Source organism: Benincasa hispida, chromosome 10 (genome assembly GCF_009727055.1).
Source record: "Benincasa hispida cultivar B227 chromosome 10, ASM972705v1, whole genome shotgun sequence".
Classification (NCBI taxonomy): domain Eukaryota; kingdom Viridiplantae; phylum Streptophyta; class Magnoliopsida; order Cucurbitales; family Cucurbitaceae; genus Benincasa; species Benincasa hispida.
The window spans coordinates 9,721,305-9,793,393 of NC_052358.1; the positions used below are offsets into that span (position 1 = coordinate 9,721,305).

The 72,089-nt window shown below is 36.8% G+C and overlaps 2 protein-coding genes across 3 annotated transcripts; both read left to right on the forward strand.

The window, feature by feature from the left end:
• Positions 1-3,658: 3,658 nt before the first annotated feature.
• LOC120087844 (ubiquitin carboxyl-terminal hydrolase 12-like) lies at positions 3,659-19,130 on the forward strand. 2 transcript variants are annotated; one of them, XM_039044775.1, is made up of 32 exons: positions 3,659-3,794; positions 4,211-4,280; positions 4,785-4,935; positions 5,063-5,220; positions 5,685-5,950; positions 6,154-6,372; positions 6,546-6,654; positions 6,738-6,853; positions 9,234-9,332; positions 9,529-9,638; positions 10,525-10,599; positions 11,207-11,285; positions 11,373-11,519; positions 11,865-11,945; positions 12,044-12,163; positions 12,279-12,401; positions 13,272-13,349; positions 13,432-13,520; positions 13,623-13,731; positions 14,594-14,662; positions 14,764-14,874; positions 16,293-16,348; positions 16,488-16,665; positions 16,747-16,848; positions 17,017-17,088; positions 17,250-17,315; positions 17,512-17,577; positions 17,691-17,777; positions 17,918-18,034; positions 18,198-18,272; positions 18,360-18,446; positions 18,580-19,130. In XM_039044775.1, the coding sequence occupies exons 1-32, from the start codon at positions 3,765-3,767 to the stop codon at positions 18,619-18,621; spliced, it is 3,357 nt and encodes a 1,118-aa protein (XP_038900703.1). In that variant the 5' UTR covers positions 3,659-3,764; the 3' UTR covers positions 18,622-19,130. The 2 variants fall into 2 exon arrangements, 1 of the variants encoding a protein (XP_038900703.1); XR_005484709.1 differs by lacking the exons at positions 17,918-18,034; positions 18,198-18,272; positions 18,360-18,446; positions 18,580-19,130 and having other exon boundaries at positions 17,250-17,330; positions 17,691-17,760.
• A 237-nt stretch (positions 19,131-19,367) lies between these two features.
• Positions 19,368-21,374, forward strand: LOC120087845 (probable carboxylesterase 15). Its single transcript, XM_039044777.1, has 2 exons — positions 19,368-20,843; positions 20,934-21,374. The coding sequence occupies exons 1-2, from the start codon at positions 20,185-20,187 to the stop codon at positions 21,238-21,240; spliced, it is 966 nt and encodes a 321-aa protein (XP_038900705.1). The 5' UTR covers positions 19,368-20,184; the 3' UTR covers positions 21,241-21,374.
• The last annotated feature ends 50,715 nt before the right edge of the window (positions 21,375-72,089 follow it).

Below are 72,089 nucleotides of genomic sequence, written 5' to 3' on the forward strand. Positions count from 1 at the left end.
ATCGAGTTTTCTTTTTTGAGTTGTTTTATCATAGGGACGATGTGGGAGTATCTTTGATCTGCATGCACACCTGGGCAGAGTCGCGAAACGTCTTAAAGAGAGCGAGATTCATGACTCAGCCTGTAATTATCTTTTGTTTTGAAGGTTTCGTTCTCTGCACGACCGCCAGTTTCTGATCGTTCATTGTTGTTCTGTTCATCGTCTGAGGGTTCCCGTTTACAATAGTTTTGTATGAGTATTGGTTTAATATTTATTTCGCTTGTTAATGCCTTGTAATTTTCGACTCATTGGTTCGAATACTAGTTAGTTTTTTGGAAAATACCAAGGTAATGCTTGGTTGTACCTATGTTTATGTACAATAAAAAAATTTTGTGTGTTAGTTACTTGGGTATATTTCAAGATGCACTACGCTGTATGTATCCCTCTCATCACACAAACTAAAAAAATTAAAATGTTTCAATAAACAAGAATAATTTGTCACACGACAAATTGTGATCAGATAATTTGGTTGAATACATAAATATAAGGTTTGGGATGCACTTACGTATTTCTCTATTTTTTTTTTTTTTTTTTTTTTTTTTTTTTTTTTTTTTTTTTTTTTTTTTTGTGTGTGTGTGTGTGTATAGGAAAGATAAGCATGAAGGTTGCACCTAATCATTGTTTTTTTAGACCATTACAATTGAAAAGAAAAAAAATATCAAAACAGTCTACGTGATTACATCATGAGACACCATGAAGCTAAACCACTTAGGATTTTTTTAAATGTTTTAAGAAAATAAATTAAATTAAATTAAATTATTTTCAATAAATCAACTAATATATATATATATGTGTGTGTGTGTGTTTTCTATATATAACACATAACTATAGTTTCTATGTTGTATCAAATACAATATAACCTATAGTTTCAATTCTCTTTCACCAATGGCCTTTAATATAAATCGCATTTATGTTAAATTTAATTATATGAATCAAATTCACATAATTAATATTTTAATCATAATCAAGTATTTATTTCCTCTAAAATAAACTTTATATTATAATTTATCAAATACATTATAATAATTACATCATATATAATTATATTAAATTAATTATATCACATACAATTAATTCCCTCTATCAATTTAAACAATTCAAATTAATCCAAAAATTGATTCATTTAATTAAATCATTCGTCATTCGTCAACTGTCGAACACTCCACTAAATACCAACAACTGCACTTTTCATACTACATATATATTTATATGTTTATTTGATATAAATAGTCAATAGTACGATGACCATTCACAAATTGCTCGAAAGTACAGTTAGGCCAAAATTACCATATTACCTTTGTAGTTACGCATAACTCCTTAAGTAACACTAATCCCTCTAATGAACAATAAATCATAGTCCAACAATGACTAAACCCCTATCGGATCAGAAAAAGGTGTGACACTATATTGTTCGAGCCCGGATCAGTCATTAAGGGAGTAATTTATCTACTTACCCTGACACTAGGAAGAAGTGAATTCCTTATTGTGTAGCTGTGTTCCCAGCTCCCTAATTAGATGAATCCCTAAAATGGTAGGCTTGTTGAGTCGGCAATGTGACAACTCTCCCACATACAAATCAAATGACCGCCCTTATAGGCTCAGTTCACAACTCACTTAGGATTGAGGTCGTGTTACCTACGGTCATCCGGATGAAATTAAAGTCTCTATTATAAACGATGTTATATAATGAGACAAAACATTTGTGGTCTGGTCTTATACAAACTCTTTTGTATAGAATACCTCATTCACATATCTCCACACGAATGATCGGGATCAGATCATTTGTAGCACTTCACAACAATTGTAACATTTATAAGGTGGGTCATATTCGTAGTGTCACCAAGATAAAGTATCAAATTTTATCCATCTACTACAAATCATTTAGGTTACCACTTAAACATGATCCACCCATATGTCTCCACATACATGTTCAAGCTACAAAATAACATTAGATGTTAGTTTTTTGGTCTGTGAGTTTAAGCAACTAAGTGTCAAATAAAACATAACGTATTCTATTAAATAAATAAAATGTTTGTACAATACAATATCAAACTATGGAACCCTACGAGATTTAGGGCACCAATCACAACAAACTGCTGTCGTCATTGTTCACCAGTCCGCTATTCGCCCATCAGATTCGACCGCCGCTGCCGACCGTCGTTTGCCAATTCGTCCTCATTCAATAGTCATTCGCCCATCGAAATCGTCCGTTCGTCCTCGTTCATCAATAGTTTTCCATCATCATCGACTTTCGGTCGTCGAGGTAAGTCGCTAGTTGTCTTCTCATTGATTTTCTCTCCCATTCGCCATTTGCTCCTTTTGTGCCGCACACTAAGATCCAGCCGACTACACGGATCCGTGACGACCATGGCTAAAGAATAATAATAGATGAAGATGGATGATTATGTGTTATAAACCCCCATATGAAGATGTAAAGATGAAGATGACTTTGTTCGTGTCGTCTACACAGATCCGTCGCACCAAACCCGAGGATTACTTTTTTTTTTTTTTCCTTTTGAAATCCTAAATGTATATGTTATAGACCCCAATGGAATATGCATTCCTTTACTTAATATGTGAATTACGTACTGTTGTATATACCATTATATATATGATATATATTATGATTTATATTGAATAGTAAGTCAATTATATGTGGATTATATATTGTGCGATAACTGATAAATCAATTCGATTAAACAATATATACTTTTAATTATATTGTAATATCTATCGATCTTAATTTTATATGCGTTCCAAGGTACATTGACAATGTTTTAAAGTATTTGTTAGAATATAAAAATTAATCGAGAGTTTTTTTTTTTAACAAAAAAAAATATTTAGATTTGATGTGTATTGTGATATATACAAATTTGGATGTGTTATGATTACTTAAATGGATATATATACTGTAAATGAAATTTATGATAGATACTGAGATTTATGTCAAACATCAAGCCAATATTATTTATATATCGTGGTATGTTTCATATATTAGATTATACGGTGATTAATGTCAAACATTGAATCAATCTCTAAATTATACATTGTGATATATTTCATATATTTATTAGAATATTTTTAAATATCTAACAAAATGTTCCGAGGCTTCCACGAACCTACAAAAAAAATTTGAAACTAACGAAAATAAAAAATAAAATTTCATTAAGTGTATTTTATCTCTCAATTTAAATTAAATAAAAAGAAAAATTTCAACAAATAAATGCATTTTCTCTCTCTATTTGAAAATATAAAAAATCACATTAAATACACATTCTCTCTCCATAATAAATGCAATTTTCCTCTTCATCATTAAGAAATTTTTGAAAATAGAAAAATATATATAAAATTTGGGAATAAAAATAATAAAAAAAATGTAAATTTGTCTGAAAATAATTTTTCTTTAAAAAATTCAAATTTAAATACATTTTTGAAATATATGGTATAAAGAAGATATTTTATCTATTTTTTTCGGTTAAAGTTGAGCCCACGATAATCTTAAGCGGAAAATGGGCCGAAGCCGAGAAAGGTTATACAATAGGCCCAAAAGTGAGAGGGAGAGAGGTTTCTGGTATGGCGAGCAATGCCCCTTGGAACAGAGAGGAACGAAATTCCAAAACTGCCCATTATATAACGAGGAAGTGACATTCCTCGTTTAGCACTTCGCACTCATTTTGGTTTTCTTTTTCCCCACCCCAACTCTCTCTTCCAAGGCTGCAGAGACCATGACTGTGATGACTACCGCTCCCGTCGATGTAAACTTTCTATCTCCGAACCTCTCTCCTATTTCTCCCTCTATTTCTCTCTATCTTCTCTCCCTGTAATTCAGATGTAAACACCTTAGTTTCTTGCGAGCTCACTCAATCTCTTGTCTTCTTCTTCTTCTTCTTCTTCCTCCTCCTCCTCTTCTTATATTGTAATTTCAAGTATTAATCTTAATTTCATTGTCTACGACTTGCCTGCTTTTCATCATTCATAGAGTCTTCTTGCTCGGTAATCTAGGGCTTTGCGCTCAATTTCTGGGTTTCCTTCCATTCCGGTGCAATTTTGTTTTTCGTCGTTGCCGTCTGGCGCGTCTGGATTTTACAGAGATATCTGAACTAATCAAGATTTGCTATCGCGGATCCGATTGCTATTTTTAATTTCTGCTTCTACTTTTTTTCCTTCACAGCAACAAGAGGACGAGGAGATGCTTGTACCGCACTCGGATTTGGCCGAGAATAATCATCAACCTATGGAAGGTTTACTTTTCTCACATTTGATCTGTGCAATTATTTCCCCTAACTAATCGAATGTTTTTTTTCTTGCGTCTTGATCTAATTGAATTATTTCGGTGTTTGAGATCATTTCGTGGCTGTACGGTTTACTCAAAGAATCTGGAAATTTTCAGCACAAGTTACCAATTTGGCTACTGTCGAACTTGTTTGTTTGTTTGTTTTTTTCCACCAGGATATCTTCTTGCTTTCTTTATTTCTTTTTCCCTCCTTAAGAGTTACTACATCTCATAGACAAAGGTATGCATTGCCATATCAACTGCTACTTTTGGGAATTTACTTGTTCGGACAAATTAGTTTGTTGTTTCTCTATCGGAGTTAGATTGGAGGTGGTTGTGCTTTTTTGTTTTGTTTTGTATTTTTTCCTGTTTTAAATAAGTCTGGAAAATGCATTAACAGACTAAGTGTTTTCTAACGAGATTTTAAAGAAGTTTTCCGTTTTTTGTTCCCTCTTCCCCTACAAACCATTAGTTGTTCCACAATCGGAAACAGGCAACACAGTAGAGAATCAGCCTGTTGAGGATCCCCCATCGTCAAGATTTACATGGAGAATTGACAACTTCACGAGGCTCAACATAAAGAAGCTCTATTCTGAAATCTTTATTGTTGGCGGATATAAATGGTATACTTCCCTTTTGATGCTAGTCTGTTAAGTCAATATGTCATATATTATATTATATATCTACGTGCACGTGTTTATACATGTGGCCATATTTTTGCACCAAGTAATTCCATCCTCTTTCGTCTAGGCGAATTCTTATTTTCCCAAAAGGAAACAATGTAGATCATCTGTCTATGTATTTGGATGTTGCGGATTCTGCAAGTTTGCCATATGGGTGGAGCAGATATGCTCAATTCAGCTTGGGTGTCATCAATCAAATCCACAATAAATATTCAGTGAGAAAAGGTTCTTTCTCAGTACTTAATTATTTTGGATTAATTTATTGGATATCGTAAGAATTATGTACTATGATTATGTCGATCTTCATTATATTATTGAGATATTGGAGTCTGCTAAACTAGTAGAGAAGATAATATAATCTTTCTGAAGTTGTGCAAGCAAGGACTTGTATGAATTTCGTGTCATGTTTGTGATGGAAATGTAAATTTTATACCGCTTTTATGGCTGGAATGACTTCCTATTTTTGACAGGAACTCGGGTTTCTTTTATTACTACTATGAGTGTTTTGGTCATTCGCTTCCATTTGAATCACCCTAATATGTTCAAGGTCTTTGGGTGTATATTTTTAAAATTATTATTATTATTATTAATTTTGATTTTGTTATCCAGTCGGGACATCTTTTTCATCCGATGCTGTACTAATTCAGTGATAGATATTTCTATGACACAATTCTACCAAATAATTGCAGATACTCAACATCAATTCAATGCCAGGGAAAGTGATTGGGGCTTCACGTCATTCATGCCCCTCAGCGAACTGTATGACCCTACCAGAGGATATCTTGTTAATGATACCTTAATAGTTGAAGCTGAGGTCCTTGTTCGAAGAGTGGTTGATTATTGGACATATGATTCAAAGAAAGAAACAGGTTTTGTTGGTCTTAAAAATCAGGGAGCAACATGTTATATGAATTCACTCCTTCAAACTCTTTACCACATTCCATATTTCCGGAAGGTGGGTGATTGTGCTGTTTCTTCTGGCCTCACATCAATTTCTAGCTATAGAATGAAATCAATCAATTTGAGTAACAATTTTGACCATGCACCATGTTTTTGCTAATGAAATTGATGTACCATCTGGATTCCTCCTTCCCTCACGAGGCATAAAACTCTATCTTGACATCCTAAATAAGTCGGTCTGTTTAACTATAATTTCAGGCCGTGTACCATATGCCTACTACAGAAAATGATATGCCATCTGCAAGCATCCCCTTAGCTTTGCAGAGCTTATTTTATAAGCTTCAATACAGCGACAGCAGTGTAGCTACAAAAGAACTTACCAAGTCTTTTGGATGGGACACATATGATTCTTTTATGCAGCATGATGTCCAGGAACTGAACAGAGTTTTATCTGAAAAACTTGAAGATAAAATGAAGGTAAATAATGTGGCCATGCTTCTCTTTTTGTAGGATGTATTGGATGTATGTATGACCATGCTTCTCAAGTTTTTCTTATAATAAAGAAAATTTGACCTGCCATGAAGAATTTTTTATGATTAAATGATGTTAGTTGATTCATATGAGTATCATTACTTCATTCATGTATACAGGGAACTGTCGTGGAGGGAACCATACAGAAATTGTTTGAAGGGCATCATATGAATTACATTGAATGTATAAACGTGGACTATAAGTCAACAAGAAAGGAATCATTTTATGGTAATTACTCCAATATGAAGATGCTAGGATTCATTTATTATTGGCTGAACAGTACCAATTCCTTTCTAATGTTTTAATTTCAGATCTTCAGCTTGATGTCAAGGGCTGTCGTGATGTGTATGCTTCTTTTGACAAGTATGTAGAAGTAGAACGCCTTGAGGGTGATAATAAGTACCATGCGGAACAGTATGGGTTGCAGGTTGGTTGTAAATTAATCATATGGGACATGGCAAATCTTTATCTGTTCAGTTCAATTAATGTATTTTAACTAGTTAACAAATTTTTGATATCACTTGGCTAGTTATCAAGTAGTTTGAACGACTAAATTTCCACTGAGTTGAATCCAGACCGATGTGCTTTTTATTTACCTGTTCTATTTAAATATTTTATGCCATCCTTCATTTACACATTCCCAGATGAGCAGACCGCTAGTGGATAGTTTTGGTCTTTTATCTTGGGTTTTGGTATATATTTTATGATATTATATTTTGTAAGAAAATGCACTTCATTAAAAGAAATAAAAGAATATACAAGGGCACCAAAAAATAAAAAAACAGCTCCCACAAAAAAGTGAGTTTGACCCTAACTACAGAAATGGACCCTAATTCAAAAAGACAAGAGCAAGATCATGATAAATGACCTAGTGGCAGATGCCCCAAGGATCTTGGGTTTTCATATTGAAAATTGCTAGGATATCTCGAGCTTGATTTGAATATGGTGGACAAACAAGGGGCATACGTGTGTGGCTCTCTGTGGTTGTTAGGCTTTGATTTGATAGTTATTCTTGGAATCACTTTCAGCTTCAATGTTTCATATTTTGAAGGGCTCTAATTTCAAGTTGAGTGTGGAAGACAAGAGGAGAGAAATTCTATTTATTGAGTTTTATTACAAGTGGGGGTAAAAAGGGAATTAACCTAGAATATTATCCAATTATCCAATTAACCTCTTTCTTCTTACATCAATTACATTGTACGACGACCGATCCAATCGTTTTTTTTTTCCACAATCTGATCCGATCATACTGTAAATAGCAGCTTGGTTGTTCGTGAATATAGGATATCACAATCCTGATTTGGATATTGGGATTGCATAAGTATTTGTGGGTGTGTAGGTGGTTAGGCTTGAAGTCTATTCTGAGAAGGTACATTCGGTTTTGAAGGTTTACTTGGTGGTTATTTTGAAATTGAGTTTGGGGAGCAGGATCTGTGGGAACAGAGAACATTAGTAGTTATATTACAATGTCTAATAGGAAAAGAGGCAGAGGCCAGAGGGCAGTCTAAGAACAAAAAGATATTTCAGTATTTCATTACCATTTCGGCAGATGATGCATCTTTCAATGAAAATTGGATACTTAGAATGAGTGTTAGAGGTTCTTGTTGATTCTTTTCAGCTGTGGCTTCCAAATAAAGAAATTAACTGGGAAGTTTTGGGTTGTCTCAGACACTATGGCGGAAAGAGCATGTGATTTTGTGATATATTGGTGATCTTCTGCTGGTGTTCCAGATCCATCATCAATACAAAGTTTACATACAAAAGAGAAGATATTGGTTCTACAAGAAGTCAGCCGTTCACCCACTGTCATAGTTAGTGATTTATGGAGTCTTCCTTCTTAGTTTCACCTTGGCTTGCAAGCTCCCGTTGTGTTATTTTGGTTCCCAGAAGGGGATGAGGGTTTTGGAACAGTCCATTGCTCTTTAAATATTTCACTGTTGATCTCTATTTGATTATAATTGTCTTTAATTATTTTGTTTTTAAATTTTCTTCCCTTTCTTTTCACCCCTTGAAGTTTGTATCACGTGAATGTTTATTCTTTTTCAGTTTGTCATGAGAAGTTGTTTCTTGTAAAAACAAACAAATAAATTAACTTGGAAACTCTATATCCAGATTATGCTACAAAACTTCACCTTTTTATTTTTATTTTTTATTTTTATATATATGTTGCAAAGCTTTTCTATTAAGTATGATCTTTTATATATGAAACTAACATTCGTTTGGAAGAATTAAAGTACAAAAACAAGGACCACTCTGAGGCTTTTGATGAACGTGGAGCAAGGAGCCAAATCCTCCTTTCCTCCACCATCTTCTAAATGAGATCTTGTACTGGCAACTTTTAGTGTTTTTAGTTTTTAATTTTGGACAGCGACATGTAGTATGATATTATAGGAACCAACAAGTATTGAATTTATGTAAGTGATTTGACCTCCATTTCAAAGAGAGTGGCTCTTTCATGTTTTTAATTACTGATTCTAAGAAATTATGGTGTTTGGATTTCCCCCCAGCGGACTACTAGATAATGTCTTGGACCATAGATCAATGTACTTACCATAAGAAAACATGTGTTTTTTTTGGGTAAAGCCAGATGTTGCGTGGTTTTTGTGTCAAAATCTTATTGTGGAGTTCTTTGATAGAATGCGAGTTTTGAAGAGACATGGAATAATGTTAGTGTCTTTTCAACTCAGTCATAGATGATGGTGTTTCCTTCAGTTGCTTTATGTGATTTCAGATTCTCATCCTATGTAAAGAGTTCTTTCCTTTGTTTCATTTACTGAGGTTGTCCCATGTGAAATTTACCAATACAGGATGCCAAGAAGGGCGTATTGTTCATTGACTTCCCCCCTGTCCTTCAACTCCAGTTGAAGCGATTTGAGTATGACTTCATGCGAGACACCATGGTAAAGGTCAGTATCAGATATGTTTATCTCACCATCATTCTTTTAATAGTTCTTCCAGTGACCCAACAATTAGGAAAATTCAAGTTGTTTTGAGATAACAATTGGCTGCATGGATAGATATAATGAATATAGGATGTTGACCTTTCTTGTTGCTGACTGTGGTATAAGCAGTTACATTGTTTTCTTGTGTCTGATACTATAGATCAACGATCGGTATGAATTTCCCCTTCAACTGGACCTTGATCGAGAAAATGGGAAGTATTTATCACCGGAAGCTGATAGAACCGTGCGGAACCTTTACACTCTCCATAGGTACAATGGATGTCTAATTGTTTGCTCATATGGACATGGAGTAAAAAACTATTATCTGTGTGGACGGGCCTCCAATGACTTATGATTGGGTTTGGAAATTTTGAAGTCTGCTTGGTTCTTTCTGTTCTTTTTCTCCCTTTTTTCCAAATAAAAAACTAAATAATTTGTTTTTTCAACGTTTAACTTAGTTTTTGGCAATTTCTTTTTTATTTTAAAAGTTGTAGGAGAAAAAGGTCTCTTCCCACTCTTCTTTTGTTTCCTTAGAACTCGAGGACAATCACTGATATATTGCAATTTTCTTTTAAAGAATATCACATGCACACACACACTTTAAATTTCCGTTGGTTCTAGTGTCCACATTTGTACTTCCTCTTCTCCAAAGGGAGTTCCTTTGTAAGAAAGCCGACCATCCTTTTCCCTCTTTCTAGTTGTTTTATTTCCAAGTTTGGAAATCTTATATCCCCAATGAGATGTATGTGTTTATGTGCACTGAAGAATGATACAAGTGAATGAAAATATTAGAGTTCTTCATGTTAGAAGATTCTATATTTCAATAGATTTTATATAGATGCACGGCAATCAAAATTAAAACGGAATAGAAATGATAAAAGTAAACCACCTTGTCTGCTATGTTGTTTATATTTCAATTGGTCAAACACTGCTATGTTGTTTATATTTCAATTGGTCAAACACAAATAAAATGTTCTTTTGGGCAATTATGTGTGCGCTATTTTGAATTTTGTGGATGGTATTTGAATGCTTTTCATAATTATAGTGCATGTCACCATCTTATACTTGGAGATCTCTTTCTAAGTTTTTTATTCAGTCCATTTGTAAGATATTTTATAAAGTTAATAATCTCTCTTTCTCTCTCTTTTGGGTTCAGTGTCTTGGTTCACAGCGGTGGGGTGCATGGTGGACATTATTATGCCTTTATCAGGCCAACCCTTTCAGAGCAATGGTATTTTATGGACTTATCTTACCTATAATCCAGTTTATTCTTGATTTGCATTTGGCGCTTATCCATTTTAATATCTATACTAATTTGCATTGCTGGATTAACTCAACTATAAGAAATTTCTTCAATTTGAAAGGAAACCAGAACTATGGAAGTTTGCAATGGCTTTAGATTATGTGGTAAATGTAAAGTGCATCTGGTCACTTTTTTGGTACATCTTTCTCATCAAGATTTTGTACCTATGCACAGTCCTCAAGGGGCTGCTCAATTGGTTGCGGGCATGCTTACACATAAACAAAATATCAAAGTCTTAGGTTCAACCCTTTTAATAATCTTAAAACTGAGAAGTTTTATTGGGACCTAGTGTTTGAAGTGGGCATATGGTGTCCACGAGAATAGTTGGGGTGGGTTCCTATCGCAATGTCCATGATTACAATTGAAGAGCCTGAAAAGAAGAACTTATACTTATCACAAGACGAATTTGTGGAAATTGAACAAATTTTTAGATTTCTTTTTGTAACGAACTCATACAATTCTAAGCTCAAATAATTAAACAGCGGGTTTAGTTTAATTTGTGTTGCTCTAACGTTGCATGAACTTTTGGGCTCAGGTACAAATTTGATGATGAGCGGGTAACTAAAGAAGATGTAAAAAGGGCATTAGAGGAGCAATATGGTGGTGAGGAAGAGGTATTATTTCCATGTGAATATTTTCATTGGACTTTAATCTGATGCGCACATATTTCTGCTTATGATATTCTATCCGGTGGTTAACAGTTACCTCAGACGAATCCTGGATTCAACAACACTCCTTTTAAGTTCACCAAATACTCAAATGCATACATGCTCGTGTACATACGTGAAAGTGACAAAGACAAAGTAATTTGCAACGTGGATGAGAAGGACATTGCCGAACATCTCAGGGTATGGTGCTGTTGTTGCATGCTTCTTAGGCGTGATATCAGACAAATGCTAGCCAAGTAGTAGGATACTTGGTTTGGAAACTAATTAAGGGATTTTGAGCTTCACTTCTTTATCTAGTAAGGATCTGATGCATGACAGATCTTCTTGGTTACGTTATCTTGTAAGGATCTTAAGCATAACAGGTCCATTCTTGAGTATTTAGGTCGCTCAACCCAAGAGCTTGTTCATAGCAAAATATTGGAAAAAATATGGGTTTGAAGTGATTGGTATCCAAAGTTGACTCCTACTTCTTTTCCTACTTGTTTTTGTCTTACTGATCCAACTACGTTTACATGAATACCTCAGGAAAGGTTGAAGAAAGAACAAGAAGAAAAGGAACACAAGAAGAAAGAAAAGGCAGAGGCACACCTTTATACTATCATAAAGGTTTGAAGTTGAATCATCCTTCCATTAGTGTTGCAAGTGGCTTTCAATCATAAGTTATTGAATAACCCGAGTTTTGTTAATTTGATCTTCATCATTAGGTCGCTAGAGATGAAGATCTAGTTGAACAAATTGGAAAAGATATATTTTTTGATCTTGTTGATCACGACAAAGTAAGGAGCTTCCGCATCCAGAAGCAAATGCCATTTAACCTTTTCAAGGTACTATCTCTCTCTCTCTGTTTTTTTTTTTTTTTTTTGGTGTGCTGTCTTCAGCAATTTCGGATATAAATCATCTATTTTGCTTAACGGAAATATTGTTATATGGTGTGTGCAGGAGGAGGTGGCTAAGGAATTTGGTATACCCATCCAGCTTCAGCGATATTGGTTGTGGGCGAAACGTCAGAACCATACTTACCGGCCCAACCGACCATTGACACCTATGGAGGAAGCACAATCCGTATGTATCTATCTCTCATCCTTTAAAGGTGGAAATACATTTGTTCCAAAGGCAGGGACATAGCTTGAACTTAAACTTTGCATTCCGAACTTATCTCTGATCTTTTAAAGGTTTAAATACTTTTATTTCAAAGGCATGGACAAGAGCTAGAAACTTCTAGGAAGGGGCCAAACTTTGCTTTCCAAACTATACAGGGAAACATTTTGAACCTTAACTTTTCTGTAAATGTAAGACAAATTGTGGGGTGCAATTCCCTGCAGTTTGGTAAATGTTACTGTTTCATTCTAGAGAACATTTGAAAATGTCATGGCTTTCTATTTAGTTATTTTTTATTTTGTAAAAAGCACTATTATCATTAAGAAAAATAAAAGCACAAGAATAGGCCGGAACACAGAGAACCAAAATGGGAAGGTAAAAAATAAGAAAAATTTCAGAGAAATTCACGTGTCTCTTGACAAGAAAAAAAGATAAGAAAAGAAGAAAGGAACCTTAAATGTTTTGGCATCCAAGAGATGGGTAAATGTGAAAATAAATTGCACCAAAAACTTAAAGGGAAGCAGTGAAGTGAGCATCATAATCAAACATCTTCCCTGAAACATCCTTCTCTTTCTCCCAAGCCAAGTATGTGGACTGTGGCTTTTCATCAATTGCTTGTAAATTGCATTTTGCTTTACTAGCACTCTTCCTTTTCTTCAGATTTACATCTTGTGTTTCATTGTTGCTTCTTTCCATTTAATCCAAAAGTAGAAAAAATATTTCTTCTCCCAATAATATTGGTTATTCTATGGCGCTGATGGAGCCACTCTCATTTACTCCCATGTTTTTGCTAATTTTCTGAAGACGCTCACTCCTATTCAATGGTATATATAGGTTGGACAATTAAGAGAGGTATCAAACAAGGTTCATAATGCTGAATTGAAGTTATTACTGGAGGTGGAATATGGACTGGTAACTGTATCTTATACTTCTTAATTTTGCAATTACTTTCTTATCCCTCTTATTTATGTGATTTTTCAACAATTTCATTTAGGATTCACGGCCTATTGCTCCACCAGACAAGACAAAAGATGATATCTTATTGTTTTTTAAGCTTTATGAGCCTGAGAAAGAAGAGTTGAGGTATTTTATAGATGTTTCATCTTCCCCCTTTCAATTCTATTCACGTGGATTGGTGATGAGTTGACATGGTGTTTCACTCTTTTAACCGTTCTACAATCTTAGATATGTGGGAAGGCTATTTGTGAAGGGTAATGGGAAACCTTTTGAAATATTGACAAAATTGAATGAAATGGCTGGTTACGCACCAGAAGAAGAGATTGAACTTTATGAGGTATGCGGCTTCATCCATCCAATTAATTATTAATATATGTTTAAATTTGCACAAGTTACTTCATTTTTGCCGGCATCCCCCCCCCAAAAAAAAAAATATTATACACATATTCTCATTTTGGTTTCTTTTTAATCTTGTTTGATGAAGAAATTATTGGAAACTAATTTCACTTCGGAAAAAATCTTTGAACATTTCAAGATTAGTTGCTATTTGGTTTTTTAATTTGAGATCAATTAGTTTAGAGTTTCGACTTCTCCTTTTGGCTGTATTTGGTCGTTATGGTTGTAATTGCTATGTTTGTTTTATTTTATATCTTTGTATCTTGAGCATTAGCCTCTTTTCATTCAATCAATGAAAAGTTTAGTTTCCTTTTCAAAAAGGAAAAAATAAGAGAAAATTATGGGAGACAGAATTTTTATTAAGCCAAATGTGAAAAAAAAATGGGGGCATGGGTGAACGCAACAACTGCAACCTAGGAGGTTGCAGTAAGTTTCTCTTGTTGATGTTTGATGTAATGAAAAAGGAATTCACAGATAGGAAGTTTTTGCTATCCTCTTTGTGAACATATATCATCTTTAGTCCTAATAAGTGCTTTATCTTTGGGAATTAGCTTTTGATGCTCTTATGGTCACTACTCACTATGATTAAATGCTTTTGTAGCACTGATAATTGGTTGAATTTGCAACCATATCACTCTTCTTAAACATCCATGTCGGTTGCAAGAAAGATTTCCTTTGACATTCGAGTTTACTGGTCTTGACATTTTTGTAACATAGATTCCTGCTTTAAATTATGACCATTGGTTTTCTGTGGCCTTGGTTAATGATTATTGTAGATATTCCTAAGATTTGCTTTATTTCAGGAAATCAAGTTTGAGCCGAACATTATGTGTGAACCTATTGACAAGAAATTCACATTTCGAGCAAGTCAGGTAATGCTGCTTTTATAAGTGCAGCTGTGTGCTGATTTTTTGAAGTATTTAGGGCAGTTAATCTAAAAGTAAGTTCCCCCCCCCTCTCTTTTCTGATGCAGCTGGAAGATGGAGATATTGTTTGCTTTCAAAAATCCCCTCCAGTTGAAAATGCGGAACAGTATCGTTATCCTGATGTTCCCTCATTTTTGGAGTATGTGCATAACCGTCAAGTAAGACATCAACATGTTTGGTGGTACTGCTGTTGGGACATATATCCCAATGCTCGCTCTTAAAGTTTTCGGAATTATTAATATATTTACAGTTTATTTTCGTCAAGAAAGTCTCATTTAGGATGTTAAAATAACTTTTTGGAAAAAGAACAATCGTACTTAACTTTCTGAGTGAAAAAAATCCATTAAAATCCGTCAAGCATTACTATGATAAAATGGAATAATCCATAACAGATGAGTTTGAGATGATAAGAAGCTGAAGTAAGTTGCTCCTTACATCCTTTGAGAAAGTCCAATTGAAAAGGAATTTTAGTTATTCATGCGACAATTTATAACTTTCTAGTGTTCTGGCTCTTGAAATTTAGGTTTGCATGTTTAGAATTTTGTGTTCCAACAAAAGAGGATTTGATTTGAGTTACTGTTATTCATCGTTAACAATTTAAGTCCCTGCTCTGTTATTTCATGGTAAATCTGTTGTGAGTCTGCTAGATTAAAAGCTTCTTCATGATGTACTCATTCTAACCTTTTATTGGATTTTCTTTACAAGATATATGTTTAAACTGGGATTTTGTAAGTATTTGTGTAACTTTCTTACACTTCCTTGAAAAGTCTTGTTTTTGTTTCTTGTTAAAAAAAATCTTCAAGGCTCCTTACCTCTAGGGTTTTGTCCTTTTATGAATGCTGAAGGTTAATAGTTTAGACAGTGGTTCATTCTTTGCAAACTTAACGTTTATTATTATTGTTGTTGTTATTATTATTATTTTTTTTTTGTGGTAATGAAGGGAGAAAATTTATTACAGATAACGAAATATAATTGGTCAGTAATCCTATCTTAATTACACAAGTGTTTAAAGAATGAAACGAGAGGGATAAAGGAAGTACGAACTTATAGTTACCTATTTATCTCGTAACCAAAGGCCATAAGCTGAAATCCATTTCAGATGTCAGGAGTCTTGTTAGCAATTAGCATTGTCTACTTCTGTTCTCACCCAAAAGTGATTACAGCATTCAGAAAAAAGCTATAAAATTCCTCTTGTTGTATCCCAATGCAGGATGTTAATTTTGTGTTGATGCAAGCCAAGCACCTTTAATTGTTGTTTTGGTTCTTTTAGTTGTGTTCCTTAATGTTGAGATTAATCTGAAATTTAAAGTTCCCCATTGTAGTGTATGGTGTGCAGGATTGACGTGCTTGTAATTTTTAGAACATCAAATGTGTGTCCAGAAATCACTCAACCTTTCCATTCTTTCTTCGTTATTTGATATGCATAGGATTGTCTCACGAACCTTTTCCTGGCACTGATTGGTCGTGCTTTATTTTGATTTGTGCTATTTGGGACAAGAAACATGAACAAACTTGTTTGACTGTGCATGATTGTCCAGGCACTGATTGGTTGTGTGTAATTGATTTGTGCTACTAGGTTGTCCATTTTCGTTCCCTAGAGAAGCCGAAGGAAGATGATTTTTGCTTAGAGATGTAAGTGGTACAGATTATTTATTATTGTGATACCAATTATGAAGTGCTCACTACTTGATTTACTTTATTACAAAATGCCTCATGACTTCCTGTAATCGTAAATTTCTTGCTTCTTTATTGCATTATCTTGTTTTCTTAGGTCAAAACTTTATACATATGACGATGTGGTGGAAAGACTAGCCCAACAACTTGGTGTAGATGATCCATCAAAAATTAGATTAACGTCACATAATTGTTACTCCCAGCAACCTAAACCTCAGCCAATCAAGTATCGGGGTGTGGAGCACTTGTCTGATATGCTGGTTCATTATAATCAGGTAATAATTCCCCATTCCTGAGAAATAAGCATTATTAATGGTTCATAAAATTTAATGGCTTTTACCTAATTCCATGTACAGACGTCAGATATATTATACTATGAAGTATTGGACATCCCTCTTCCAGAGTTACAAGGTCTGAAAACTCTTAAAGTAGCATTTCATCATGCAACAAAGGATGAAGTGAGTATATACTATATAGTGATTGAATTCTAAGTTTAGGATATGTTACAATATAAGTATTTGTATATGTATTTCTTGCTTGCTTATTTGCATGCGTACGAGTCTGCATGTGTATGCATGGCAGTGCCGACAAACTTTTTTCCTCACAATTATATCCCATGTTATCAGGTGGTTATTCATACAATTAGATTGCCAAAACAGAGCACTGTAGCAGATGTGATTAATGATCTTAAAACAAAGGTATTTCTTAAATTCTTTTAATCCAAATCTGTTGTGGGTTGGTAGACACGTGTCATAAATGCAATTTTATCTTTTATTGGGGTAGGGGCTCTACAATATCCATATCTTTTGTCTTTTTGTCGGTATTTATTTTTATACTTACAATTTACCTTCATGAACAGGTTGAATTATCTCATCCAGATGCAGAGCTCAGATTGCTTGAAGTTTTCTACCATAAGATCTACAAGGTGTGACCGTGAGAGGTCTTTGCATGGCTATTACTTTATATCACTGATATGGTTTTCAATCGATTCTGCTAATAAGATTATTGAAAAAGCATTTTCTTTGAGAAAATAGTAGTCATAAAATTATAACTCTGTTCCTTTATTGGACACTGTAGATGAACAACCTATCGTCATAGTTTAATTCTGTCATCTGATACAGGTGTTTCCTCCTAATGAAAAGATTGAGAACATTAATGATCAATATTGGACTTTGCGGGCAGAAGAGGTGCATTTCTTATGCAAGGAAATCTCTTAGATTTTTAAAATGCAAACCCTCTTACCATTGGTTACTTTGTGGCTTTTGTCTAACCTTATTTTGTCCTTTTTCTTTTTTTACAGATTCCGGAAGAAGAAAAAAACCTTGGTCCAAATGATCGCCTAATCCATGTGTACCATTTCACTAAAGACACCGCTCAGAATCAGATGGTAAGTATGAAGCATCATTATCCTTGTCCAAATAATAGTCATTTGATGATGTTTGGATATTCAGTATTTTGAATAAATAGGATGGTTGCTGGATATGATAACCTCTATAGTGACTACGGAGTTTCCTTTGTTATCTATAGCAAATTCAGAACTTCGGTGAGCCCTTTTTCTTAGTCATAAATGAGGGAGAGACCCTGGCCGATATTAAATTGAGAATACAGAAGAAGTTACAGGTTCCTGATGAGGAATTTGCCAAGGTATTTTGTTAGTTTTTTTTTTCCCTTTGTACTGTGTTCTACTTTGGTAGTTACTTCCATTTTCACTATCCATCTTGGACGAGCCTTATTAAGATGTTTACAAATACATATCTGGAGCACTTCTGATTAATCTAACTGCATTTTGCTGTTTATGTTTGGTCAGTGGAAATTTGCATTTCTTTCTCTAGGTCGTCCAGAGTACCTCCAAGACACAGACATTGTGTCAAATCGTTTTCAGGTTCGTCTTGAAGTTTATTTTTATCCATAGTGTTCTTAGCTTTGAGGAGATAGCATTCTCAATATAATTGTGTGGCATCTGCTTTAGAGAAGAGATGTTTATGGTGCGTGGGAGCAATATCTTGGACTGGAGCACACTGATAACGCACCCAAACGAGCTTATACAGCAAATCAGGTGAAATGTCTATGTCTGGAGAAACACTTGTGCATCTTTTTCTAACATTTGGTGTGGTTTAAAGTGAACAAAATATCGACAGGAAGATTTTGGTGATAATTGCTGTTTTCGTATTTTTGAAAAATTGATGCAGAATCGTCATACATTTGAGAAGCCAGTAAAAATCTACAATTAGTGAAAAGACAAGACAGAGACATGACTGGGTTGGTTATGTCTTTCATAGAGCATTTAGATGAGTTGGAAAATCTACCACACACATTTGGGTTGTTAGATTGGTGAGCACTCGCTGGGATAGAGTTTGCCAGCAGGATTCCATTTTGATTCTGTTGGCCATTTATTCTCTAGCAATGGATGGATATGGAATATGGGATATGGATTATGGATGGGGGAAGGATTTTCTTTTTCCCTTCAATGGATATGTTTGTTTTTAGTGTAAAAAATCATCTCCCCCTGATCTTGTTAATTACAGGCGGAGAGGGTTTCTCTTCCTCACTCCCTCCTCCTAATCATCCTACCTTTGACCTCGCAGAGAAAGAGGCCCTCCCTCAGCATCAGTTGAGTTTGTAATCTATAGTTCATAAACAAGTTTTTTTGACCAGTAGTTAATGTACACAAAGTATAGTTGGGGACCTGAAATATTATTATTGTTATTATTATTAAATTTGTTTTTTCCCCTTTTCTTTTTGGGTTGTTTGTTTCCTTGTTTTTTGTTTAGGTCAGAATTGGGGGTCATGGTTGTAACTGAACTTGTCCGGGTTGTGTATGCATAACTTGTCATCCAGGCATTTCATTTTATCTTTACATTTTTTTCCTTCCTTTTGAGCAGTAAAGAGTTTTACTTGGCTACTTCTCTATCACTTCTATTTTTCTTCCTTTCCATGTCGATCCGAAATTTATTAACATCTTTTTATTTTTTGTCCTTTTTTCCTTTTTTCCATTATTGTTTTATTGTTTTTAACATTCTGTTTTACACATTTTGCATTTTTTTCGTTGGATGTTTTATGTGACTTTTCTTTTTGATTTGTATATATAGAAAAATTGTTGAGTGTAAGGTGTTGAGTTGGCATAATTTAGTGATTTAATATTATTTTTTATAAGGTGGAACTCTCTTTTTCTTCTCATTTTTCCAATCACTTCCCTTCTCATATCACTGTCGCTGTTTCTCTTCACCCAACTGTCCTCTCTGCCGCTTCTCTTTTCCTTCTCTCTTCCTTTTTTACCTGTTCTTATTTCTGTGACTGGAGCTACATAGATTTTATTTTGCTTTGGTTAGACGGATGGTATGGATCATGAATAGTTGATATTTTTGTACGGATGTTTTGCCAAAATAATAATAATAATAAAATAATGAATAAAAACAGAAGCTTGTACAAAAAAATGTGATCCGGCCTATTTTTGGCTGTTGTGCGGGTGGTTTTTTGCGTCTGCAAATTGGTATTTTTTGAAGCAGGCACCATATAATGTCTGCCTCGTCATTTTTCATGTGTAGGTTTTCGTCTTCCTTCACATTAGAATTATTCACACAACAAATAACACTAGTTTGATAAAATATAGATAATAAACAAAAAACAAAACAAAAAACAAAGATGGTATCCGATAGCACAGCAGTACCCACCAGAAAACGGCAGACTTTGGCGGCTGCCGGCCACTCGCCATTATCTCTCCTTTAATTCTTCCCTTCTTCCACCTTTCCTTCTCATCTCATCTTTTCTCTTCTCTTCTGTATTGACTTGAAGCCATGGCTACCACTCCCTTTGAAGTCGATGAGTGCCGTGGTGTCCTCCGCGTTTACAGCGATGGCTCCATAGTCCGTTCCTCCAATCCGAGCTTCAATGTCCCTGTCTTCGACGATGGTTCCGTTCTATGGAAAGATCTTCTCTTTGATCCCATCCACGATCTTCACCTCCGTCTCTACAAACCTGCTTCCATTTCTTCTTCCAAGCTTCCCGTCCTTTTCTACATTCACGGCGGCGGCTTCTGCATCGGCTCCCGCACCTGGCCCAATTGCCAGAACTACTGCTTCCGCCTCGCCGCCGAGCTTCCTGCTCTCGTCATCTCCCCGGACTATCGTCTCGCTCCCGAGAATCGCCTTCCGGCCGCTATCGATGACGGCTTCGCGGCTCTCCGGTGGCTCCAAGCCCAAGCTGAATCCGACCATCCTGATCCCTGGCTGGCCGACGTCGCCGATTTCAGCAGAGTTTTCATCAGCGGTGACTCCGCCGGTGGGAACATCGCTCACCATCTTGCGGCGGGACTGGGCCTAGGTTCGCCTGAGTTGGCGCCAGTTCGAGTGAGAGGCTACGTTCTCCTGGCGCCATTCTTCGGCGGGACGGTGAGGACTCGGTCCGAGGCAGAAGGCTCCAAAGAAGCCTTCCTGAATCTGGAGCTCATCGATAGGTTGAAATCAGATTGTGAAATTTGAATTTGAAGTTCAATTTGAGTTACAATTTCAGTGAAGTTAAGATTTGGTTTTAACCATTTGAGCAGGTTTTGGAGATTGTCGATCCCGATCGGAAGCAGCGCCGATCATCCTCTTGTGGACGTGTTTGGACCGAGCAGCCGGAACTTGAAGGCGGTGGAGATGGATCCGATAATGGTGGTGGTGGGCGGCGCTGATCTGTTGAAAGATCGAGCGGTGGAGTACGCAGAGAAGCTGAAGAAACAGGGGAAGAAGATAGAATTGGTGGAGTTTGAAGGAAAACAACACGGATTCTTCACCATTGATCCAAATTCTGAAGCTTCTAACCAATTAATGCTTCTCATCAACCACTTCATTGCTCAACATTCACTCTGATTCCTTCATCCCTTTTCCATTCCCCTATCAATCTGCTTAATAAAAATGTTCCAATCGTAATCCATATGTTCATAAACCATCAAACTATGTTTTAATTTTCTTTTAAAAACAAACAAACACAATTTCAAGATAAATTAGAGCTCCAGGACATATGGATCATGGTGAGAGTGATCGAGGAACAGAAGGCCATATGGATCATGGTGAGAGAGATCGAGGAAACGTCTATTGATAATTGAAGTTGATTAATTAATTAAAGGGTCATTTTTAAATATAGGAAAATGAACCAAAAAGTGGATAATTCATCATCATGAATTAAAAAAAAAAAAAATGAAACTTTGAACAGTGGTGGAGTAGGCTTCGGAAATTGAAACTTCCTAACAAGATTCAAAATTTTATGTGAATAAAATTCACAACATTTTACCATCAAACCCCAATCTAAAGAGACGAATGCTCCTTATTTAGGTGTGTGTTGTGAAAAAGATTGAAATTCAATTGAACATGTCTTTTTTCAAGCGGGCAAAGCTGTTGTGGCAATTCACAATGTTTGTAGGAACTTCGCTCGTTGTTGGAGTAGTAGATGACACACAATCTAAGCTTGTTGGCCTTTGTCCAATCGAATGCATGATGTTTGGGTCGAAAATTTTTCTTTATCATTTGTGCCTTCGGGTTGATGTTGATGGTTGCAGCCCTTCAAGCATTTTGATTTCTTTACGTTATAGCTTCATTTAAAAAAAAATGTGAAATATTGATTATGTATTTTTTTTCTTTTTTCAGTACGATGGGATAATGGAATTCGAAAGACCTCTCGAATGTTAACATATACGTTTATATATTCTATCTAAACGAGGCTATGGTGAGAAAAATTTGATTTCTTATTTTGCCCATTTTAGTTGATGATCATAAAGATATCTTATCTAATTTTACATTTAAATCATTAAAAAAAATAACATTTTATCTCTAATAATCTCTACTTCACATTAAATAAAGGGATGTTTTATATAAAAAAAAAAATCATAATTTATCATCTAATATCTCATTCATGAAAATCTTTTTTTAAGAAAATCCAGATTTTATCTCTAATATTTAAAAATATATATATTTTTTTTTAAAAAAACCACGTTCTATCACTAATAATCTCTACGTGGGATTTTGTTTGTTTTTAAATAAAATAAAATAATGATTTGAGATCTAAATTTTCTAAATAGTCAAATTCATCATCTCATTTTTCATATCTCCACTGTTTTTTCCTTTTCTTTTTTTCCTATTTTGTTAACCGTCTCTCTAACTTATTTGTCTCTCATTTCTTTAAAAGAAATTTTGTTGTAGGCTTTTTTTTTTTAAAATATATTTTTTAAAATTGTTAATAGTATGTCTTCTATCTTCCATAAAAAGATATAACCTCTTTCTTTCTTTTTTTGGTTTAACGTAGGTTCTCTCCTCCTTTTTATTTATTATTTATTTATTTATTATTATTATTATTATTTTCAATTTTATAAAAATATATAGAATGATTTAATATTAACTTTTTTTATATGCTTTTGTAGTTTTCTTTCTATACACACAAGTCTAACTATTGATTCTCACATCTCAAAAATGGTGGAGAAATTTCTAAAAGTTCAAACAATTTAAAGGTCGACAAAGTGACAAAGAGGAGAGTGATTGTTTTTATAATTTTGTATTTTTGTAAATGCACACCAATGAATTTAGGGGCTTATAATAATTTTAACTATTTTTTTATATGTTTTTATTCTTTTTTCTTCTTTTTAAATTTGCTGGAAGTACACAACAATTCATAAAATTTTGAAATCAAGAAGAAGACAATTACAAATCAAGAGAGATCAAGCTTTTAGGGTTTTTGTTTGCATTGAAAAATTATATTTTTGTTGAAATTAAAATTTAAAAAATAATTGAAATTAAGAAGAAAATCAAATCATTTTTTTTCAACCAAGAAAAAATCATTATGAGATTTCATATATAAATAGAAAACAATATTTTTTTTTCTAATTAAAGTTTGAAATTAAAAAGATAGACACCATCCAAATCAATTAAATTTTTTTAATATAGATTATAACGGAAAAGTAATAATATTTTGATTTAAATTAAAATTTAAAATTAAGACAATAATCAAATCATCCCATCCAAAATAAATAAATAAATAATAAAAAATATTTTGGTTTAATTTAAATTTTAGATCTAGGTGGTTAATGAAATCATCAAATAAAAAAAATTTCATAGTAAATAAGAAAAAATTATCACAATTTCTTTTTAAACAAATCTTGTTTATTAACCAGATAATCAAATCTTCAAAATAAAAAATAAAAGAAAACTATAATAAAAAAAATATTTTAGTTTAGTTTAAAGTTTAGAACGAGGTGGTTAATCAAATCATCAAATAAAAAAGTTTTCATATTAAATAAGAAAAAATTATCACGATTTCTTTTTAAACAAGTCTTGGTTATTAACAAGATAATCAAATCTTCAAAATAATAAATAAAATAAAACTAACTAAAAGATTATTATCATGATTTTTCTTTTATAAAAAATAAGTATTTTGGTTTAATTAAAGTTTAAAAGTAAGGGGATAATTAAATCATCCAAATCTTCCAATGAAAAAAGTTCTAAAAAAAAATATAAGAAACGATTATCACAAAATTTTAAAAAAAGTATTGATTTAAATTAAAGTTTGAAATTAAGATGATAATCAAATCATCAAAATTAAAATAAAAAATTAACTAAGATCCAATTATCACGAAATTTAAAAAAAAAAACAGTACAAAATTAGGAGGATAATTAAATCATCAAAATCCAAAGATCAAATATTATATATATATATATATATATATATATATATTAACCAAATGAGAATGAATTTTTTAAAAACAATATTATTTTTGTTCATATTTAAGTTCGAAATTAGGAAGATATAATCATCCCGATTAATATAATATATATATATTATATATATATATATATATATATATTGGCTAAGATGATAATTATCATATAAGTTTTATTATTTTATAAATAGTACAAATATTTTAGTTTTATATTATTTTAATAATACATTTTATACTTAATTAAAATAACTAGGCCGATACTAAACGAGGAGCTTGGAGTTTACCACTGGTGAGAAAGTATTTTTTAAAGTGACACCAATGAAGGGAGTGTTGAGGTTTGGTAGAAAAAGGATGTTAAGTCCTTGTTTCATTGGACCATTTGAGGTCTTGGAACGGATCAACTTGTAGCTTATTGGTTAGCCTTGCCACCGTTCTCTTTTGCCGTTCATAATACCTCTAAGTCGAGGAAATATGTGGCAAATCCATCTCTTGTTGTGGATTATGAGCCTTTACGGTTGAATGATAACTTGAATTATAAGGAGAAACCTACTCAAGTTCTTGCAAGATAAGTGCAGACTTTGCGCAACAAGGAGATACCCCTAGTAAAGGTCTAGTAGAGATGAAATTGAAGTACCCAAAATTCTTATAGGACTATAACTTTTGAGGACGAAAGTATCAAGAATGTGACAACCCAAATTTATAGGTAACTTTAATCTAATTATCTTAAATTATTTGGGTGTTATATTGAGTGATGGAGCCAAAATTGAGTATTTGAGGCCCTATTTGGTAACCATTTAGTTTTTGTTTTTTTTGTTTTTGAAAATTAAGCCTATGAACACTACTTCTACCTTAAAATTTCTTTCTTAGTTATCTATTTTCCACCAATGGCCTAAAAAAAAGCCAAATTGGCTAAGAATTCAATCATTGTATTAAAAGATGTAAATCATGATAAGAAGGATGATATAGGTTAATTTTGATAATTTAATTTAAATTAGGTATTCAAGATTTAAAATTTGGATTTATTCAATTGGCGGATTTATATTTGAGGTTTAAATATTGGAAGACATTTGAAAATTTTGAGTTTAATTGATAAAAGGTTTATGAATTTAAGTTGGAGTTAGATTTAAATTGTTGAGAGATACTTGCAATTTAAAATTTGGAATTTATTTTAAGTTGGATTTAGAAAGAGTTATGGAATAGATATGAGTATAATATGTTTGAAACTGGAATCCAAATAGATTTGGATATTAAGGAAAAGAAAAGGAATTTCTTTTTAACATGTATTTGGGATTTTGGAAATTAGTAACGGAAAGGGGAAAGTTATACATACATACATACATACATACATATACATACATTATATATATATAATATATATATATATATATATATATATATATATATATATATATATATATATATATATATATATATATTATATATAAACACTCTATCAATCTGCCCTCTCCCACGAATTCTGTTGGACTTTTTGTACGGATGACCTCATTTGGGAGACTCAAATGAAAAATGGCTACTTGTAGCGAAAGTAATGGAAAGTGGCCTTCTGCTTATGTCATAAGCAAGTGATTTTATCGATTTGCCCATAAATGCACCCCGTGCACCTACCAATATTAATTTACTCGATCCTTGATAGCTCGTCACTCGTTACCTGATGGCTTATCACACGTTCTTCGATGCACGGTTACTCGATATCCAGCTTCATGGTCACTCAACACGACTGCAATCAATACATGTATACTCGATCATATCCATGTCATACTCGATATTTGATTACTTTATACTCGATTCTTTTGAATTATTAACCCGTTTAAAGGCGTTTGAAGTCCATTATTTCACCACTTTCGATGAGCTCAGACTATTCTCTCTATTCGTCCAATTGTACATCCTTCGACGACAACACCTCTACATTCGATACTTGACTATCTCTGCATCAGATAACATTCTTCTCATTGTTTCTATTTTGGCATCATTCACTCAAAACTCGATGGTCTCTGCATCATGTTCCTCGATATGCGCTTGCATGTTACTCGATATTCGACTGAGACGACTTTCATTTTTGTTTTCATATCTTGCATGTTTGGCTGAATTCGAGTTTGTTTCGTTTCAATTTTCATATTTTTGTTATTTCAGACTGTCTAGAGTTTAGGATTTGTGTTGGATAATGCATGAAGGTGGAAAATCAAACTGAAGGCTCGATAATCGACCATTTAGTCACTGTAATGTAGCTAGTAAGAGACATATGTAGCATGTATCAAGTATTGAGAAATTGTGTATCTTGTATCGTGCATCGTGTATCGAGTATTGAATATAATTAAGGATCTCTTAAATTAGAGAACCCATGAGCGGAAGCATATCGTTCCTAATCCCCTTGTGAAAGAACATGAATATTTACATTCTAACAGAACAGTTATGCATCAAATCTAGATTACAACATGCTTTAAGAATAAAATACAAAGTATCGAGTAAACATACCTTTGAAGAATTATTTCTTCTAGTGTTTCCTCGATCGAACTCAACAATGCGTCCAACAGCACGAACGCAACACAAGCAAACCAGTGAATAACATGATCTGTAAGATCCTCGATCACAATCGAGTTAAACTTGATACTCGACCCTCAAATGCAAACTCAACACTACCACGAGGCTACCTTGGTATTCTCGGTGTGAGAATCCAGGAGGTGTGGGCTCTGTATAGATTTGGAAGAGGGAAGGAGGACCTGGACGATCGAGTTGATGGAAAAGTAGACATGCGCAGCGGAAAAGAGGAACAATTTTACTCTAATTGCATAAATTAAACATACAACCCTAAAATCGTTAATTAGGGTTTTTAAGAAACATTACCTTTGAAGCTCTTGAAACTCGTCTATCTCCGCTCGAACACGAATCGGACAACCACTAGAGCTGACCTAATATCCTCTGGACTCAGAACCGGGTTGTGGGACCCGATGGATGAAGAACCCGAGAGAGAGAGAAAAAAAGATGGAAATAGTAGAGTGAAATTTGGGTTGGGTTTGGATTTTTTCAGCCCAATTTTTAAAAACTAATTTTGCAAAATTTCCAAAAGTTTTTAATCCAAAATGACAAACCCATATTTATAGAAAAGGGCCATGCAAAATTGCATGAAAAAACTTCATAAAACCCAACACCTAGAATCCACTATCTAAGTGGGCTTAATGTCTCCACTATAAGCCAACACCTAGCCCACTAATTTTGTTAGTGGAATTATCCAACAAAAGTTTTGATTTTCCCACTAACTTTAGTCAAAGGGCAAAATAGTCAGTTGGTCAAAGTCAAACTTTGATCGAAAAATCAATATTTTGACTTTTTATGATTTTTTTCCGTGTTGACTAATTTTGACCTCCCGAGTATGAATCCACATTCATTTTGTCGAAATTCAAATCACATTTGAATATAAGGTCGGTCAAAGTTTGACTTTTCAAGTCAAAAGTCAACTCTTTGACTTTTTACATCTTTGACCATTTCCATTATTTTCGAGCTTCCGAATATGAACGTATTCATATTCTTGATATTTAAATCACATTTAAATATTAAAGCTGTATCTCTAAACTAAAAAACCGACCACTATATTATATATACTTGTCGATTTCTCTCTCTTCACCTAATTCGAACAATTCGAATTATTCTATCATACTGTTCTAAGTTTATTCCATATGAGCTAGTAGGAGACCTAATGAACCTATAGATCATGGGCTTCAACGATCTGAGATTAGCTGGCTAAACTCTTTAAATGGAGCTAATCAACATTCGTTAACTCACGGGTCATTCCACTATAGTCCCGTGGTTACACTCCCCTAACTATAGATATTAACCATGATTAGTAAGCTAATCCTTCACAGGTTTTTCGTAATCTCGGCTGGGTCATAAAAACTATTTTACCCCCGAGACTACATCTTATTCCTTAAGTTCCATTGATCCTCTAATGAACAATTGGTTTAAGGTCCAACCTATAAATCGAACCCTTCTCGAGCCAATGAGAGGGTGGAGCTCCTTGTTCAAGACCTGGATTCAGTACTAAAGGGAACAACCTATCTACTATCCCTATAACGGGTAGGAGTGAATTCCGTCTTGCACCTTATGTTCCCAACTATCTACCTGATCTTACCCCTGAAACGGGAGGCTTATTGGGCCAGCGATAATGAGATGCCCTTACCTATGCAGATCTAAAGATAATTCTGAGTGAACTTCATAGTTAGCTCAGGATTAAGATTAAGTTACCTAGGTCATCAATTAACGAAATAGTTAGTTTTATACATTAAACAACATTTAGAATGTAAAAAGTGATTATTTCATGGTTCAGTCTTATGTAAACTCTTTACATAGGATGCCCTCATTTTCATGTCTTCACATGAACGATTTAGGATCACATCGTTTGTTCTAACTACAAAATGGGCTGCATCCATAGTGTCCCTAGAATAAGGCGCCCAACCTTATTCATATACTATAGACCATTTTGGTTATATATTTGAACTTGATCCACATTTATGTTACTACATAAAGTTCAAGCTTAAACTTAATAGCCTTAGAACCTTAGTTTATTAGATTTATGAATATAGAATTTAAATTTACTAAAGATTTTCAATAACAGCTTTATTGAATAAGAATATGATATTATAAACTACGAGTTTTAGGACATAAAATCCAACACGAGTAAGTGGGAGAAGGGAAAAGTCTATCGTTTAGACTTGGGTACTTGATCGTTTAGCATCGAGTAGCTATCATATAGATTACTTATTCCTTGATTGTTTACTCACTTAAAAGCTATCGTATAGGTTTTGCAATTTTCCCGTTATATTTGAAAAAATGAAAACGATTTTCATTTTATCCATCAGTTATCAAAAACTGATTACAACTTCCCACCAAGTCTGTTATTAGGAGAAAAAATCGAAAAACAATTATCTCATAATTGATTTAATTATAAATAAATATAATAACTAATTTATCATATTATATTTATAACCTATAGTTTTAATATCACATCATATGTAATATATAAATCATAGTTCTTTTTCTCCTTTATGGCATTTAATTTAAATCATATTTATATTAATTCCTCCACTTAATGTATCTAATACATCAAATCAATTATATCACATATAATTGAATCAATCTAATTATATCATGTATAATGAAATTTCCTCTAGTTAATTTGAACACTTCGAACTAACCCAAAAACTAATTCTAAACATGAATCCATTGAGCTAATAAGGGGACCTTGTGGACCTGTACCTTGAAGCTCCAACGGTATGTAAATAACTGACTAAACTCTTTAATCACGATATCCACCATCCGTTAATTGCCAGACACTACACTAAAGACCGACAACTGTACTTTTCGCACTAAAATATATTTCTGTGTCCATCGGATATTACCAATCAACAGTACGATGATCCTTCACAAATCGCTCGTAAGTACAGCTGGCCCAATTTATCATTTTTCCCTGTAGTTACATCTAACTTCTTAAGTACCACTGATTCCTCTAAGAAACAATAAGTCATAGTCCCACTATGAGTAAGTTCTTCTCGGGCCAAGAGAAGGTATGGCACCACATTGTTCAATCCCCAGAATCAGCCCTTAAGGGAGCAATTTATCTACTTACCCCTGCTTTGGGGAAGGAGTGAATTTCGTCTTGTGTAGTTGAGTTTTTCAGCTCCCCAATCAGACAAATCCCCAAAGTGGTAGGTTTGAGTCGGCGATCTATCCACTCGCACCCATGCAAATCAAAGGACCGCCCTCATAAGCAGAAGTTCCCAACTCATTCAGGATTAAGGTAATGTTACTTATGGTCATCCTAGTGAAATGAAAGTCTCTGTCATGAACGACGTTATATAACGAGACTAAACATTTCGTGGTCTGGTCATATACAAACTCCTTTGTATAGAGCATCCCTACTCGCATGTTTAAAACACGAATGGTCAAGATCAGACCATTTGTAGCACTTTACAACACTTGTAACACCTACAAAGCGGGTCACACTCGTATTGTCATCAGGATGAGGTTTCCTTCCTTTATCCATATACTACAGACTATTTAGGTTATCACTTAAAGCACGATCCACTTGTATGTCTCCATATACATGCTTAAGTTACAATGATAACCAGGGATCTTAGTTTATTGGTTTGTGGTTAATGCAACTAAAATATCTTATATTTTATAGACAGAAGTGAATAAAATATCTCATATTATAAATCACCAAATATTTGTTCATACAGATATTTACAAACTACAGAACCCTATGAGATTTAGGGCATCAACCCCAATACATAACTCTTATTTACCCCTGTTTTTTGTTATTCTGTGCAGTATGGCTAGAAAATTCAAGATTCCTCCCCAGGATCATTTCCCAGGCCAAGTGACCAGCCTATCCTCTCACATTAAGATGACTAACAAGATAGTAAAAGAGAAGCTTACTCCCACTCAACTTGGCCTCTTCAAGAAGACGGTATTTGGGCGATTAGTGGACATGGACATTATCTTCAACAGTCCATTGGTCCATTACATTCTATTGAAGGAGGTTGAAGATGATAGGAAGGATGCAATGACATTTGATTCGAATGGTACGATTGTAACTTTCACCAAAGAAGACTTCCTATTAGTGATGGGATTGTGGCGATCACCTAATTCAGTAGTTGTGAGGAGGGTTGAAGTAACTGGATCATTATATAGTAGGTACTTGAAGAATGATTTTGCAGGGGGACATTCATATTGGTACCTTAGAGATAGTGTACAAGGAGACGGATTTTAAGAATGACATGGATGCTGTGAAGATGACATTGGTTTATTACACTGAATTGTGTATGATAGGAAGGGAGAAGACGAGGGCCAATGTCGGCAAGACCTTATTAATTGATGTGGAGGATTTAAATTATTTCAATTCCATGGATTGGGGAAATGTGTTATGGGAGAGGACGTTACTTGGACTACAAAGAGGATTTAGTAGTAAGGCAGAGAACTACAAAAAAGGTATAAGCACAATAAGAACTACATTATCAAGTAGAACCTATCGGGATTTCCTCATGCATTTCAAGTAATATCCATTTACTGGCCATATGAGATCTATTCATTGTACTGTCAATGTCACTTACTACTTTTGCTTGTTTTAAATCATTTATAAATTATGGTAGGTGTGGACATATGAGATCATTTCAACGGTTTCCGGAAAAGTTGCAACTTGACTGAATAGACATGTTGTAACTCGATTTCTAAGGTGGGAGTGTACATACTCATTGCCAACCAAAACAATAGTACGAGAGGTGTTTGAGCCCATCAAGGTTAGTGTATTACATCACAATTTACTTGGATTTAAGGTGAATGTCACAAATAACTAACAAATTGTTCATTGTTTTGTACAAACAAGGATCACACCCACATCATTGTTCATGTCCAATAGGGGGAGATGATATAGGGACACTAGGGTCGATGATTGACCCGTATATGAGAGCATTGATGCCGAGATGATCTTTTTAGAGACATATAGATCACACCATGATGAGGATGCTCGTAGTCACTCTAGTGACTACGAGAGTCACGAACATCGGTCCCACGAGCCAAAACTTGATGAGCATCAGTCTCACGAGCTCTTTAACGATGAGCACGAGATTCACCCTCCTCATAACAAGTCTTACGAGCTCCCTACTAACGAGCAAGTGCCCCCAACTGAGGATCGAGGGTCATCTCGGCCAAATACAGCTCATTCTGAGCCCTTGAGGGGCGTGGGCATTCGCACATCACTCCGTGACATAGACCAGAGAGTGTCTATAATGGAGCATAAATTGGACGATGTATAGTCAGACTTAAAAGATGTGAAGTTTGACTTGAATGTCCTTCAAACCGGCGTACAAACAATCAACAGCCTATTGCGATCATTGTGTTGGTACGTAATATCATCTTAAACTTATTCTAGTGTAAATCTATATCATGTTGTGTTTGACCTAAAATACTTCGTAAATGATATAGGGTTTATGCATGGAGACTACTGAGACTATTGACCCCATTCCTCCACATTCCACCGAGTCCTGTGACCCAACCCCTCCATCAACCACTGAGTCTCGTGACCCCATTCCTCCACCCACCATCGAGGCCAGTGACCCTATTCGTCCACCTTCCACTGAGTCATATGACCCCATTCCTCCACCTTCCATCGAGATCCATGACCTTATTTCTCCACCTTCCACCGAGACCAGTGACCCCATTTATCCACCTTCTATCGAGTCCCATGACCCTATCCATCCACCCTCTACCGATCCCATCCTCCCCTATCCTCAATTATCTACCACTTCTTTTGCTATGTTGCTTCTCGATGTACCAACCTTCCCCCCATTGACCCTACCACATTTTGAGTTACTTCTACCACAAGCATTGGTGAAGGGCGAGCCAGTGAATGATGAGGGGAATAGAGACAGACAAGTAGGAAGAGGAAGCCCACACAATCGATTGACATCGTCCCCTATGACCTAACACATGCTATTCTAGAGGACTTGATGAATGAGTTCATGTTTTGGTTGATAAGTATGGATACGTGTCCTCACTGACCGGGAAATGAAGTCCTATTTAGGAGGAATTGCACGATGAAAAATTTGTTCCGGGAGCTAACATGTTATAGTAATTGGGTTGAGAACGACGTAAGTTAACATCCTTTATTACATGTATATGCTTGTTAACTACTATTCCCATTCTTCGAATTAACTTGAAAATTACAGGTTCTTGATTCTTTATTCATGTTTCTCCAATAGAAGTTTATTAACTGATCAGAGATATGTGCTCATCGGTTCACGACATTGCCACATGACATATTGGTATGTATTATAGAGGGTTTAGATTTTAATGTACAATTTTGCATTATTGATATACACTTGAACCTATTGTTATCTATTTTGCAGAGTCACTTGAACCTCCAAGGTCCAGATAACTATTTCTAGGCCATACATGGAAAAACGAGGGAAGAAGCTACTAAAGTATGGGAGAAAGAGCACACGTATGTCGATTATGTGCTCGGATTGGTACATGAACATCAACCTTGATAGGCAGATGCTGATTATATCTATAGCCTAGTCAACTACAAGTAGCATTGGTTTATATTGGTGGTGGACATGAACATAGGACACATTCTTTTGTATGACTCACTCCCCAAGTACATCACACTGAAGGATCTGGTAAAATTCCTGGTGCCCCTATGCTTTACTCTCCTTTCACTGGCACAGTTTTGTGACCTATATGATGCAAAGCCCGACCTTGCGCCTAGTCCTTAAAAGCTGAGCCGTGTCAATCTAGGCGCACGATAGGGGAATACACTGGACAGTGGAATATTTTGTCTCAAGTACTTTGAGTACTTGGTGACCGAGTCGAGTATGGAGAGCTTACGACAGGATAAGATGCATGATTTTAGGTTACAGTATGGTGCCGAGTTATGGGCAGGTCAATTTTTTTTATTAGAACTTTCTATGTAAATTTTGACATTATTTGTAAATCTATACCATCTATGTAAATTTTGACATTATTTGTAAATCTGAGACAATATTTTGACATTATTTGTAAACCAAACCGAATCCAAATTGTATATAGTATGGTGCCAAGTTGGGGGGAGATCGATTTTTTTATTAGGGCTTTCTATGTAAATTTTTACATTATTTGTAGATCTATACCATCTATGTAAATTTTGACATTATTTGTAAATCTGAGACAATATTTTGACATTATTTGTAAATCAAATCGAATCCAAACTGTATCGAGTATCGAGTAACATGCATTGAGTATATAGTATTTGTATATCTATACTGTCTGTAACGACCCGACCCCCTAGAGCTTAAGTTAGGCCGTTACAAAACACATGCATGAATGAAACTTAAAACGACACTCTATTATGGTGAAATAAATGCTAATTAAATAAGGTAAATTTAAAAAACTTTGCATTTAATTTCAAATATTAAAAACAACGGTAGGGTGCCCATAAATCATAAATGTTAATAAATAAATCTGGAAGCGATTCTAAATAGTAAGTTTTAAACATCAACACTGAAAGCTAAGAAAAACATGAAAATAAGTTTAAATCTCATGAGCGGAAGCATAAAACTGGTCCCAGTGGCTTGTTCACGAATTCCGCTTGTCATTCGCCGGCGCGTCCCTACTCTTACCTGAAACATAGATATGAGAAAGGGTGAGTATAAAATACTCAGTAAGTAACCTCACTACTGGGGTCAGGCTAGGCATCTATGTCCTCTGGATGCCTACCTCTAGTGGAACATATAAACTGCTCTAGTTCTCATGGACACATTCATACATGAAAAACTTATTTCTATCCTACTGTAGTTAAGTATGCCCACTATCTCTAGTAAGTACTGTAGGACCCACAACCTCTGATGAATCCCGAAGAAAACACAATCTCTTACATACGCATGGTTATGCATACACCTCTTTCGTGTACACATAACCCACTTAATGTGTACCTCTTTCGTAGACATGGTTGCGTATACACCTCTTTCGAATACACATAACCCACTGAATGTGTACCTCTTTCGTATACATGGTTATGTATACACCTCTTTCGTATACACATAACCCACTGAGTATGTACCTCTTTCGTACACCCCAGATCCTCTCTATAAATGTAGGGATGCGTACCTCTTTCGTACACATGGTTATGTATACACCTCTTTCGTATACACATAACCCACTGAGTATATACCTCTTTCGTACACCCCAGATCCTCTCTATAAATGTAGGGATGCGTACCTCTTTCGTACACATGGTTATGTATACACCTCTTTCTTATACACATAACTCACTGAGTATGTACCTCTTTCGTACACCCCAGTACATTCTAGGTATGTATCACTTTCATACACACCAGCCCTAGTACATCTTTTTCATGTAATAGCACATTTGGATGTGCATCACTTTCATGCAGTCACATAGTCTGGAAAGGAAAAGATATTGCATTTAACTTTATATTACATATAACGTTCACATAGTCATGAATTCTTTAAAATCTCCTGATCAAGGTCTTGATCATGTTAATTAACCTCAACATATGTAATTAATCTAGTATTAATGGATCCACTCTAGTACATCACTTTCATGCACTAACTCATGTAAACAATCAAACATTTGAAATTTCATAATACATCATATAGCTTATACACTTTCATAATAAATCACATAAATAAGCACATCAACAAAATGCTCTAACTTTTACCTAACTTTAAGACATTCCTGTAGCAGTGTCGCTTAACTCATAATTTAGGGTCATGCTCAATCGTTCTTTTAATATATCTCATAAAATTCTAAATCATGCTCATACATTAACATGCTTCAGACATATTATCACATGCTCATATATCTTTTCTAAAGAGTCCATTAAATCTCAGAACAGTCAAAATTATCCTGGTAACTAGTCTTACAATCCCCAATAGAAATCATATATTTATTGGCACAAAGGCGGTTCCAGTAGTAAGATTACTTACCTCAACTTGGTAAAAAAAATGAAAAACAAAATCTCCTTAAAACATCTTTAGTACACTTAATCAACCTAAAGTTGTGACTTGGTCCAAGACAAATTCCAATACTCGATTTAATTAGCCAATCTAATCATGAATTAAATCCAAAATCAATAACTTAATTTTCCTACTATTACTCTCAATCCAAAAGAATAACCATCCAACAACTTACAAAACTTACCGTTCTTCACAATTTTCTGCAAAACAAAATAGTATCTAGCTTGATGATCAATGCCTCAAAACTTTCAAACCTTGAATCTAAGTTTCAAACCAAAGAGAGGTTATTAATTTAACTCCAAATCAAAGGGGTGAACTTCATCTCCCAAATTATAAGGAAAAATAAGTCTTACCCAAGGTTTTCCTCAAAATTCCGACAAAGATCGGGGCAATGGCGGTCGACGATGCATTGACTTGTGGCTGCAATAGATAGGCAGCGTGTGTTGCTATTGGACGATATAAATTGTTTAGGCTAATGGCTGGTAGTGAGGGTCTTACATGAGGAGGGGTTTGCGAGAGTGGGAGAGAAGGGGAATTTCTAGTTTACAGATTTTATTCAGCAGTGATTACGAACAAACCAGAACTCAAACAACGATCCAACCGTTCAAAATAAACTCTAAATGTCTCGAACAGGATGACCAAATTTTAGCACGATCCAACCGTTCAAACTTTGACAATCGACAATTATGTGGAAGCTGTCGCTGAAAAATCGAATTGCTTTCTCCCTAATTTTTTACCTCTGTTCACTCTCATTTAATTTCGAAAAAAAAATCTCAATTCTTTTATTTTTTTCCAAATTTTGAAAAGATAAATATAAAATATTTTATCACAATATCTCCAAAATCTCCAAAGATTCTATTAAATTTAGAAATCAATTAACTTTTCAAATTATCTTAATTTAGGCTTCAAAAACCAAAATTAAAGGGCATAAGATCCATCAATTTGATACAAATTAAATCCTTCCAAATATTTAAATCAATTCAAAACCACATGAAATTAATTATCTCTTTTATTTATTTATTTTTAAGTTGGCCCTAAAATCCAAAATCAAAGGGAAGCAAAATTCAATATTTTCAAGATAATCAGTTCGAATATCTATTCAATTAAATTCAATTACTATTTTAAGGTTCATCATGAACCACTTCAGGGCTCGGTCATTCTCACTATAAAAAATTGCATATGCTAGTGGGCACAATTGATTATTACGGTCCATTGCAACACCAACTATCATTGTTCCTTTAAGCTCTTTAGATGAGTGCCATTTATAATAATCACGGGTCGACAACTCTTAAAACCTCTTAAACTCGCACCTACTACCATGAACACATATTTGAAATATTTTGATTCTTCAAGCTCGATCTTAAATACAGTTCCAAGATTTTATATCTTCAAAGTCTCACTATATGCATGCAAGATGACATATGATTCCTCTAGCGCCCCCCTTGCAAGAGCAAAAGCAGTTTCTCTCGCAAGCCATGTCTTATCATAACTAATATTGACATTGTATTGATGTCGCATAACCTCAATAATAAGGTGCGATTTGTCCCTCTGACCAATGTCGAACTTGTCCTTGATTAGATGACCAATAACGAATGCGCTTGCTTGCCTGTGGTCATGATTCAATACTTCAATCGAGCATGTGTGATTGGGCATGCATTTTGTGTTCTTGAAAATATCACATTCATCCATTTTAACCCACTTACAAATCTGGTGTAAACACCGAACACTATACAATTTTTTAACCCACAGCTCAAAATTGTTATTAATGGCCAACATTGCTAACCTCATCTTCACATCATTCTTGCTGAAGAGAATTTGACCTTCTTCAATTGTATCCACCAACTCTATAGATGACTGTGGTTGCATGATCAAGTTCCCCGTTCTAGTGTTACTACTAGATGGTACATTGTTCGGATTTTGGCAAGGCAAGCTCCCAACACCAGTAAGACACCCGATGGACAAACATCATGCTCATTGAAATCACCTCCACACATGGGTTGGTCTAATCTCTCTGGGTAATAAAATGTTGCCCCGCGATGAATTTCTTCGATTTCCTCAAGACTTACAAATAATTGCGGTCTAGTACAGTCGTACTTTGAGAGGAGAAATTTAACATCAGCATCGTTCATTAAGCATACTGGAGGAGAATCAATATCTATCTTATATGTCACCCTCATTATAACTTGAACTCTATCGAACGAACTTGCATGATATCATATACAAGATTTACCAGCTCATTATATGTCAATGCGCTTGGAACTAGCCAACCCTTCAAACGGCCTCTAGTATAGCATTCTTCTGTGTCATCTCATATAACACCATAACGTAAGAATATATACTTCTCCATCCTTCAAGAAAAACAATACAAACCCTTCAAACGGCCTCCAGTATAGCATTCTTTTGTGTCATCCCATATAACACCATAACGTAAGAATATATACTTCTCCATCCTTCAAGAAAAACAATACAAAAAGTGAGAGTGAGGAAAATAGGTAATTGTTAAATACTCGTTATACTCGCTACTCGATGCTTGATACTTGTCACTCGAAACTCGACATTCTCAACTTGATGCTTACCGTTTCATAGCTCTCTCCCCTCATCCTCGCTCCACTAGGAGCTACTTGCATGTATTAGTGCACACTCATAAACTTACATTCACCTATTCTCTTTGTTATGTTTGTATGTCTCGCATATCGTCGGAAAAGTTAAAAAAGAACTGAGCAGGAAAAAGCACATTTACTTACTTGAGGTGTGAGACAATATAGTGAAATGATTTTAATGCTTTTATAACTTGATCTCCGTCAAGAAAAACAAGTTTCGTGAAGTGGGTTTTTTGAAGGGAAAGTGATCCTGATTTTCTCTTTTGTGTTTCATTTTTGTTTGTTCTTAGCTAATAAAAAAAATTACTTCACATTTCAAGAAATTGATTGGAAAGAATCAAGTATATTATTAGAAAATTCCCTAATTTATGTATGTTCATACATGAACATTAACTATAGAGCAAGTTTTGATGACACGGAGAATTTAAAAGAATCGAGTTTAAAGTAATAGAGTATCGAGTATGACGTGGATATGATCGAGTATACACGTATCGATTTCAACCGTAACGAGTGACCATGAAGCTGGGTATCGAGTGTATGTGCATTGAGGAACGAGTGACAATCCATCGGGTAACGAGTGATGAGCCATTGAGGATCGAGTAAATTTGTATTGGCAGGCATGTGGGGTGCATCTCAGGGGTGAATCGGTAAAATCACATTCTTATGACGTAAGTAGAAGGTCCCTTTCCATTACTTTCTCTATAGGTGACTATTTTTCATTTTGGCCTACCAAATGAGGCCATTCGTACAAAAAACCCAAGTTTGTCTCTTTTACCATCTCAATCCATCTGTGTCAGCGCCGCTCACTGGAGTTCGCCCTCCATACTGACCCGCACTGCCGCCTATTCACGCTCGAATCTCAGCCGCATGCCACACTATTGATGACCGTTTGGTTTATTAGTTTTTCCGCCGCTGGAACTCGTTAGTAGCTCGTTTGGCTGCTGTTCTGCCAAGATTTGGTCTCACATTTCGACCTCGGTTGTCCGTCGTGTGCTTCATTGGTCTCTGTCAAGCACTGCAACCACAGTTTCATCAGATCTTGAAGTTAAGGTAAGATTTTAGAGGGTTGTAAGGTTTATCTTGAATACCAACTAAATTTTGGTTTCAATTTGATGATATCCACAGTATTTTGGATGTGAGGTTGGTAATTTGGAGCTTTTGGAGTCGTTGTCTACAACATTGGGGATTAATTTTTGTAGTTTTGGGTAAATTAAGATTTTATAAGTTTTCGAGGATTAATGGATTGATTAATGTCGCTATACATTGAAGTTACAATCCTTAGTTGTGATTTTTGTTAGTTTCGAATATCTGGTGTGAAGTTGGAAGTGATATCGGTACAAACAATGAGTTGGGTAATGTAAGAACCATATGAAAGGTCCTTGAGCGGAAATGGGGATCGTACCAATTTCCCAAATTCATAGAATTCAATATTTACAGAAAAGACGAGGAGAAATTATGCATTTAATTTAGAAATTGCAGCATGCTTAAAAACAAAATACAGAAAAAGAAAAAATGGGTTCTAAACCCCTACATTTGAAGACCGATTCTTCAATTGATTCTCTCAAACTCCAATTGGGCACCACCACAATGGCTATCACAGTATTCTCTCGGATGAGAACCCATGAGTTTGTAGGTTCTGACTATTTTGGTGCGGGAATATAGAATTTTGAGAGAACAAGAGAGAGAGGACAACACCCCAAAAGCCCTCTGTGTTTTTCTCTAGATGATGAAGGAAGAAGATCAACTCTCAACTATAGCCTTACTAACATGATGGAAAGAAAGAAAGGGGAGCGAGTTACAACTCCCTCCCAAAAACTAAATTTAAAAAAAAAATTAAAAAAAAATTATTAATTTATTTAATAAATAAATTTAATATATATATGATAACTACCTTATCATATATATATTAAACTATATGTTATATCAAATATAACATTTACCCATAGTTTTAATAGTGTATCATATACAATATAACCTATAGTTTCCTTTCTCTCTAATAGCTTTTAATATAAATCATATTTATATTAAATTTAATTATATGAATTCAATTCATATAATTCATATTTGAATCATATTCAAATATTTATTTCCTCTCATAAATACTTAATATTATAATGCATCAAATACATTATAGTAACTATATCATATATAATTATATTAACTTAATTATACCACATATAATTAATTTGAACAATTCAAATTAATTCAAAAACTGATTCTCATTAATTTTTGTTGAGCTATCGAAGGGACCTCATGGACCTGTAACTTGAAGATCCAATGGTACATAAACAATTAATTAAATGCTTTTAATGAAAATATTCACCATTTGTTAACTGACGGACACTCCACTAAAGACCGTCAGCTGCACTCTTCGCACTACAAATATATTTCTATGTCTATTGAATATAACCAATCAACAGTACGATGACCCTTCATAAATCGCTCGTAAGTACAACTAGGCCAAAATGACTGTTTTACCCCTATAGTTACATCTAACTCTTTAAGTGCCACAAATCCCTCTAATGAACAATAAATCATAATCCAACTATGACTAAACCCCTCTTGGACTAGGAAAGGGTGTGGCCCCACATTGTTCAAGCCCTGGAATCTGCCCTTAAGGGAGCAATTTATCTACTTATCCCAACGTTGAGGAAGGAGTGAATTCCTTCTTGTGTAGCTATGTTCCCAGCTCCCCAATAAGACGAATCCCCAAAATGGTAGGCTTATTAAGTCGACAATCTGGCCACTCTCACTCAAACAAATCAAAGGACTATCTTCATAGGCAGGAGTTCACAACTCACTTAGGATTCAGGTCATGTTACCTATGGTCATCCTGGTGAAATGTAAGTCTCTATATGAACGGGTTATATAATGAGGCTAAACATTTCGTGGTTCGGTCTTATACAAACTCCTTTATATAGAATATCCCCGCCGACATGTCTCCACATGAATGATCAGGATCAGATCATTTGTAGCACTTTACAACAATTGTGACATCTACAAAGCAGGCCACACTCATAGTGTCGCCAGGATAAGGCATCCAACTTTATCCATGTACTATAGACCATTTAGGTTATCACTTAAAAACATGACCCACTCGTATATCTCTATATACATGTTTAAGTTACAAGATAACCTTGGATATTAGTTTATTGGTTTGTGGTTAATACAAAAAAAATTGAAATAAAACATCATATATTTTACTAAATTAGTAAGATGTTTGTACATTACAATTACAAACTATAGGATCCTACGAGATTTAGGACATCAACCCCAACAGGTAAATGGTTGGAGTCTTTAAAGTGTTGAAGTTATATTTTTTTAATAAGGCCCTAAAGGTTGAAGTTATTATTATTATTCTTTTTTGTGGTTAATGATTTAGGATTTGATTAAAGATTTCTTCTAGGCCAAGGGTGATTGTGTTGGGTTTTATGTCCTAAAACTCGTGGTTTAAACAATAAACTTATTCTGTAAATCGATAAAGTTGTTATTGAATATATGAATTGCTTATTTCGTTTTAGAAATAAATCCAATAAACTAAAAGATCCATTACTATTACATAAGTATTTGACCTTTATGTGGAGAGATAAGAGTGGATCAGGTTCAAGTAAATAGTCAAAATGATCTATAGTATACAAATAAGGTTGGGTGCTTCATTCTAGTAACACTATTGGATGCGGCCCACTCTGTAGTTATTATAATTGGTTGTAAAATGCTACAAACGAAGTGATTCTGATTCATTCATGTATTGACATGAGGAGTTAGGGTGTCCTATGCAATAAATTTGCACAAGATCGGACCAAGAATTAAGTCACTCTTACTTTATAACGTTGTTTACTGTTTAAGACTGATTATTTCAAAGCGATGATCTAAGTAACCTTAATCCTAAGCTAACTATAAACTCACGGTGTGAACTTTTAGAGAGAAGTGTGTAGAGGTTAAAATGAAGTATCGTATATCCCATTTTCCTCCCATTGAGTGTTCTATCTAGGGTTCATTAACTTAGAAACTCCGGCTATTGATTTTATCTAAATGTATGTTTAATTTGCTAAAAAAACAACACTTGTTTTTTATGATTAATAACTTTGATTCAAGTCTTATTAAACTCGTTAACATATTTTCATCAAATTTACATACATGTAACAAATCTAGCTATTCACGTACCATTGGAGCTTCGAGCCATAGGTCCATTAGGTCCCCTAGGTAGCTTGGATAAAGTCGAGAATCAATGTTTGGGTCAGTTTGAAATGTTCAAATTGACAAGAGGGAGTTCGATTATATATGATATAATTGGCTAAATGTATGAGATACATTATTTTGGAGGAAATTAGATATAAATATGATTTATATCAAGTGGAGGAGAAATTACTATAGTAGATATGTGAAATCAAACTATATGGTAAAAATATAATATGATTATATTCCTTTATTATTAAATTGGTTAATTATGAGATAATTGGCCGTATTATTCTCCTCAATCGTGCATTAGTAGGAGCAGCCGCATTCGGTTATGGTAACCGATGAATAAAATGAAAATTGGTTTCATTTTGCAAAAATTTCAAAAATTCACAATCGGTGTGGAAACGTAAACAATCACCTAGCTTGAGAGCTTATACGATAGAGTTTCATCGTCTAAACGATCTCACATCAGCGCCTAAACAATCGCACGACTTTCCCTAAATGATTGCTTAGCTTTCCTAAATGATCGCATAGCGTGCCGTGTTTTCTAAACGATCGTCTACATTTTACTAAATGATCGCTTAGTAAAACCTACACGATCGTGTAGATTTATCTAAACGATAAGCATCCTAGCTATATGTAGCTCATTCTCTCCCACTTGCTTATCGTCTACACGATCTATCTTTTCTCCTACCTCTACCAAATTCACCAAAGACCACACTTTGGATTCCCTGCGGGGATGTTTGGACAACCGTCTGAACAGCTTATGCATGAGGCTCTTAAATATCTATTTAATTCCAAAATGGAAGAAGGCACCTCTGTTCGTGAACATGTTCTTAATATGATGGTTCGCTTCAATATGGCGGAGTTGAATGGGTCTACCATCGATGAGGGCAACCAAGTTAGCATAATCCTGCATTGCTTACTGGAGAGCTTCCTGCACTTTGTTAGTAATGTGATTCTTAACAAAGTGAAATATAACCTTACAACTCTTCTTAACGAGTTGCAGACCTACCAATCTTTACTGAAAAGTAAGGAGAGGAAGAAGGGTAACCTTACAAAGCGATGAAATATAGAGGTTCGACCTCAGGAATGAAGTCTGCACCTTCTACTTCTAATTCTGCAAAAGGGAAGAAGAAGAATGGTGGTAAGGGAAAAGGGAAGGCGCCTGCTAACCCATTGCCTGTCGCCCCAAGGAGGCGTTCATCGGTTGAAAAGGAAAAGTGTTTCCACTGCAATCAAGATGGACACTGGAAGAGGATCTGTCCTCGTTTGAAAGAGAGGAAGGCCGCCTTGCAGATAAAGGTAAATATGATTTACTTGTACTTGAAACTTGTTTAGTGGAGAATGATGATTCTGCCTAGATAATTGCAATGGATTAGATCCTAGTGACAGCTGGAGGCTAGTGAGATGACAATGCGAGTAGGCACCGTGCACGTCGTCTCAGCTGTGGCAGTGGAAGGGCACCAGTTAGCTTTAAAGAATAGGTTTTTAGTTTTGAATGATGTATATATTGTTCCCGAACTTAAGAGGAACCTTTTTTTTTTTGTAAAATGCTTATTGCAATGTAAATACACTGTTTCTTTCAATGTTGATAAAGTGTTTATTCATAAAGATGGTGTTATTATTTCTACAGCAAATATGGAATCTAATTTATGTATGCTAAGGTCGTTAGCCATTAATTCCCTCTATAACATATAATTGTTTAAAACTACTGTAACTAAAAAAAAACGTCGATATATTTCTCCAAAAAAAAATGCCCATCTTTGGCATCTTCGTTTAGGGCACATCAATATCAATAGGATTGAGAGGTTGGTGAAGAATGAACTTCTAAGTGAGTTAGAAGAAAATTCTTTACCAATGTGCGAGTTTTGGCTTGAGGGTAAGATGACTAAACGACCTTTTATTGGAAAAGGTTAAAAAGCCAAAGAACCTCTTGAGTTAGAATATTCTGACCTTTGTGGCCTTATGAATGTGCGAGCCCAAGGTGGCTATGAGTATTTTATCAGTTTTATTGATCATTACTCTGAATATGGGTATGTTTATCTTATGCAACGGAAGTCTGAATCCTTTTAAAAGTTCAAAGATTTCAAGGCTGAAGTTGAAAATGCATTGGATAGACGGATTAAAACACTTCGATCAGATCGAGATGGAGAGTTTTTGGACTCGGGATTCCTGGACTATTTGATAAATCATGGAATCGTTTTTCAATTCTCAGCACCGGGTACACCTTAGCAAAATGGTGTAGCAGAAAGAAGAAATAGAATCTTGTTGGACATAGTTCGTTCGATGATGAGTTACGCTTCCTTACTGGACTCGTTTTGGGGTTTCGTAGTGGAGACTGCGGTATACTGATCACAGGCAGAAATGCACGTTATTACAACACAACGATGTAAAACAATGTAGGATTGCGATGGTAAAAATATGTAAAATCGTGTCTAAAAGCTTTAAATCGCATTACGATCGTATGTGCCCATCGCATTGAAGCAACTAATTTACGTGTTTTGTGCAGGAAAATGCATTGGCGCAAGGCAGAATTGTAATCCAAGGAATTTAGCATCTGGGCGCATTAAAAGATTGCGACTGCAAGGCTATGTGATCGTATGCGTTCGCAAAGATCTTCTCAAGAAGGTGGCCGCATAGAGATGGCGCATCAAGATGAAAGCTTAATAAATCACGATGGGACAGAAAGCTGATGACGGTCGAATCCGAATTTAGTTGACAAGCTGTTAACGACACACTGTAGCAAGTACACTCAACTTTTCGGTGACAATTAATCGGCGCATCAGACAGAGATTTAATGACATCCCATCAGTGCAATCATTTGAGAGAAAAGCCCTTCACTTTGAAGCTCTATAAATAATGAAGGCCACTTTCGTTGAAGGAATTATGTTCAGTTCCAGTTTAGTAGTTAGAATATTAGAGTTTTTTTTTTGCCATATACATAAATAGTCACAGTCTGTAAATTTATATACTTAGTGGCGAGGCGAGTGAAGAGAAAAGACGCTGAAAGATCGTTCTTGGTCAGCTCGAGAGAGTGCCGGAATATTCTTTTAGGCAAAGTAGAGAAAAACATAGTGTAAAAGCCTTGGGAAGCAAGACATTGCTACCAGGCTCCCTATCCTTACATTCCATTGTCATTATGTATTCTGATTTCATTTATTTAACGGAACTTGCATCTCTACATCTGTTCACTCTCTTTACATTACGCATGAGTAACTAAGCTTCTGAATGGGTTGAGAAGCACTTAGCTAGCATGACCTAAGATCTTCATTTTTGCGATCATCTTGTCTTATGTATGCGCCCATCACCCCTTTAGAGTTACTCGAGAGAGAGTTTAAAGAAAGAACCTAGACTTGAGAGAGCTAGGTGTGAACCCTGAATCCTAATTTCTCTACTTGAGTATGTTCCCTATTGAGATTAGTGTGATGAGTAGGTTGATGTGGAAACGAGTGTGGAATGGTAGAGAAAAGAATGGAAATTAGAAGAAAAGAGGAAATTTGGAAGGCTGACTTTTTGGGGAAAATTTGGAAAAAAATTGGCTAGTATAGAAATTGGTGGGTTGATGCGTTGGAAGAGTGGTTGGGGATGACATGCGGCTGAAGGAAGAAAAATGGAGATGATGCATTGGAAGGCACACGAGTAGGGCATGCATGCATGGAAAGGCAGCTCATGTGTCGAGCAACTTTGGCCAGCGCCCATGCCATGCATCGAGCAGCCTCGGCCAGACGTCCTGCCAATGCGTCGAGCGGACACGCCCGTGTAGTGAACGCGAGCTGCCACGCCTGTGCGTTGAGCGCACTGCCGAGTGGACATTCTAATGTGCTGAGAGCCATGCCGAGCAGCCATGCTGTGCGTCTTGGTACCCTGCCATGCGCCCATGCAGCCGAGCGAGCAAGCGATGGCTAGCATACGCCGCACGCCCATGCGCCTAAGCACCTGGCCAAGTATCAAAGCCCCGCGCGCAGCCTATGCGGCCAAGCACGCCCATGCGTCGAGCGGCCAACCCATGCAGCGCGCCTATGCGTTGGTGACCAGCACCATGCGCCCATGCAAAGCAAGCCGTGTGAGTGAGCCATGCGTCGAGGATGGACGGTCACCCTATGCGTTGGTGATGGTTAGTTCCTTGCGATGGCTAAGTTGAATTGTAATGATAGTGAATTGGCTTGCTATGCGTTTAGTAGAGGTTATGCGTTGTTTATGGACTAGGCGTTGAACATCCAAGAGTTGGACGCATACAAGGGTGAGGTCACATAGAAAACGTCATCAAAACCATGTGTCTTCTTGGGAGGAAAGCATTAAGCCTTAAGAATTTGAGGTGGCGGTATCAGATTGGAGGCTCATGCGTTGGCAACATGGGAGTAAGACACTTAGCTTGCGATGATCACAACATTGCATTGATGAGGTGAGAAGGAGACACTTGGCCATGCAGCCAAGTAGGTGGTGTCAACTCCGGAGAAGGTTTGGACGCCAATAAATAGAGCCATGAGACTTACTTTTTAGATCAAAATTCAGAAATATCATAAAAAGAGTAGGAGAGTGGAGTAAACATTGCGTTGGAGCCAAATCCATGCGTTAGTCATAGAGGACGCATTTGATAGTGAGGTCTGAAGAAGACGCATCAACTTGGGACGATGAGTTCTCCCAATTTACTCGTGCATTTGGAGTGATTCTAAAGCCACTTGAAAGCTCTAAAATTCTAGTTTTCAGGGTAGGGCTGCCATGAGAAAATCTCGAAGGGATCGGTCTGGAAGCTGAGAAGAAGACAGAAGGGTCAGGCTGTCGGATCAGTTTGGGCCAGTCTTGAAGATTCTGTGATTCCGGCCAAACCACGAGGAATTCTGAGCTCAAATTTTAGGGTAAGATTCCTGAGTAGAAGGAAGTATCTCAAAATAAGATTTATAACTATGAGTAATTTGAGCTGTAAATTGAATCTGAATTCTAGGGATGAAAAGGGAGCCCGAGGTAGAAATGGGAGCTACTAGAGTGAAAAGCTCCTAAGCAATCAAGGTGAGTGGCTAAAACATTTTGACTAAAATATTTGCTTAAAATATTTGATTACAATGTGTTATAGAAAGCATGTTTTAAAGAAGATTATTCTCATGCTAGCTAGTTTTACAAAGTGATTTCCAAGCAAACCATGAGTTATGTTTTTAAATGCATGCATGTATGAGAAATTGTTGAAAAGCGATGTTTTTATATGTGTTATACTTTACATGCTTTAAAGAGAGAAAGTTATTTATGACTAGTTTTACTTAAAACGCGATACTGAAGGACATTTGAGAAGGTATCCGCCCAACTATATCTGAAGGACATTTAAGAAGGTACCAAACCAACCAGATACTGAAGGACGTTTGAAAAGGTATCTAAGCAAAAGTACCTAAGGTATGGTACTTAGTATGGCCACATGTACGTAGGTAGAGTTAGAGATTGAGCAAAAGGGTTCTCTCTTGACTAGTAGTTGGTGTTGGGATTGTTTTTACCCAAAGTAGGGTTATCCTCAACTGAGAAAGAGTTTTACTGTTTTATGATTAAAACAGCTTTATATGTTCATGCTTGGAAAATGTTTATACTGTAGTACAAGTACTGTAGAAGCTTATATTTCAGTTAAACTCTTTATTGAGTTTTTGCATGAGAATCAGTTATCTTTCTTAAGTCACTCACTGGGCACAAGCTCACCCCGTTTTCAAATGTTTTCTTTTTTCCCCCCCACAGGTAGCAGTCAAATCCTCTGAAGATAGCTCTACATCTGCTCTGTCACTAAAGGAATAAGAGATTTGTAACCCGTCAGTTTAGATAGTTACTTTTAATATTGTATACATGTTACTGTTGTTCATATAGGGACTAGGGTTTTTGGGTTTTGGGACTTGTGAATCTAGTATTGTAACGACTCTAAATATGTTATAATAAATTTTGGGCCTAAAGATATTCAACTGTATATGAGTTTTATATTGGTATCAGAATTATTCCGTAACAGTTAGTAGGTAGTAAGTGTCAGCCACAGGGTTGATAATTGCTGCAGTCACGCAGTTTCCTGGCTAAGAGGGTGGTAGGGTGGGGTGTGACAGCTTGGTATCAAAGCAAAGATATACGTAAACTTCGGAAAGGTTTAAGCTAGCATAAGGTTTTGGGTGAAAGAGAGAGTTCATGCATTAGATTAAATCCCACAGATAAATCCCTAACATGTGTACCTAATAATTAGGTAAAGATGCTGAGGAGAAGTGGCAAGCGGAGCAAGCAGACTGAGGAGAGGAATTTACCAGCGGAGGTCCTGAAGTTGGATGGGACCCAGATCCGAAGGGGAAAAGAGTTAGATACTCAGTAGAGCAGGAAGCAACTTCTGCAAACGAGTCGAGTACACCAATGGTAGGTGTAGAACCCCAGATGGGGGATTGAGTATTCGATATAATCACTCAAAGATTGGTGGCGAGTGTAGGATCGATTCAAAACGATTTAGAAAAGAAATTCTGCATTGAGAGGCTGAAAGCTTTAGAAGCCATGAAGTTCGATGGAGCCACAGATTCAGTAGATGCTGAGATCTGGTTGGATTTGATTGAGAAATGTTTTAAGGTTATGAGGTGCCCTAAGGACTGTAAGGTCGAGTTAGTGGCATTCTTGCTGCAGAAAGGGGCTGAGAAGTGGTGGAAAGTGATAGAGGCTAGAAGGAATAGTTCGGAAACTATGACTTGGTCTGAGTTTAGACAGGTATTTGAGGATAAATACTACCCTAGTTCTTTTAAAGAAACAAAGAGGGAGGAATTCCTTAGGCTAACTCAGGGAGTGATGACGGTTGCTGAGTATGAACAAAGATTTACTGAGTTATCTCAGTATGCCCTTCTAACCATCCCGGAAGAGAAGAAGAGGTGTAGGTGATTTGAGAATGGCCTAAGAAGAAAAATACGTACACCCATTGTTCTACATCCAATTGGGTGAATTTCACTCTGTTAGTTGAGACCGCTATCCCGAGTGAGTAAGAGTGTAGGCGAGGGAAGATGTTCTCCAGCCAGGTGAAAGACAGTTTAGAATGCCTAGAGAAACGAAGAAGTAAGAGGATTTAGACCCCGTTCTCTGGACAGTCGGTATAAGAAGCTTTGGAGGCATGAGCCACAAAGTTCCAAGTCGAAAGAGGTCAAAAACCTGCAGCTGGACGAATGGTAGATCGGTATCAGGTCGCCGCTAGCTAGAGTCAGTAGCTATAACACGGTAGGAACCACAGTGTGTTGAAGACTTTGGTAGACTCATACAGAAGTATGTGTATGGTAATAGAATGTGTGCTTAACTATTGCAGACAAGCGGGGCATTTTCAAAGAAGATTATCCTCAGCTAGGTCATGGAGCATAGAGTGAGCTAAAGGAAGTTTTTACACAAACTTTAAACCACCAGAGCGACCGGAACTAGAGTGAGGGTTCAGTGTAGCTAAGCAGAAAGGGTAGCTGGAAGTGAACCGCAAACAGCAACAGCAGCAGTAGTAGGGTAGAGTGTACGCTATGACACACCAGGAAGCAGAAGAGGCTCCAGATGACATAACTGGTACGATAACTTTATGTAATCAATCCGCTTATGCATTATTTGATCCTGGTGCTACGCACTCATTCATATCTAGCATGTGTGCATTACATATAGATAGAGTGCCTGAGCGTATGAATGAGGATTTGTTTATCTCTACGCCTGTAGAAGATACTCTAGTTGTACATTAGTATTACAGGAATTGTGAAGTAATTCTTGGAAATTGGAGTTTTTGTGTTAACTTGATTCCATTAGAATTACTAGAGTTTGATGTTATCCTAGGTATGGATTTCCTAAGTAAATCCTATGCCACTATGGATTGTTTTAAGAGATAAATAGTGTTTAGGAAACCAGGTGAAAAAGAAATAACCCTGGTGGGAAGTAAATGAATACTTCCAGGAAGTTTAATATCAGCAGTGAAGGCTAGGAAGTTGTTGAGTAAAGGATGCGAAGCCTATTTAGCCTATGTAGCAATTTCACAGTATAAGAAAATGAAACCTGAGGATGTACCTATGGTACAAGATATCTTAGATGTATTTCCTGAAGAGTTACCAGGCTTACCACCTGATAGGCAAATAGAGTTTACTATTGAGTTAGTTCCGGGTACAACACCTATATCTCAAGCACCATATAGGATGGCACCAACGGAACTGAAGGAACTAAGAGTTCAGTTACACGAACTTGTAGATAAGGGGTACATTAGACCCAGTGTGTCGCCTTGGGGAGCGCCAGTCTTGTTTGTTAAGAAAAAAGACGGTACTCTTAGATTATGCATAGACTATAGACAGTTGAATAAAGTGACCATTAAGAATAAGTACCCATTGCTTCGTATAGATGATCTCTTCGATCAGTTAAAGGGAGCCACGGTATTCTTTAAGATAGATTTGAGATTAGGTTATCACAAGTTGAAGGTGAAAGACACCGATGTTCCAAAGACTGCATTCAAAACTAGATATGGACATTTTAAGTTTCTAGTAATGCCGTTTGGATTGACAAATGCTCCTGCGGTATTTATGGACTTGATGAATAGGATATTTCATCATTATCTGGATCAGTTTGTGATAGTTTTCATAGATGATATACTAATGTATTCTAGTAGTGTGGAGAAATACAAAGAACATCTGAGGATGGTGTTACAGATCCTAAGGGAAAAGAAGTTATATGCCAAATTTAGTAAGTGTGATTTTTGGTTAAATCAAGTCATATTCCTTGGGCATATAGTTTCAGCTGACGGAGTTAGCATTGATTCCCAAAAGATAGAAGCAATAGTTGACTGGGAACGACCCCTGAATGTAACTGAAGTATGCAGTTTTCTGGGCTTAGCAAGTTATTATAGGAGATTCGTGGAGGGTTTTTCTAAGATAGCTCTACCATTGACAAACCTAACCAGAAAAGATGCGAAGTTTGAGTGGTCGCCAGAATGCGAGCATAGTTTTCAAGTATTGAAATAGAGGTTAGTGTCAGCACCAGTATTAACTCTACCTACACCAGGTAAGAAGTTTGAGGTTTATTGCGATGCATCCCGACAAGGGTTAGGATGTTTGTTAATGCAAGAGGGAAAGGTTATGCTTCTCGATAGTTAAAGAAGCATGAATATAACTACTCTACACATGATTTGGAGTTAGCGGCAGTTTTGTTAGCTCTAAAGTTATAGAGACATTACCTGTTTGGTGAGCGTTGTCAGATATTTACGGATCATAAAAGTCTAAAGCATATCTTTGATTAGAAAGAACTAAACTTGAGACAGAGAAGATGGCTCGAATTAATCAAAGACTATGGTTGTTCCATTGACTATCACCCAGGTAAAGAAAATGTGGTAGCTGATGCTTTAAGTCGAAAAACCAGATTAGCTACAGCTAGTATCAATTCAGTGAAGGGTACACTGATTCATGAGTTGTATAATGCTAGGGCAGCATTATCAATCGGTAAAAAATGAGGGTTATTAGCTTCATTTCAAGTGCGTCCTACGCTCATAGAAGATATTCTGCGTGAACAATTAAAGGATTCCAATCTTCATAAGTTAGCTGAAGAAGTGGATAAAGGATTGAGGACGGACTACCAATTAAGAGCCGACAAAGTGCTATTGAAAGAAGGTAGGATATGCATACCTAAGGATTTATCACTTAAACAAATTATTCTAAAAGAAGCACATAGTTCGGCCTATGCTATGCATCCAGGCAGTACAAAGATGTACAGAACATTAAAGAGATCGTACTGGTGGCCTGGTATGAAAAAAGAAATAGTAGAGTATGTTGAAGGTGCCTAATATGTCAACAAGTTAAACCAGAAAGACAGAGGCCAGCAGGATTACTTAATCCACTCCCCGTACCAGAGTGGAAATGAGAGCATATTACGATGGATTTCCTGTTTGGATTACCTAAGACACTAGCGAGCTATGATGGTATATGGGTAATTGTGGATAGATTGATGAAAATAGCTAAGTTTTTACCTGTTAAAGTTACTTATACTCTAGACCAATTAGCCAAGTTGTATGTTGATCGAGTCGTAAGTCAGTTTGGTGCTCCAGTTTCAATTGTATCAGACCGAGACTCTAGATTTACATCAAAGTTTTGGCCTAGTTTGCAGAAAACTATGGGAACCAAGTTATATTTTAGTACTGCTTTTCATTCACAGACGGTGGTCAGTGTGAACGGACCATCCAGACATTAGAGGACATGCTGAGAGCATGTATATTGCAATTTAAGGGCAGTTGGGATACGCATTTGTCGTTAATCGAATTTGCGTATAACAATAAATACCATTCGAGTATTAGGATGGCACGGTATGAGGCATTATATGGTAGGCCATGTAGAACTCCGATATGTTGGAATGAAGTCGGTGAGAGGAAACTACTAGGCCCAGAACTTGTGCAACAGACATCAAACAGCGTTAAGATTATAAGAGATAATCTTAAGACGACTCGAGATAGGCAAAAGAGTTACGCTGATAAGCGAAGAAGAGAATTAGAGTTTGAAGTTGGTGACAAAGTATTTTTGAAGTTATCTCCGTGGAAAGGAATACTCAGGTTCAGTAGGAAAGAAAAATTAAGCCCGAGATATATTGGACCCTATGAGATAATAGAAAGAGTTGGCCCAATGGCATATAAATTGGATTTACCTCCAGAATTATCTCGTATTCATGATGTGTTTCATGTGGCAATGCTTAGAAACTATGTGCCAGATCCTACACATGTATTGCCTGAGCAACTGATACAGCTGAAAGAGAATTTGTCTTATGAAGAGGAACCAGTGGAGAGTCTTGACAGAAAAGAACAGGTTTTAAGGAATACGACGATTCGATTGATGAAGGTACTATGGCAATCTTGTAGTTGTTTAGTTGACAGACTTGTAGCAAAATTTCGAGGACGAAATTTTTATAAGGGGGAGATAAATGTGAACCCCGAATCCTAATTTCTCTACTTGAGTATGTTCTCTATTGAGATTAGTGTGATGAGTAGGTTGATTGGAAACTAGTGTGGAATGGTAGAGAAAAGAATGGAAATTAGAAGAAAAGAGGAAATTTGGAAAAAAAATTGGCTAAGTATAGAAATTGGTGTGTTGATGCATTGGAAGAGTGGTTGGGGATGGCATGCGGCTGAAGGAAGAAAAATGGAGATGATGCGTTGGAAGGCATACGAGTAGGGGAGGTATGCATTGGAAGGCAGCCGAGAAGCCTCGGCCAGCACCTTTGCCATGCGTCGAGCAGCCACGGCCAGCGCCCTTGTAATGCATCAAGCAATCTCGGTCAGACGTCCTGCCAATGCATCGAGTAGACACGCCCGTGCATTGAGCACACTGCCGAGTGGCCACGCCCGTGCATTGAGCGCATTTTCGAGCGGCCATGCTCATACGCTGAGAGCCATGCTGAGCCGACTTCTGCGTTGAGGTGCCTGCCATGCAAAGGCCAAGTACGCAGCACCATCCATACGCCCACTGCAGCTGAGCGACGAGCGATGGCACAGCATTACGCCGCACGCCATGCCCTAAGCACCCGAACAAGCATCAAAGGTGCTGCGCACAGCAACATGCGCCAGCTGCCCATCGTTCGAGCGGTCACCCATGGCTAATCCCTATGTGTGGTGGCTCACCACATGCGCCCATGTCAAAGCAAGCCTATGCGTGAGATGGACGGTTATCCTATGCGTTGGTGATGTGTAAGCTCCTTGTGTGATGGCTCAAGTTGAATTGTATGATAATGAAATTGGCTGCTATGCGTTGTTTATGACTAGTGGTTAGCATCCAAGGTTGGGACGGCATACAAGGGTAGATTCACATAGAAACAACATCATCAAAATCATGTGTCTTCCTTGGAACAAAGTCTAAGCCTTAGAAATTTTGAGGTGGTGGCATCAGATGGAGTCTCATGCTTGGCAACATTGGGGTAAGACACTTAGCTCCGATATCACAACAATGCGTTGATGAGGTGAGAAGAAGACACATGCGCCACTGTTAGCCAAGTAAGTGTTTAATCCAGGAGAAGGTTTGACCGCTATAAATATAGAGCCTTGAGACTTCATTTTTAGTTCAAAATTCAAATACCGTAAAAAGAGTGCGAAGAGAATGTGGAGCAAAACCTTTACGTTGGAGCCAAATTCCATGCGTTGTCATGATACGCATTGGACATGAGGTCTAAAAGAGGGAGTATCAACTTGTGAACCGAGAAATTTCTCCCAATTTACTCGTGCGTTTGGAGTGATTCCAAAGCCACCTAAAATCTCTGAAAGTCTAGTTTTCAGGGTAGGGCTGCCGGAAGAAAAGCTCAAAGGGATCGGCCTGGAAACTGAGAAGAAGACAGAAGGGTCAAGCTGTCGGATCAGTTTGGGCCAATCTTGAAGATTCTGTGATTCCGGCCAAACACGAGGAATTCTGAGCTCAAATTTTAGGGTAAGCTTCCTGAGACATTTTAGAATATGTTTGTAGAAGAAATAATCTCAAAATAAGATTTAGAACTATGAGTTAGAGAAGGTATCTGAGCAAAAGTACCTAAGGTATGACGGTACTTAGTATGGCCACATGCACGTAGGTAGAGTTAAAGATTAAGCAAAAGGGTTCTCTCTTGACTAGTAGTTGGTGTTGGGATTGTTTTTACCCACAGTAGGGTGATCCTTAATGGAGAAAGAGTTTTACTATCTTAAGTCACTCACTGGACGCAAGCTCACCCCGTTTTCAAATGTTTTCTTCCTTCCCCCTCCCCCCCCACAGGTAGCGGTCAAATCCTCTAAAGATAGCTATGCATCTGCTCTGCCACTAAAGGAGTAAGAGATTTGTAACCTGTCAGTTTAGGTGGTTACTGTTAATATTTTACACATGTTACTGTTGTTCATATAGGGACTAGGGTTTTTAGGTTTTGGGACTTGTGAATCTAGTATTGTAATGACTCTAAATATGTTATAATAAATTTTGGGCCTAAAGATATTCCACTGTATATGAGTTTTATATTGGTATCAGAGTTATTTCGCAACAGTTAGTAGGCAGTAAGTGTCAGCCACAGGGTTGATAACTGCTGCAGTCACGCTCTTTTCTAGGCTAAGAAGGTGGTCTGGGGCGGGGTGTGATACTAGGTTAGAATCTAGGCTTGAGAAAGTTAGATTAGAACCGCATAAGCAAGAGATAGAAACTTAGAAATAAGTTCTGTTTGCTAATATGCATCGCATGCACCCTAGAAATAGGTTATGGTAGTATGCGGTCGCCTTGTGTATGTGTGTCATTCATCATCGCGTAGACAAGAATAGAGGCTTAGACGTAAGTCCTATAGACATCATCATATACATCGCATGTGTCCTAAAACTATGAGCTATAGCATTTGCATTGAGAGATGACCTGCTGTTGTATGTGTGTAGCATGATCGCATAACTTGAACGCAATATTAGGAAGTGTTAGCTAAATCCATTCTCAACCCATTCCTCGCATACTCATTGCAACTTTCTCTATTATTAACTTTCTCAATTCCGCCGTATAGAATCCATACCTTAAACAAACATACCAATCAACTTATTGTTTTATTTGTCACCGCAAAGGAATCTGAAATCACCATTGCATACTGTCTCCATAGTCCCCGTGTTCGACCCTGGGCTTACCAGGCAACTTAATAGGATTTATACTTGGATTTTGCTAGGAAATCTTGCATGTACAACGCATACACCACCATTGCAATACACATCATTATTTCATCACATTCTCAACGCATCAAGTTTTTGGCACCGTTGCCGGGGACTACGACAATACATATTGTGCTAACAGTAAATTTTTTATTTTCTTTGCAGCTTTCCATCTCTATGCACTGCCTCTTCTTTGGTAAGGGAAGAAGCGGGCGTCGTATGAGTGAAAGACAAATTCCTGAGCCCAATTACGACCCAGAGATTGAGAGAACTTTCTGAAGAAGATGAAGAAACAGCCGCCAACAACAAGAAGAGAGAAATTCCATCATGGCGAAGCAACTGGAAGACAGAGCACCCAATGCAAATAATACCATGGCGAACCCCATTCTCTTGGTAAATGACCGCAATAGGCCCATCCGGGACTATGCATCGCTCAACTTTTATGATTTCTCACCAGGAATCATGAGGCCAACCTTTAACGGATCGAGGTTCGAGATGAAATCGGTGATGCTGCAAATGATTCAAACTGCCGGACAGTTCGTCGGTAGGTGTGGTGAGGATCCGCACCCTCACCTCTAGAGTTTTATTGAAATCTGCAATATGTTTGTGTTCCCAAACATCTCTGCTGAGGAGGTTCGACTAACGTTGTTCCCATTTTCGTTGTGTGACCAAGCACAGAAATGGGCCTATTCTCTCGAACCAAGGGAGATTACATCGTGGGAACAAGTAGTGGAAAAGTTCATGAAGAAGTACTTCCCCCTGACAGAGAACGCCAGAAGGAGGAAGTTGATTACTAATTTTGAACAAGATATCGATGAATCGCTCAGTGACGCCTGGTACGTGATTATCCGCATAACGACTTACCAGATTGTCTCCAGATGGAAATTTTCTACAACGGTTTGAACCCTGCATTGCAGATGGCTGCCAATGCGGCAGAGTTGGAGGTCTGCTTGACAAGACATACGACGAGGCTAAGAATATACTTGATCGCATTTCAAAGAATCATGAAGACTGGAGAGAAAGTGATCAACGACTGAGAATTAAAGACAGTGACGTAAGCAATGGGACCATCGCAACCCTACAAAACAAAATGAATGCGATGATGAATTTAATACAAGGAATCGCAATCAACAGCCCAAGAACGCATAGGGGGTAGGTCAATGCAATCGATCAAACAAGCACAAGTTGTGCCACTTGTGGAGAAGGCCATTCAATGGAAGAGTGTCTAAGGAACCCATAGTTTGTTTATTTCGTGAAGAATAATCCTTTTTCCAATACTTACAACCCTGGGTAGAGAAACCACCCTAACTTCGCGTGGAAAAATTAACAACAAAACTTTCAACCAATGGCACAAAAAGAAGGGCCATCAAGATTTTTCCCGTGAACAAACGGTCAAACACAAAATCAAGCTAGTAGTTTGCAGGCGCTGCAACCTTCATCTCTGGAAAGCTTACTAAAGCAGTATATTGAAAAGAATGAAAAATGCTCCAGAATCAAGCGATGTCTATCTGCAATCTTGAAATTCAGATAGGACAGATTGCAGGCGAACTCAAAAGTAGACCGCAGGGGGCATTACCAAGTTCTACAAAACTCCTGTGCAATCCAGGGGGTACGGGAAATGAGTAATTTCAAGTTGTGACATTGTGAAGCAGTAAGATAGTGGCAGAGGAGAAGATGGAACCAAGTAGGGCTATTTTAGTTGCAATGGAACCACAGGCCTCTTATACACATCTAGATGTGTATAAGAGACAGGGAGCTAAGTCGGACTATTCCAGTTGCAATGGAACCACAGGCCCCGTTGACTCAAGAAGAACCAGAAGAACACGACACGATTGAACCGGAGATTGAGTCCACGTGAAAGCCAATATATGAGAGAACCGTGAAAATATAGCTGCCACCATTCCCCCAGAGACTTAAGAGAAAGAAAAATAATGAAGTGCAATATCATAGCTTCATAAACATGCTGAAACAATTACATATCAACATCCATTTCATTGAAGCAATTGAACAAATGCCAAAGTATGTGAAGTTTCTGAAGGACATGGTGACGAAGAAAAGAAGCATTGGTAAGTTTGCAACGATGGCGTTAACACAACGGGCAAAAACCATTATTCCATCAAAATTGCGCGACCCCAGAAGTTTCACAATACCCTGCTTAATCGGCAGGTTATACATTGGTTAAGTGCTTTACGATCTTGGGGCCAGTATCAACTTAATGCCCATTTCAATCTTTAAGCAACTGAAGGTGGGGCAGCTAACACCCACGATGGTGACCCTCCAGCTAGCTGACAAGTCCCTTGTTCATTCAGAAGGGAAGGTGAAAGATGTCCTGGTCTTGATTGACAAATTTATCTTACCGACAGACTTCATCATCCTTAACTATGAAGCGGACAAGGATGTACCCATCATCTTAGGATGACCATTTCTATCCACTGGTCACACTCAGATTGATGTGTACAAGGGAGAGATCACATTGAGCGTGAATGGACAGAAGATCAGGTTTGATATTATCAGAGCCATGAAGTATTCGAAAGAAGAAGACTTCACAGATTCTGATAGTGAACTTAGTTTGTATGAAGAAGAAAAGTCTGAAGATGAAGATGAAAGAGAGGATGCGACCTCATCCATAGTAACCTGCAATGCGATCAAAGAAACAACAACCAAAGAAGAAAAGCTAACAATGAATGACGAGAGAAAAACACAAAAACCATCCTTGGAACAACCACCGACAGTATGCTTTTTTGGGGCAAGATGAAACGCTACTAGTAATAATTTCCTCTACACTTCAAGAAGATTAAGAGCATGCACTGTTGAGCATCCTAAAAAAGTACATAAATCAATTGGCTTAACGCTAACAGACATTAGTGGAATCAGCCCCGCATATTGTATGCACAAGATACGTCTCGAGGAGAATAAAAAAGGATCTATCGAACATCAACGCAGATTAAATCTTGCGATGAAGAAGGTCATAAAGAAGGAGATAATCAAAAGGTTGAATGTAGAGATTATCTATCCAATCGCTGTCAACACGTTGGTCAGCCCTGTGTAATATGTGCCAAAGAAAAGAGGAATGACGGTAGTCTCAAATGCAAATAATGAATTAATACCAATGAGAACCGTCACTGGCTAGCAGATCTGCATGGACTACTGTAACTGAATGCGCCGATGAGAAGGATCATTTCCCCTTGCTTTTTATCGACCAGATGCTAGACTGCTTAACAGGAAATGATTATTACTACTTCTTGGATGGATATGCTGGCTACAACCAAATCATGATTACTCTTGAAGATCAAGAGAAAACCACATTCACCTGCCCCTATGGAACATTTGCGTTTCGACGCATGCCGTTCGGCCTATGTAATGCGCCGAGCACATTCCAGAGGTGTATGATGGCCATCTTGTCTGAGTATCTTGAAGATTCTGTGGAAATTTTCATGGCCGACTTCTCGGTGTAGGGGAAAATATACGAAGTCTGTCTCAATAATCTAGAGAAGATACTGAGGAGATATGAACCTTGTGCTGAACTGGGAGAAATGCCATTTCATGGTGAAGGAAGGTATTGTGCTTGGGCACAAGGTCTACAAGGACGGGCTGGAAGGTGATAAGGCGAAGATTGAGGCGATTGAAAAGCTCCCACCTCCAGCAAATGTGAAGACTGTCAAGAGCTTCTTAGGACATGCAAGCTTTTATCAACGTTTTGTGAAGGACTTTTCGAAGATTGCATGACCATTGAGTGCATTGCTTGAGGCAGAAAGAACGTTCGACTTTGATGACCAATGCTTCAATGCATTCAAGATACTGAAGAACGCATTAATAACCGTATATGTGTTGATCGCACTAGACTGGACACAACCCTTTGAACTAATGTGCGATGCAAGCGAATATGCGATGAGGGTGGTGCTGGCGCAAAAGAAGAAGACAATGCTACACCCCATCGCATATGCGAGTAGAACCTTGAACCTTGCCCAAATAAATTACACTACCAAAGAAAAAGAATTGCTTGCGGTGATCTTTGCGCTGGAGAAATTCAGAGCTTACTTGCTAGGATCCAAAGTGATCGTTCACACTAACCACTCAGCAATCAAATATTTGATGACAAAGAAAGATGCAAAGTCGATATTGATTCGATGGGTTCTCCTCCTTCAAGAATTCAACATGGAAATCCTTGATCGCAAGGGGACGGAGAACCAGGTTGCGGGCCATTTATCAAGATTAAAAAATTCAGAAGTCGACCGCAACTAGTCGGAGGTGAAGCAACTTTCCCAGATGAGCAGCTGTTTAAAATTGAAGAGTTACCATAGTATGCGGACGTGGTCAATTTTTTGGTTTGCGAACAATTTCCTGAGGACTACACAGCCCACCAAAAAAGGCGGCTCAGACATGAATGTAAATCATATTATTGGGACGAGCTAAATCTTTATAAGAGAAGATCAGACCAGATTTTGCACCTATGCGTACCAGATGCTGCTCACCAACGCATACTATCACATTGCCATGACTCACCATATGAAGGACACTTTGAAGGCCAACGAACAGCAGCAAAGGTGTTACAAAGTGGATATTTTTGGCCAACTTTATTCAAGGATGCAAGAGATTATGCAATGAAATGTGATCGGTGCCAACGCACAGGAAACATTTCATGGAAGCATGTGATACCTATGAATATCATCTTAGAATTGTACTATTCGACGTTTGAGGCATAGGCTTCATGGGACCATTTCCATCATCAAATGGTCAAAAATACATTTTGTTGGCCGTCGACTACGTTTCCAAATGAGTAGAAGCGGTATCGTACGTTGCAAATTCTAGAGGAAAAATATTTTCACTTGTTTTGGCACTCCACGTGCCATAATAAGTGATGAAGGCTCTCACTTTGTTAATCACATCATCAACAAATTGCTGCTCAAATATAATATCCTCCATAAAGTAGCCACTGCATACCATCCACAAACAAATGGTCAAGCTGAAGTGTCCAATAGGGAAATCAAGCTGATATTAGAGAAGGTGGTTAAACCTTCACGCAAATATTGGGCAATGAAGCTAAACGATGCCTTGTGGGCATACAGAACCGCCTATAAGACACCTATAGACATGTCCCCGTATGCGCTGGTGTTCAGAAAGGCCTGTCATTTACCACTTGAGTTAGAGCATAAAGCAATGTGGGCAGTGAAAAAACTCAAATTTGACTTAAAGGCCACAGGGGAAGCAAAGAAACTTTAGTTGGTCGAGCTTGATGAATGGAGAACTCACGCATATGAGAATGCCAAAATCTATAAGGAGCGCACAAAATGTTGGCATGACAAACAACTATGTGAGAAGAATCTCCAAGTCAGACAGAAGGTTTTGTTGTACAATTCTCGGCTATGACTCTTTCCCAGTAAGTTAAAATCATGATGGTCTAGTCCTTTCATAATCAGAGAGGTATTCTCGCATGGAGCGGTTGAGTTATCTAATGAGGATGGGACCAACGCATTCAAAGTCAATGGGCAAAGAGTCAAAATATATCACGTAGAAGACTTGCATCGCGAGAACACCTCCATGTACTTGAGGAATTCCGACTAAAGAAGAAGTGGGTAGTCTCTACACAATCATGCGATTCAAATTCATCAGGGACGCAATTTTTTTGAAGTGTCCTTTGAAATCTTCAATTCATGAACTCAATTCTACCTCTTTATATCCATTATCATTTCTATATCCTTTTACTCCTTTTTCATCTAATATATATATATATATATATTATTATATATTTGTGAACTCTGTCTTATTACCCTATCGTATAGTTTTTTGCAACGATCGTGGTGAACGATTGCAGGGTACACGAATAACTGAAAGAACGCACTAGTTCAGACAGCCACCGCAATTGAAGAAAACCGACTCGCCGCAAAGAAAGATGCGGACAACAGAGAAAAATTTGAGGTTGTAATCTTATCCTTGATTTGTTGTTTCCAAATTTTGCACTCTCGCATCTCATTATTACTCTGATAATTTTATCATCGCATCCTCTTTAATCGGTTGCAATCATGAAATATTGATTACTTTAGTAAGCCACGCATTGTTTTCTATGCCAATTATGATTTCAATGATGAAACACATGCCTCTATTTCTCATCGCAATGTACTAGAATCAACTTAATTTAGCACAGTCGATTCATGAAATATTTCTAGTAGTTAGTGGTCCCACCGCTTTCTTTCAAACTGACTTTTACGAAACCTCCTAAGAGCATCGCATGAATTCTTTCAACCTTTCAGCAATGAGAACATTGCTGCGTTTAAATTGGCGGGGTGGCGGTATTTATTTTCAACATTTGCTACTTTTTAGAACATCTACTAAAAAAAAATCATAATGTTGCGATCGGATTCCTACTTGTTAGTTGGAATGTCCGTTAATTACACCCGTGGGGAAGCCCAAAATGAAGGTAGAGATCATGATCGGCATAAAATAAAACAGATCGAACTCCGCTGCCAAAATGGGCAGAGTTTAGTCCTGAGGAAGAAGCGCCTTGCTCGTAGTGGATGTCTACAAATGATACACGTGGGGGCAAGCCAAAACGAAGGCTAGACACTCAGATCAGCGCAAGGTCATAAAAAGAATATCTAAACTATGCAAGGATGAAAATCATTTGGAAACACCCTAGTTGAAAAAGTTTTTTTTTGTGTGAAATAAATCATATGATGCCCTAGAAACAAGTAAAGTCTTTTTGAAGGTTAAACCTACGGTCCCTAAATTTTAAAAATATTTTAAGAAAGACCAGGATAGGAATTAAGGAGATTTTGGTTTATAGGATTTGAATTAGGCACCTCGAGAAATCTAGGAAAGAAAAAAGCGGCTGACTCTCTAGAGGAAATCTTTAGTTTATGCTTGAGAACAAACATTGTTTTAAAATTGGGGATGTGATAACAGGCAGAATTGCACGTTATTACAACACAAAGATGTAAAACAATGTAGGATTGCGACGGTAAAAATATGTAAAATCGTGTCCAAAAGCATTAAATTAAGAACATTATGATCGCATGCGCCCATCGCATTAAAGCAACTAATTACGTATTTTGTGCAGGAAAATGCATTGGCGCAAGGCAAATTTGTGATCCAAGGAATTCAGCTTCCGGACGCATTAAAAGATTGCGACCGCAAGGCTATGCAATTGTATGCGTTCGCGTAGATCTGCTCAAGAAGGTGGCCGCATAGAGGCGACGCATCAAGGTGAAAGCTTAATAAATCACGATGGGACAGAAAGCTGATGACGGTCGAATCCGAATTTAGTTGACAAGCCGTTAACGACACACTGTAGCAAGTACACTTAAGTTTTCGGTGATAATTAATCGACGCATCAGACAGAGATTTAATGGCATCCCATCAGTGCAATCATTTAAGAGAAAAGCCCTTCACTTTGAAGCTCTACAAATACCGAAGGCCACCTTCGTTGAAGGAGTTCTGTTCGGTTCTAGTTCAGCAGTTAGAATTTTAGAGTTATTTTCCACAATATACATAGATAGCTGTAGTCTGTAATTTTATATACTTAGAGGCGGAGGCGAGTGAAGAGAAAAGACGTCGGAAGATCGTTCCTGGTCAGCTCGAGAGAGTGCCGAGAAGCATTGAAAATGGAGAGAGGGCCGACTCTTGCGAAATCAAGAATATTCTTTTGGGCAGAGTAGAGAAAAAAACAGTGTAAAAGCCTTGGGGAGCAAGACATTGCTATCAGGATCCCTATCCTTACTTCCCATTGTCATTTTGTATTATGATTTCATTTATTAAATGGAACTTGCATCTCTACATCTGTTCACTCTCTTTACATTACACATGAGTAGCTAAGATCTTCATTTTATGCGATCATCTTGTCTTATGTATGTGTCCATCACCCCTTTAGAGCTACTCGAGAGAGAGTCTAAAGAAAGAACCTAGACTTGAGAGAGCTAGGTTAGAATCTAGGCTTGAGAAAGTTAGATTAGAACCGCATAAGCCAGAGATAGAAACTTAGAGATAAGTTCTATTTGCTAACATGCATCGCATGCACCCTAGAAATAGGTTATGGTAGTATGCGGTCGCCTTGTGTATGTGTGTGTCATTCATAATCGCGTAGACAAGAATAAAGGCTTAGACATAAGTCTTATAGACATCATTGTATACATCGCATGCATCCTAAAACTAGGAGCTATAGTATTTTCATTGAGAGATGACCTGCTGTTGTATGTATGTAGCATGATCGCATAACTTGAATGCAATCTTAGGAAGTGTTAGCTAAATCCCTTCTCAACCCATTCCCCGCATACTTATTGTAACTTTCGCTGTTATTAACTATTTTCTCAATTTCGCCGCATAGAATCTATACCTTAAACAAACATACCAATCAACTCATTGTTTTATTTGTCACTGCAAAGGAATCTGAAATCACCGTTGCATATTGTCTCCATAGTCCCTGTGTTTGACCCTGGGCTTACCAGGCAACCTAGTAGGATTTATACTTGGATTTTCTAGGAAAACTTGCATGTACAATGCATACACCACCATCGCAATACACATCATTATTTTATCACATTCTTGGCCTCATCATACGTTTTATCTAGCAGACCTCTAGTGGCTGTCATATTGGCAGCGGTCTGCGAAGCAGGATTTAATCCGTGATAAAAAATCTCCATTTGCAAGCAGTCTGGTAATCCGTTGTGCAGGCAGTCTCTTACCAGCCTCTTAAACCTCACCCAAGCATCACTGAGCGATTCGTCCATGTCCTGTTCAACAATGTTAATTAAACTTCTTAGGCAGAGATGTTCGGGAACACAAAAGTATTGCAGATTTCAATAAAGCTCCAGAGGTGGGCGTGCGGGTCCTCACCATGCCTTCCTTCAAACTGTTCAACAGTCTGGATCATTTGTAGCATCACCGGTTTCATTTCAAATCAAGATCCATCGAGCGCATGCCTCATGATTCCTGGGGAGAAATTGTAGAGGTTGTATGATGCATAGTCCCGAATGGGCCTATTGTGATCGTTTGCCAGTAGGATTGGATTCACCATGACATTATTTTCATTTGGTGCTTCGTTTCCAGGTTGCTCCGCCATAGTGTCTTTTTCCGGTGGTTGTTGTTGGCGGCTATCTTTAATCTTCGTCGGAACATCCTCTTAATCTCTGGGTCGTAATTCGCCAGAGCTTGAGAGCTGTAAAGAAATCAGAAAAATTACCGTTAGCACACTGTCTTGTTGAAGTCCCCGAAGACAGCACCAAAAACTTGATGCATTATTTTATGTGATGATATAATGGAAGGAATTACGGTGATGGAAATGCATTGTGCAACAAGTTTTCTCAGCAGAATCCAATTATAAATCCTACTGAGTTTCCTGGTAAGTCTACGGTCGAATTTAGGACTAAGGAACACAATATGCGGTGATAATTTTTAAGATTACTTTGCGGTAACAAATAAATTAATGATAGGTTGGTTATTGTTTGTGGTGTAAAAAGTATGCGGCGGATTTGAGAAAAGATTGATTATGCGGTAGATACATAAAGTATGCAGAGAAATGGGTTGAAAAGGTTTTTAGCTAGCATTTCCTGAGAATGCGTTCAAACTATGCGATCATGCTACACTTATGCGACAGCAAATCATTTTCCAATGAAAATGCGGTAACTTCTAATTCTAGGACACATGCGATGAATGCTATAATGTCCATAGAGCTTATTCCTAACCTATCTCTAGGATGCATGCAATGCGTTAATAGCAAACAGTGCTTATTCCTAAGCTCCTATCTCTTGATTATACGTTTCTAATCTGACTCTCCCGAGCCTAGATTCTAACCTGACTTTTCCAAGCCTAGATTCTATCCTTATACTACCCTCCCGAATATCTCTAATGGACGAATGACATATACATAATACAAGATAATCGCATAGAATGAAGATCCCCAATTATGCTAGCTAAGTGCTTCTCAATCCATACGACAGATTTAGCTACTCATGCGTAATAAACAGAGAGTGAATAGATATAAAGAAGTAAATTCCATTTCTATAAATAAGTTCAAAGTACAAAATGACAATGGAAGATAAGGATAGAGAGCCTGGTAGCAATCCTTTGCTTCCCAAGGCTTTTACACTGTTAACTCTATTCTGTTCAAAAGATGTTTCTTATTCTGCAGGAGTTAGCCCTCTCTCTGATCTTGACGCTTCCGACAATCTTCCAAGTTCACCGAAACAATCTCTCGGTACAATCTCACTTCCCTCGCTTCTGTCTTCTAAATAAAAGAAAAAATAAGAACAAGGCTGCTTCTTACTATGGAGAAAATTATCTAACTGTCTAACTACACGAACCCCTTCACTGAAGGTTGCCTTCAGTATTTATAGAGCTTCGGGGTGAAAGGCTTCTTCTCTCTTATGATTGCACTGATAGGATGGCATTAATTATCTGTCTGATGTGCCGAATATTTGTCATCGAAAAGTTGAGTGTACTTACTACAGTAGTTCGTTAACGACTTGTCAACTTAATTCGAAATCGACCGTCATCAGCTTTCTTTCTCATCGTGATTTATTACGCTTTTCACCTGGATGTGCCCATCAAGTTATGCCGGAACTATGCGGCAACCTTCTTGAGTAGAAATTTGCGAGCACAAATCACCGCATAGCCTTGCGGTAACACAATCTTTTGATGCACTCGGCCGTTGATTTCTTGTGATCGCATTTTCCGCCTTGTTAATGCATATTCTGCACAAGAATACATAAGTTAACTGTTTTCATGCAATGGACGCATGCGACCGCAATATTATGAATTTAATGTTTTTTAGACGCAATTCTATATGTTTTTATCGACGCAACATTACATTGTTTTATAACTTAGCACTATAATAACGTGCATTTCTGCCCATTATCACTCTCCCACTTGCTTATCGTCTACACGATCTGTCTTTTCTCCTACCTCTACCAAATTCACCAAAGACCACAATTTGGATTCTCACTCTGAGAATACCAAGGGCTCCAATTGGTGGTCTTGTCCCCACTGTTTACTTGTTCGTGACTGTTCGTGTAGACGATTTTGTTGTCGCAGTCGACTGATTTGCTGGATGATAGAGCATGGTAAAGAGGTTCTTCCGCTGCTTTGAGTTCGACGTTTGAAGAGAGTCTTCAACTGGTATGAGAACTCTTTCCTTTTATTTTATTGTTCGAAGCATGCCACTAAATTAATGTTAATTTGCATAATTCTCTGTTAGAAATGGTATGTGTTGTATTTCGATCACAATGAAATTCGAAAGATCCGAACGCGCTCGTGGTTGCTCTTCGTTAAGACTTCCTTTCAATTGGTATTAGAGACAGGTTCTGATATTCCGATTCATTGTTGCAACGAATTACATGTACATTCTTGGTGGTGCAAATGCTACTCTGTTTAATCATTAAATTGTTGTAGATGTGTGGATTAATGGATGTTTTCTGGATATATGCCTCGGTTTGATTTAATTGTTTTAATTTTGGTTTGATTGTAAAGGCCCATGCGTTTTTGGGCATTATTAATCATTATCGAGTCTGTAATTCAAAGTCAGTTTTGAGTCTTGAGTCGTTCGTGAAGAGATAGGAGCAAGGTTGAAGTTTCTTTCGAGGAAGGAGATGATCAAAGGGTTGATCAGATCGTGTAGACGATGGAGAGCGATCGCGGAGTATCGGGTCGTGTAGACGGATGGGATTGCTCACGTATTGTTTAACACGCGCGCGCACTAGACGATCGTTTAGCTCAACAAGCTTCATCGCTTTAAGTAACTGATAAACAATCGCTATAGCAAAGCCACAGTAATTGTTTACCTTTCGCCGCGTTAAGCGATCGCCTAGACGATCAGGCTTCACAGCCTCGTTGTCGTCTAAGCAATCGTTTAGGTTTTACGTCTATCGTCTAGTACGCATTGGGTGATCGTTTACCTTCGGCGTTTACTAAACGATGGAGTCTTCCTGACGGTTCAAGACTCGGTTCGCCTGTGAAACAGTTCGCTCGGTGGAAAATGTAATAGATAGGGTTATTTCATTCCGGATTTTTGTAAAGGCTCATCCCAGTCCATTAATCCTTGGTTTAATACATGCGATGTTTGTTTTTTATATGTCATATGGTATGCACATATAGTAAATCCCACCTTAGGTTATGCATTGGTCATGCATCATCTCTTTATTGTAAATGTTATAATTTAGAGAAGCATGATTTAATTATGTAAGTACATGCTCATGCATCATATAATATAAGAGTTATATTTATGCATGCATAAGAAGCATTGACATGCATCATTTTTATATTATAATTGTTATAGTATAAGGGTGAATGAAAAACATGTTTTGCTTGGTTATTACGCGTATATATAAAAGTTATGTATAGTAATGACCGGACATTTCATGAAGCATGACACATAGGATACTTTATAAATGTTATAAACGCCTCGTTGTGCACAATGGTTTTTTAGTTGTTTCTTTTTAAAAGTTAAAGAGAAATTAGAACTAAAAGTAATAAGAAAGACATGCATGCTCACTTAGGTTTAATTCATGGTTTTAAACTTGGATCACATAGACCTAAGATCACGAAGGGTCACTTCCCCGAAACAGGGGTAAGTAGATAGATTTCTATCTTAAGGGTTGATCCCGGGGCTTAAACGATGTAGCGCCACACACCTTCTCATGGCCTGAGAGGTGTTCACCATAGTAGGACTATGTTGTATTGTTCATTAGATTGATCAGTAGTACTTAAGAAGTAAGATGTAACTATAGGGGCAAAACAGTAAATTGGCCTGTTGTAATTACGAGCATCTATGAAGGGTCATCGTACTGATGATTGGTTATATCCAATGGACATAGAAATATATCTATGGCAAGAAGAGGTCAACTGTCGGTCTTTAGTGGAATGCCTGACAGTTAACGGATGATGGATATCGTGACTAAAGAGTTTAGTCAGCTATTCACGTACCATTGGAGCTTCGAGCCATAGGTCCATAAAGTCCCCTTGGTAGCTTGGATACAAGTTGAGAATCAGTTTTTGGGTCAGTTTGAAATGTTCAAATTGACAAGAGGGAGTTCGATTATATATGATATAATTAACTTTATGTATGAGATACATTAATTTGGAGAAAATTGGATACAAATATGATTTATATCTAGTGGAGGAAAAATACTATGATTAATATATGATATTAGTTCATAAGTTATGAATATGATGTGATCATATTCATTGTCTATTAATTGGACGGTTAAAAGGGTAATGGGATGGCGTCTTTTCTGTTTTAATCCGTGCCTATACGATAATGCCTGAACGATTGCTTACATATACGATAGTGCTAAGCGATCGCTTAACGATTACACCCGCGTGCGCTATTTACTAAACAATCATTTACATTTTTCTAAGAAGTCGTTTAGCACCCGATATTTACTAAACGATCGTATAAACGATCACTTAGTTTTTCTACACGATCGTTTAGACGATCGCTTACCTTTTCCTACACGATCGTTTAGATGATCGCTTACCTTTTTCCTAGAGGATGGAGGGCATTCCTCCATTAAAATGAATTGAAGATCATCTATTACTAGTATCGTGTTAATATTTGATTTCTAAGTTCTGTTATTATCGCCATTAAGTTTTTCAGAAGCTAATAGTTGTATAATGGATGTTGACATTGTTGAAAAGGTAAACAAATTAATTAGAGAATTGATTTTAACTCTTTTTAATCCAATTTATTTAGCAAATATAATGTACCCATTCTCATTATTATTTTGCTACGATACTTTAGTGAGTTAGAATAGACCCCACTGAAGGGCAGTTGACTACTTCTTCACTGAATCAAGACATTCTTGACTAAATACTAATACTAGAATAACTATTATTCTTATAGTACTTAGTTATCGTTTATTTGGTCAAGAACTTTACTAACACTTAGTAAGTCTTATAAGTGTATACTCGCCACTTTCGAATTACAGAGATCAGAATCAAATAAGCCCTCAAAGGAGAAACAATTGTTTGAAAACAGACCTAAGCAACCCTATCCATTTCTAGAGTTACAACCCTTCGAAGGGATAGTTGTTGCTAAACGACTAGCAAAGGGTCGTATAAAGCCAACCAACAGGTGTAACATAGAATCTCACAGTGTGACCTAATGGAAGAGATTGTAGGACGTGTTGACACATACCATTTACCCACTTACTATGAACTACTTCCCCTATTCACCTTGTTATTGACCCATGCAAACACTTTTCGAATGGAGATTGCCGCTAATAGCAACTCAAAGCCAAGCAGATCTCACGGTGTGAACTCTCAGGGACGTGAGAGCTAGAAACAACATATCTCAAATACTATTAATCTCCCATTGAAGTGTTCTATTTTATAAAAGATTGGGTATTTAATTGGTTGTTAATGGCTAATATTTAACAAACTAGGTCTAGGTGATTTTTCCTAGTATAACTCTTATATCGGGATTAACCTATGATGTCTAGGTGATAAACCAATTTTATTACCTTACACCACTCATGCATGCTCATAAAAATAGGATTATTGACTTAGATGCCCGTTTGATCTCCAGGTGGGAGGTGTTTCGTAAACCATCAACTTAAGTACCCCCAACCTTAGACAAGATCTCCCCGGGTAAGTAAACAACTCTTGTTTTACAAGTAATCGACCTATTCTAACTCGTAAAAAGGTGATTGAATTGCACCGATTAACCCTAGGCGAGCATGCATCTTATCTTTGTTATAGATTTTTAAAGTTTAGGTTTTTTTTACAACAATTATAAAATAAATTTTAACATTTATAACCTTAGAACATTCATCTATAACATGCTTCCTTAAACAAACATGCTTTAATATAACAATTATATTAAAACCTAGCATGCATACTATATACATTATAACATTGATAACGTATAACAAATGCATGCCACATGCTTATCCTATGGTGGGATTTTTAAAAAACTATATGGCATACTTTATGAAATATTATACATCACATGCATAATAAGTAAACAACACTAAAGTGGACCGGTTTTGGCATTAAAAGCAAACAAACAACTAAATTATTACATAATTCAGCAAGTAACTCCCTCAAACTAGCTTCAAACACTTTGAACCAACCCAAACCAGCCAAAAACCACTCGACTGGCTTGAAAATACCAAAAACCAGGTTGAACCGTTCAAACCGGCTCAACCAAGTCAATTGGACCGGTCCAGACCATTTGGACCAGCTGGTCAACGCGTGCGCACGAAGTTAACACATGGAACACAGGGTCGACGGGGTGTGAAGCGGGTACGCGGGCGGGTCAGGTCGATGAGGCATGCTGCACGTGCAGGGCTACTGACGAAACTGGGTTACGGAGCGGGTCGGACGAGGTGCACGCACGGAAACTCAAAGAACTGGGTTGAATGGCGCTGTGAGTCGGGTCTTCGGGTCTGGACTGGGTCTAGGAGTAACTTCTGGGTCTGTGAGCTTTTCTCCACCAAATTGAAGATATCCTCTTTCCCGGAATCGAGCAATTACAGCCTAAAAATGACTCTAATGACTCCAGCAAATTTACAAACCCTTTACCACACATTAAAGCTCATATACATGTGAGCAATTACAAATTTCAACAAGAAATTAAATGAAAACTAATGCCAAAAGCGTTATGTATCCACTTTAGTCAACCAAATATTCATCACATGAATAACACCCACCAAAATGCAATAGAACATTATAAGTATGCTCTGATACCATTTCATGGAACACAAAGAACGCATGCACAGCGGAAGCGATGAAATCGACAACATTCTAATTGTAATAAAAACAAGAATAAGAATGCAAGAGGGATAGAAAATACAACCATTGAAGACTCCACCGCAATCTCCTCTCCCGAGCTCCATCGACACCACCAATAGGAAATCCCGCTATTCTTCGATTGAAGAACACGGTTGAGGGACCGTTATGTTAGTGAAAATAAGGGAATTTCACTCTTTTGTCTACTCACACCCTTTTTCTTTTTTAAGTAGAAAATGAAAAAGATAGAATTTAATTAGCATAGAAAAGCTTAAAGTATTTTGCTAATTAAGATGATTAAAACAAATGAGCCTATCTCCTTTGAACACGTAAAATAATAGAGAACCGACGTATAAATTTACTGTTGGGGTTGATGCCCTAAATC

Coding starts and splice junctions, on each gene's coding strand:
- LOC120087844 (XM_039044775.1), top strand. CDS start 3,765: ATGACTGTGATGACTACCGCTCCCGTCGAT. Junction 6,655..6,737: donor AAGAAAGGAATCATTTTATG/GTAATTACTCCA, acceptor TTTTAATTTCAG/ATCTTCAGCTTGATGTCAAG. Junction 6,854..9,233: donor CGGAACAGTATGGGTTGCAG/GTTGGTTGTAAA, acceptor TTACCAATACAG/GATGCCAAGAAGGGCGTATT.
- LOC120087845 (XM_039044777.1), top strand. CDS start 20,185: ATGGCTACCACTCCCTTTGAAGTCGATGAGTGCCGTGGTGTCCTCCGC. Junction 20,844..20,933: donor AATCTGGAGCTCATCGATAG/GTTGAAATCAGA, acceptor CCATTTGAGCAG/GTTTTGGAGATTGTCGATCC.